We start from the raw sequence: 72,089 nt of genomic DNA, 5'->3' as shown, positions 1-72,089 counted from the left end.
CAAACAACTTTAAAAAGTAAAAATTAGAGCAACATTCCATTGTGAACACATTTTCAATAAAGACAATATCTGTAAACTGAAGTTAAGCAAGCATTATATAATTACTTAGTCAAGACAAATTGTCAAAAAGACAAATTGTCAATTCCCCCAGTTGAAAATGAGATAAGGAAAAAATTGAATTTGTTGGCAAATTTGCTCATCAACAAAATCAGAAAATTAAAATAATAATAAAATTAGTTTGGGGTATAAATAAAATATTTAAACTTAGAATAATATATTAAGTTTTAATGCACCTACTTTTAGCTTTAATATTTTCAATGATTCTGGAAAACATTAGCTATTAAAAACTTATTTTGAAAAGCAGTACAATGGTGAACAGACACATGGGAAAATAATCAACATCTCTAATCATCAGGGAAAAACAAATTGAAACCACAGTGAGATATCACTTCACATGTGTTAGAATGACCATTATTAAAAAGATAAATGCTAAAAAATATCAGAAAGGATGTAGAGAGAAATGAACCCTTTACACTGTTGTATGCAATCTGAATTAGTATGGGCTTTTTGGAAAATAGTATGGAGTTTCCTCAAAAAACTGAAAATGGAATTACCATATGATCCAGTAATCCCACTTTGGGGTATTTATTCAAAAGAACTGGAATCAGTATTTCAAGTTGATACCCATACTCCCAGGTTCATTTCAGCATTTTTCACAATAGTCGAGTTATAAGAGCAACCTGAGTGCGCATCCCCTGCCCCCAAGCAGTCTATGTACACATAGTGGAGTATTATACAGCCTTGCAAAAGAAAAAAATTCTGACATCTGTGACAACATAGGTAGAAGGGGGGGCATTATGCTAAGAGGAGCAAACAGACAAATAATGAGCAATCTTAGTTATGTGCAGAACAGAAACAGTGAATAGAAAGGTGGTTACCAGCAACTGGCAGGAGGGTATGGGGGAGAGAAAAGATGAGAAAAAGGACGAAGTTGATTGAAGGGTACAAAGTTTCAGTTAGAGTGAAGGAATAAGTTTTAGTGATTTATCTCACTGTGTGGCGACCACAGTGAATAACAATATATGTTGCAAACTTACTAAAATAGATTTTTAACATTCTCTCAACAACAACAAAAAAAATGATAAAATGAGGTGATGGATCTGTTCATTAGCTTAACTGTATCTTTCTATAATGTCCATATATGTAAAAGAAAATATTACATTGTTCCCCATAAATATATACATTATTTGTAAATTAAAAATGATAAAATAAAACACATACAAAAAATGTAAAGAGAAACACACATGTTTTCTTTGGCCTTATTTTCCAACATTGTTAGGCGTTACTTTATATTTCTAGCTCTTGGCATAGGACCTAGTGCATATAGGGTGTTCTATTCCTATTTTAAAGGGAATTGTGAGCTCTACAAGGACAGGGAAATTATATATCTGTCTTTTGAATATACCTTTGCAGTGCCTAATATAGCGACTGGTACCCGGGGGTGGGAGGGGGAGGGGGCTTAAAAAAGATTAGTTGAATATTTGTTGATTGAAAATATTCGGTTAAGAGCCCACCTCGATTCAAATTTCAATTCCTGTCACGCCATTGAATTCCGTAGTACATTAAGATGTCCACAGTAGAGTAAAAGTCTGTCCGGTAAAATCCTAGCCATTGGTGTGGCCAGTATGATTCTTCTCTTCAATTTGAAATACCACAAAGGGCACAATGAAGTCCCAAAGAGAGTGATGACAAGAGTTAGCAAGTAGAGTCTCTCCATCTCCCGCTTGCAGACTTACTGAAAGGGTTACTAATGGCTTCCGAAAGGGTTCCAAGCATGATCTTTCTAACATGTTTGTTGTATATGATCTGATATACACATACATGTGTATTTATATATGATTAAAACAAAAGTGTCATTAAATACTTGAATTATGTAAGATGCATTCTATATTCAAATTTTATTCAATACCATTAAAAACATAGTATTTGTGACTTCAGAGCGGTTTCATGAACTATGGAGGGCCATGGCCCAGAGTTTGGAAAACATTGCATTAAATTCTAAGTTTCAGAGAGTAAAGTATTTTGCTTTTTTGTTTTTTCATTTTATGTGGCCACTGGTAGAGGGAAGGTGTTAAATAGGCTATAGGCATTCCTGTAAAAGACACCAATTAGGAGGTAGCCAACTAAATTTCAGTCCCAGCTTTGTCACTAACCAACTGTATGGCTTTGGCAAATGACTTAATCGCCACGAGCCTCTTTTTCCTCATTTCTAATAAAAATGATGACAACATCAATAATAAGTAAAATTATTGAAGTCTTATAATATATCTGTATCATGGAGTAATGATTAGAACTTGACACAGGCATCATGGGGCCAAACAGGGTCAACATGTAAACCACCTGCCATGGGCAAGGAACGTTGAGTCTATTTCCTCGTTGTGGAACTTCTGAACCATGACTCCCTACTGGGAATCAGAAGCATGTCACTTGCTCCTTTGGGTAGTTGGCACACTTGGAGCTGGGAAGAGCCCAGCACTTTGAAGAGCACTGTGAGAGTGCCCCACCACCTACATTCTCAAATACCCGTCTTCCAGCCTTCCTCTCGGCCTGTTTGCAACTCCTTGGTATGCTTTTGTGGCAGCTGGGTCCAACTGGCCCCCATCCACATTCCAGGCCTTCTGAGGACAGTGGCAGCATTGTTGAGACCTGGGCCCACAGGACACAGAGCTCATGTCCGCAGGCTTTCTGTGCCATTTAGCTCCCAGAATATTTTGCTGTTGTCCTCATTGGTCTCACCGGCACCTGGGACCAGAAAGAAGAAGGGGCTGGGCAAAGAGCCACTCTGAATGCAAACCACGGGAGAGATGAATTCTGTGACTGGGTTTTCTGTGAAGGAAGTATTTATCCTTGCTTTAAACAAGATTCTAAACTTTCCCAGCTGTGCTGGCCCACCTTACTTACATTGACTCAAGAATGTCACAGTCTTAGCAACTGAAAGGCCATCTCTTACTCACTAAAGAAGTTAGGGAAATATCAATTCTAATGTAATGCTTTTTACATGTGTCTATCACCCTATAATGACAACATTGAAAATATACCATAGTCCATGTGCTTAACATCGGCTATTTCAAATCTTCATTAAGAACCATTTTAATCAGTGAAATAACATGCTTAGTTTACAATGACAATGAATTGTTAATAAGACAAGTTAAGCTGTTTCTTTTTTTATTTTTTAATGTTTTTATTTTTACATATGCGTGTGTTCACTAGGCTTCCACTTTTTGCCTTCACAAAATTAAAAAGGCTTAAAATTTAACAACAATAACAATGTTTAAGATAGGGACCAGAGGGCGGTCCCTGTGGCTCAGTGAGTAGGGCGCCGGCCCCATATGCCGAGGGTGGTGGGTTCAAACCCAGCCCCGGCCAAACTGCAACAACAAAAAAATAGCCGGGCGTTGTGGTGGGTGCCTGTAGTCCCAGCTGCTCGGGAGGCTGAGGCAAGAGAATCACAAAGGCCCAAGAGCTGGAGGTTGCTGTGAGCCGTGTGATGCCACGGCACTCTACCGAGGGCAGTAAAGTGAGACTCTGTCTCTACAAAAAAAAAAAAAAGATAGGGACCAGAAACAAAAATCTCGCAAAGAATGAACAAAGACAAATACATTCAGAAAAGAAATCAGACAATTGCTGCAATGAAGTATTAAGCAATAATAATAATAGTAATGCAAAGAAAGCAACATTCACATTGCCAAATAAGAGTATGTCTATTATAGACTGCTTTGATTCTGAGGTTCAGTATGGAGTCATCAATTAACCTCCTCTTATTTTTTTTTCCCAAAGTATCAAAGAAGAGACAACTGGATTAAGTAGAATTATTTTGAAGTATTTCTTCTTTTTCTATTGTCTATAAGATTTGGCATGATCTGTTTTTAAAAATTATCTCTTATTTTTATTTATAAGTTAAGCTGTTTCTTTCAAATCAGACAGCTCATGACAGTGGAGTTTGAATCAGAACTTAAGGTTTTCTGAATCTGAAGCCAAACTCCTTATGGTTTCCATTTCACCTGTCCACAAACCACGTTCTCTTTAATAAACATAGTTCACATCGTCTTTATTGAATGTTTACTATGTGTCTGGCTCTGTTGTAAACACTTCACATGTATGCCTGGTACCACTTCATCCTTATACTCCTCTATAAGAAAAGTATCTTTGTATTGCTTTTCCCCAGCGAGGGCCCTGAACTCCAGCTGCATTTAGCGAGATTGGGTGCTGCTGTGAGGAGAGGTGGGATTTAAATCCAGCAAGTCTGTATCATAGACAGCATAGAACCACCATTCTATGCTGGTTCTTATTTATTTCTTTTGGCTTTCATGCCACCGATGAAAAAGAGTGAACATTATCACCACTCTAGAAATGAGGGCACTGGAGGAGTTTACCTGCCCGTGTTACACAGCTTTCAAGCGGCAGGGAGACTCGAGTCTGCAGCTCCTGGCTCCTGGCTCAGTGCTTGCTCTGTTAGATCAGGTTATGTTGTTGAGGAATGCAAGGTGCCTGACACCTGCTGTGCCAAGCAGGTCAATAATGGCATCCTCGAGCTTGAGGACTTGGTGGGTCATGTAGCTTATGCTCCAATGGAAGATTCCCTTCCTGCTGATGTGTTCTGCTGGTCTCTCTCGCTTGACCGTTACAGCCTAACTCCCTACAGTGCCTTCGCCTCCAGCGTGTGCCTGGTCCTTCTTGCTTTCCCCTGGCCGCCCTTCAGAGCTCCTCAGGGACTTTCTGTGCTCAGGGCTTCTTTTCATTACAGCAATGACTTGTCTTCTTTTTCTGGCTAGTTGGAGATAGTATCTCTATCTCTGACCACAGTCCATTAAGAGAAACATTGTGAATACCTAAAACAGCATTTTTCAAAATTCCCACCCTCTGGTTTCTCCATACAAAGCATGAAGCACACGGGAGAATGTTTGGGTAGATCCTCTTCTGGTCTATGCCTTGTGGCCCTTCCAAAGGGAATAGCACACGGTTAGGTCCCTGGGAAGGGCCACGGCAGGCAGGAAAAGGGGGGGAGGGTAAGTGGCCTTTACGGCTTTTCCCACACCTGCGCCAGGCGTTTTCATATATGCAATCTCATTTATTCTGAAAACTGCCTGAGATAGGAACAGTTATGCTTATCCCCATGTTTACAGGGGAGAAAACTAAGTTCAGAATGTAAAGTAAATTCCACTAGAAATGGTAGAGGAGAGACCCATGTCTAAGATTACATCTCTTCAAAACCCACACTTTTATCCAGAAATTGCTCAGTTTCCAGTAGTCCAATATGTGTGTATGGGTACTTACATATGTGTGTTTATCACATAATGACTTCTTTGAAGGTGTTAACGGAAAGAAACTCTTAAAAGAAAGAAACTCTTTTTAACCCCATGAGCCTGCCTAAGGTTCATTCAGTTATTTTGAATAATTACATTATACATACTTATGACTATATTTCTCATATTGGCAAGAGTCTCCATTCCAGATAATTTCTTTCTTTTTAAATACATGTACCTGAATATGATGATTTGTATTGCATGGTAAAACATTAATTTAAATAGATTTATAAACTAACAAAATTCCTTGTTAAACTGTTTAGCTTGGTATTGGACTTGGAAACAACAACAAATATGTATACCCATACATGCATGTATTAAATGCTGGGATTCTATCTCATGTCTACAGGTGACTAAATAACCAATAATTACAAAGCCATTCTGATTTTATTATGTGTTTTAATAGGTATCATTTCTCTCTCTTTTAAAAAAAATTTCATAATATTAGAGGGACATGTGTTTTGTTTACATACTTTGTTTTTGTACAAATTTATTCAAAGTTATAAGTGTGCCTTTCACCCAGATGGTATGCACTGTACCTACCAGGTGTAAATTTACCCGTATCCTCCTGTCTCTTCCCCAAGCTTAATTTTCATTGACATTTACTTCCATATGTACACTTGAGTGTCGACCAATTAATTCCAGTTTGCTATTGAGTATATGTGGTGTTTGTTTCTCCATTCTTGTGATATTTCACTTAGAAGGATGGTTTATAGTTCCATCCAGGTTGTCACAAAAGATACTAGATCACCAATATTTTTCTGTGTGTGCGTGTGGATGAGGAGTCCTCCTTGGTATGCATATACCACATTTTATTAATCCATTCATGTATTTTGGCACTTAGGTTGTTTCCATGTCTTTGCAATAGTGTGTTGTGCTGCTATGAGCACTCAATTAATAATAATAACTGTAAAACCAGTCTGTTTTAATGGCCATCAAATGGCATTGAGTTTATTAACTATTAAAAATTGACAAGACATGAAATATGCTTTAGTGTTTCTAAAGTAAGTGGAGGGCTATTTAAACAACCCTTTTCAGCTTAATATATGATGTATCCCCTGTATCTTCTTCTAACTTGTTTTTGATAAATGGAGCAGACTCCATCCATAAAGCTTTGGCTCCAGCACACTTTCCCTTTCCCATGGTCTGTGTTCCTTCTTGATCCTGCCCATTCTATCCAGAACCTCCCTCCACAAATATTTCCTCAGGTTGACCTCAGATAATCTCACTACTGACTCAGACTTCTGGATCCATACATTATATATTAAATATGAACCTCTTGTTCCAAGACCTCTAGGCCTATGTTAAAAAGAATGAGGGTAGCCGGGTGTTGTGGTGGGCGCCTGTAGTCCCAGCTACTCGGGAGGCTGAGGCAAGAGAATCGCTTAAGCCCAGGAGTCGGAGGTTGCTGTGAGCTGTGTGAGGCCACGGCACTCTACTGAGGGCCATAAAGTGAGACTCTGTCTCTACAAAAAAAAAAAAAAAAAAAAAAAGAATGAGGAAATAAAAGCTGCTTAAAATTAAATTGTCAAATTAAAAATTAAATCCTTATTGATTTTCTAATTCTGATCATCTAAATCGAAAGTGACATCTGCTACTTTATCCAAGATATAGTGAAAATTCTAATTTTAAGAGCAAATACTTATGGGGTATTTAGTATCTAGTATCTGCCAGGAACTGTGTTTTGAGCTATACAATTAGTATTTAGTATCTAGTATCTGCCAGGAACTGTGTTTTTAGCTATACAATTAAAATTTATCTGTTTAAACAATGAAAATTAAATGCTTTTTGTAGCATTGCATTATATTAGGTGCTGTGGAGTATTAAGAACTATGGGAAAAAATACTCTTTTAATCTCAAGGAACTTTGTAGTTAGTTACTTTGGGGAAACAATATTTAATACAGACAAAAGTGTGATCATTACCAACCACTGGAAAATTCTTTGACAAGGGAAACATAAACTGGCTCTTCCTGGACAAAAGGTTGGAGAGGAAAAGTGAGGATGGTATGAAATGTGGCCAGTATGAAAGAGAATGACAGAGTGAGCCCAAGGCCATTGAGCAGTGTTGGAAGACGGGTTTATATGGAGTATGTGATGCCAGAATCTTCTCAAACCAGGATGGAAATAGTGCAGGCTTTGGGCACAAACAAGTTTAAATCCTTGTACTGCTACTCAATACCTAATAACAGCAATAGGTAAATTACTTAACCTCTCGAAGCCTCAAATGCCTAATCTGTAAAGTGGAGATAATAAGATTATCTACACCACCTATTCTTGTTAAGAGATTAAATGATTTACTACAAAATTGTTATGTCAGTTTGGCTGCTCACAGTTGTCAAATTATTTTGGCAAGCCATCATCTATGGCAATTAGAAGGAAGTGGGGTCATGAATCTACTAACCAATTATCTTACTTCTGGAAAATGTATTCATGAAAGCAAAGTCTTAGGCACAATTCTGCCATTTGTATAAATATTTATTATCAGGTAGGTTCCAATACTTGGAAGCTTGGTGAATTTCTCACTCTTCTATCCTTTTAGTTATTTCAATACACACATTCTATGCAATCCTTACTCCGAGATGCATAAAGTTTCAGCAAAACATCTAGTAACAGAACGCGACAGAGTCCTCCATTACGGAGAGGAGAGAGAAAGAGGATCAAACAGAACTGTAGACTTAGTTGTGCCAAAGACATTATCCTCCTGGGGTTGTCAAAGCCTTCTGCTTTATTCTTTTTTTTTTTTCTTTTTTTTTTGGCTGGGGCTGGGTTTGAACCCACCACCTCCAGCATATGGGACTGGCGCCCTACTCCTTGAGCCACAGGCGCCGCCCGCCTTCTGCTTTATTCTTATTAATCATACAACTTGTGTATCATTCATTTCGCTAAAGAATCACTTCTCCCATCTTTTAAACTAATCAGCAAATGCTCTGGTACATTTATGGATATTGCTATTAAGTGCTTGCAAAACTATTAATATATCTGGATTGTGGACTCCTGGAAAGGTTCCTTCAAGGATGAACTAATTACACCGTAGTGTGGTTTTATGATCTCTCCTTCTGCACTAAAATGTTAATGCATTGAAGGCAAGTTTTGATTGTTTTTTGATATGTTTTATATGCTACGGTATTCAAAACAGAAAAAAGAAGCAATGCCAGCCACATAATAATCAATAAATATTAGGCAAATGAATAAAAAATTAGTGAATGAATGAATTTATCCCGCTCAGTGTATAAGTTAAGGTTAATACAAAGCATGTATATGCACGTATACACTGATATATATTACAGTAAATTAAATACTGTAGCATATGAGCACCAGGCACATTATATGCTTTTTTTTCTTTTCCTTCTAATACAAATTCATCATTCATTTCATTCTTATCTCAAACTTCTAACACAGAAACTTGAACGAATTAGATGCCAGTTGTATTAAATTAGGTTAAGTGAACATTTTTATGCTTTCATTTTTCTTATAAGTAAATTTGAGACAATACTTCCAATTCTATCTACTTCATTGAGCTATTTTTACATTCAAAACACAATGAATGTAACAAAAATGTATAAAGTGCTATAATGTAAGGCAATATTTGCAAAATGTGAATCATGAAATGGCTACATCAGAACCATCTGTACTGTTCTGAAATCATTGAGTCCTGAGACTCTCCTCAAAATTTGCTAATTCATAGCATGAATTTCAAGACACTTGAAAAGTTGTATTTTAATATAATCCCCAGATGATTTTTCATGTTTTTAATCTTTTAAAAATTTTAATTTTATGTTATTTTTGTTATTACTGTTGTTCCTGGGTGCTTTATAAACTTCCTTAATTTTAAATGTTGCTCAAAGAGAAAAGAAGGGAGGTGGGAAAGTGGTGGTAGCAATGAGGATGATGACAAGGTGAACCACAACAATGACTGGACAAAGAGCTCCCTGAGGAAAGGGAACAACATTGACTCTTTGCTCTTTCATAACCTGGGCACATGTCCCATAATCAGTGGTCAATAAATGGCTTTTGATTAAATGATTCTATAGTGATGATGCTGTCTTTAAAACTCTCTGTGACACTAACCACAGAAAAGGTGATACTTGCTTCTCGAGACAACAGATGGAGGTCAAGCATGTGAATTTCTTTCTTTGTCTTGCCAAAAGGAAGAGGATTTCCTTCTTGTGTTTTCTTCCCCTTCCATTTGAACAATGTCCACAAACTGGGCGAAGGTACATAAACATATAGCTTGTGTTTGCACATCCAGCTCTCCGTTGATAACGGCCACATTTCCTGCCTTATGAAACTGTCAGAATGTTTGTTGTTAAAGTTCTCTTTGTCCCTAGAGTGCAATTCATTAACTTTCCCCAGAGCTGAGTAGCACGCCGAGGGGCCTTGCCCTACACTGCTGCCCTTTGGCTGTCTCTTTCCAGTCTATTCCCACAGTGGTTTTAGAAAAGACAAGGGAGGAGCTCCTTGGAAATTGTGCATAAAGTTGATGGCGAGAATAGGTAGCCAATTGCTCAAGGACAGGCTTGATTATTTTTATCACTACATATAGAGGTCAAGTAATCCAAGAAGCCCTTATCCTGGTTTATAAAGCAGGCAGGAAACAGCTACAAACTTTTTGATTATTACAAAGATCTTTTATCCACCCTCCCAACATCCACCCCCCTAGACGTGTGTGTGTGTGTGTGAGTGTGTGTGTGCACTATCTGTCAACTCCCAGCGTGGAGCAGCTGGAAGGATCCTTGGGCTTGCCTTTAGGTAAAGGTTCCAACTCATTACCCAAACGAGAGGTCTGTGAAGCCACCTGCTCTTTTGTGTTAAGTCCTCCTCAGCAGACAGCACTGGACCAGAGGGCAGAGGGGTGATTGGAAACAAAGGAGAAAAATGTGGGCCCTGAAGCTTCAATGGACCTCTTGACTATTATTACCACCTGTCAACCCCACTGTTTTCCTGTTAGTTGAATCATCATCCACTTTCCATACATCTTGCTATCCAGGACAACTGGGAAGTCAATATGCTTTAAATGAGAGGAGAATATATATGTAACAGCCTGAAATTGAAGCCTTTATTGTTTGATATCTACAACTTCCCACATTTTTATGAGTTGTGAGAAGACCTTATCTTTTAAGAAGTTCGTTAATTTGGGCTCAAATCTCAATCTTGTAGTTGATGGGAGTCCAGTGTTCTCCCTTGATTTTTATTAATTCCTAGAGGCTTACCCTCTCATGATTCCCTCTGTCTGGATCTTCTCTTTGTGTCACCTTAAGTAAAACTAGTTCGAAGAGTTTAGCTTTCATGCAAATGTCCACAGAAATACGCTCATGCCAAGAATATGTAAGTTTAGGAAGTATTCCTGAAGATTTAGAAGTCCAGAGAAGTTCCCATTAATGAAATTGCTGCTGTATGCGATTCATTGGTATCGTCTATTCTGTTCATATCTAATCTGTGCTGTTCTTTAATTTCTCCAAGATTGAGCCTAGTGGCACCACAAATTCTCCTTCTGTCACACCAAGAAGGAGCTCAGCTAACCATAGGTCCTATCCCCAAGCAGTCCTGCAGAAGAACAGAGCAGAAAAACTCCAATGTGAAGGGGCAGTGCCTGGGCTCAAGGAGTAGGACGCTGGCCCCATATACTGGAGATGGCAGGCTCAAACCTGGCCCGGGCCAAAAACTGCAACAAAAATAAATAAATAAAACTCTAATGTAAGCATCTCCTTGGGACACCTCCTTAATTGTCAATAATGATATTATTTATTTTCTTTTTAATTATTTCACTGTTTTCTAGGGCTTTTAATAATTCTGAAAGTGAGATTAAGAAACAGAGCCAGAGCATTGACGTTAGTTGTTCCATGTTATGTTACTGATAAGTATCAGAACCAGGATTTGAATTCATGCTCCTCTGATTCTGAAGCCCACACTCTTTCTATTCTGCCATATCAAATCCAGGCACATGGTTAGAGAGGAGGCCTGGGAGATAACGGGAAAATCTTTATCAAAGGTAAAATCCATGGTTCCCATTCTTGGTGGGACCGAGTATCATTGATTAACAGATCCCATGATGTAAGCAGATCTCTGTAAAGAGACGTCCCTGAAAGACAGCTGTGTCTCTCTACCTTTGTGTATTAGTTTCCTGTTACTACTGTAACAAATTATCACATACTTGGTGACTTACAGCAATAAAAATTTATTATCTTACAGTTCAGACACCCAAAATAGATTTCAATCTATTAAAATTAAAATCAAGGTATTGGTAGGGAAAAAATGTGTACTATGGCTATACGTTTTTCATAAAATAAAAAAAGAATTATAATTTGTTTATTTATTGAACATATACTATCCATTGGCCACTGGGTTTAGCACTAAGGGTACAAAGATAAGAAGACATGATGTCTATCCTCAAGGAGATAGCATAAAAAATTTTAGCAAAATAGAATAAAAAATTCTATAGCATAAAAAATTCTATAGCAAAAATATGGAAAAAGGCTGTGAAAACCTTTTGATAAAGCTATGTATGAATGCATGATACATAAAAATATGAGAATGTTATATGTTACCAATTTTGGCACTGGCTGCAGGTGGCAAATGTCCATTAGTGGCCAGCCATTTGTCCAGACTTTGGACAGTGAGCAAAATAGACAAGGTCCTTATTTTTATGATGCTTATTTTCAAATCAGATAGTGTAGGAGCAAGCCAGGAAGCAAACAAACAAGATGGCTATGAACCAGTGCTGTGGAAAACATACTTGGTAATGTCAGAGGCCACCGGCAGGGCAACTCTCAATTGAGTAGTTAGGGGAAGTGTCTTTGCATTCTAGTTAAGCAGAAACCTAAAAGAGGACACAATTCTAGGGGAAGAGTTTTGCAGGGACTGTGCAGAGGGCACTGGAGACATTTTTGGGGGGACAGTAATCCACCTGTGGAACACAGGACCATGTGAATGAACAGAGCCATCCTCTGTGGCCACAAAATTCCCCAAGATGTGCTTCCCTTACTGGGGCAAATGAGAAGTGAAGTAACGGAGGCCTACTCTTATGTATACACTCTTAGCCTCTGAAGAATCTAATGAATAACACAAACTTTAAGTAATTTATAGTGCATTAGTTTTATCCTGCTTTATAACAAATTACCACAAAAGTGGTGGTTTAAAACATCGGTTTGTTATCTCAAAGCCATTGGTCCAGGCTCTGGAGATATAACACTGAGCTCTGTAAGTCAGGAGTACAACAGAGCTACTGAGGTTCTCTGCTCAGTGAGACCAGGATGAAATCAAGGCACCACCTCCTGGGCTGTGTCTCTAGAGCTAGGGGTTACCTCCAGCTTGCACAGCTGTAGACAGAATTTAGTTCCTTGGAATTATAAAATTGAGTCCCCGTTCTTGGCTGGCTGCAGACAGGGACCATTCTCCATCCCTAGAGACTACTCCGATTCCTTCCCATGTGGCTTCCTTCAGAGGCCTGTAAGTCCAGGAAGGTCCTGATTACTTTTAAGGACTCACCTGAACTGATCAGGCCCACCTTGATAACCTCCCTTTTGGTTAACACAAAGACAATTGAACAGTAACTTTACCTTGGGAGTGATATCTCTACACATTAAAGAATCTGCCTATGTTCATGGGGAAGAGGTTACAAAGGTGCTGAATGTCAGATGGCAGAGATCTCAGGGACAAGTTAGAATTCTGTCTACCTCAACCAGCAAATCTCCAGGCTAACTCTTTACCTGGCTCTTAAGATCAGGTTCTTCCACACTACCTTTCCCAAGGTGAAGCCATGGTACAAAATGCCTCATTATATCAGTTTCACTAGACATATATGCTAATAAAAATTAATGCTGAGTGTTTACCACACACCAGAAATCATCTTAAGAGATTAAAATATATCCATTAATCTACCTAATCTTTACAACAATGCCATGAAGTAAGTATCATACATATTTCCATTTTATAGATGAGAAAACTAAGTCACCTGAAAAAAGGTGAATAATTTGCTCAAGGTCACATAATTAGGCAACGGCAGGTTGGAATTCAAGCAGGTAACTGTGTCCATGCTGTTACAGGATATTAGGTCCCTTGGTGTCTGGGTGTCAGAAAAACTGTGTAATCTCAAATGTTACTAAAATCCACCCAAACTGGCATTTCTAATCACTTACGGCTCTAGTAACTAGTTAATAGTGCTTTCACTGGCTTACAATAGCTCAGACAAGGTGAAGAAGGTTGAGCAGGAAAACTACTCTTTCTACATATGGGGAAAAGATAACTTCCTCAATTTTTTTATGAATAAATCATTATATTTTTATATACCAACTTTCAGCCTCTTAAGTGTTTCTCAAATTCTTCAGCAACTTTGCCACAAAAGGCAAATGATATTTTTTAAAACCCTTCTGCACTCAAAAATGTTAGATGAGAGAGAAACAAAAAGTAATAGAAAAAAGGCTCAAAAAATTCTATTTTGTAATTATTTCCCTCTAACCAGAGTTTTGCAATTATTTTTTTTCTTTTAACTAGAATTGATTGAACTATTTCTAGTAGTTCTTTTGTTCCATCAACCAAAAAGAACCAGAAAGATCCCTGTTGTTGAGTTCTAAGCTTTTAATCAGACACATTTCTATAAAACACTTCTTAAACTTTTAAAAGGGGTCATGGGATGATTTACCTTTAGATAAGAGACATAAGAAAGTGATGTTTTCTTGAAAATTTGGCTTAAAAATCTGTTCACCTAACCACTGGACTTTTTTTTCCCCACTCACTGGAAAGAGAGGAAGGTCTGTGGTTTGTGGAATCAGACCCTCTATGAAGATAATTTTATTTAAACTAAGGGAGAAATGACTTACTTACAGGTTTTGTATTTATGGATGGATTCTACTCTGCTCTCTCTTGGACTTGCTATGTGAACCCAGCTAAGTCTTCTGACCTTTATAAATCATGATGCTTAGCAGTTTTCTATGGCAAAATGCTCTACAACGTACCATTCATATTGTGCCACCAAAGTTTGATCTGTACATTGAATTTCTTTTATTTTGCCCTAAGGGTATATCCTGCCTTAATGATGGCTCATCAGAGAGAACATTGAGGTGACAGGGTAACACATCATAGTATAAAATTATATAGGCTTGGGGAAGTGGCTCCTACCTGTGGTCTTAGTATTTTTGGCGACCAAGGCAGAAGAGTCTCTTGGAAGTCAAGAGGTCAGCACCAGCCTGGGCAGTGTGGCAAGACACTATCTCTCTTAAAAAAAACAACAACAACAGCAAAAACATTGGCCCGGTATGGTTGCACCTGTTGCCAGTCAGTAGTCCTGACTACTTGGCTCCTCAGGACTCAGGAGGCTGAGCCAGGAGGGTCACTTGAGCACAGGAGTTTGAGGCTCCAGTGAATAGAACTATGGCCTCCCATCTGGGCAACAGAGCAAGACCTTGTCTTAATCAATCAATCAAATCAAGCTATATACAATTGCTGAAGTAAGAGGTGAGACAAATGAATTAATATAAAGCCAATTTCCTAGGAAAAGTGTCTTTTTTACCAGAACATACCAGAAATCTCTCTGGCAAGTTTATAAGAAGCATGGCTATGGTAGCAAACCAGTCCACACAAGCCATAATGCAATTTTTAAGCATGACCAACTATCTATAGGGTAGTAACTGCTAATACTTTTTATAAACATTGTGGGATATATTTATGCTGCCTGGTGATTGTGTTGTATTAATGGCTTATTTAGTGTTCTTTTAAATCTTGCATTATTGTGATTTCCCTAGATAAAATCTTTCTAATTTTCAGGTAGTAACTAATTCTGTCCAATTTGCTGGAGAAACTTGTACTCATGTTTTAGTTCCTTCATGTGCATTGTCAATATTTTTAGCACTCTTTGTATCATGGTTTTCCCATTTATAAAATAAAAGTAATGAACTAGAGAGTAGAGGCTACCTGCATAGCATTTTGGAAATAGAAAGAGTATATTGTGGGCGAAACACCAAGTTTCTTACCTTCACCTCAACCCAGAAGAATCCAGTTTTTGTATTGTAGGCTATTGGATTAAAAAATTTGAACTTAAAATGCCTTTATGTGCTACTAACAGAAAATACCGCTCAAACTAGGTGAAGCATTAAAGATAATCTATTTGTTTACTTAGCTAAGAAGGCCAGAAGCAACTGGCTTTGGATACGGCTTGATCCAGCAGGTTAATTATATTTACATCTGGGGCTCTTTTCTTTGCATTTCTCATGGATCTGCCTCGTGTGCCAGCTTTGCCTCAGGCTAGATCTGCTAATGGTAGCAGCAATGGCCGATGGCAGTTCCAACCTTAACATCCTCATCCTTTCAGCCAGCGAAGCTGTTGTTTCAGCTGAGCAGGGCCAACCAATCTTGGGGGTATCAGATAGGTGGGATCAGCAGAGATCACTTGCAGACCTAAAGCAATCATAGTGTCAGAGAAATACTATGTGATGAATGGATGTATTCAATCAGTAGCCCAACTGGCTCTGGACTGGGGTCAATCCTGTACAATATTCATGGAATAAAAGTGTTTTCTTAAAGAAAATTGAGGTTATTTTTTCAAGAAGAGTAATAGATACCCTCCTAATGGTCCACTTGAAAGACTATCTGAAAAAGTATTTTCATTGATAAAAACAAGTTTGAAAGCTCCTGTAAGGCTTTCCAGCTCTTCTTTTTTCTGATTCTACCTTCCTCTCATTTGTCCCAGTATCAAACTCCCAAAAATGTTCTAGGTCCACAGCTGATCTCATTAAAGCTCAGAGTAGGTTAATCACTTTAGGCAGAAAGCATTACTAGAAATAGTGTCTCCTGTATTCCCAGCAAAAGTCCTGGTGGTGCATCCCGCAACTGCAGTAACTGAGAGGCCAAGGTGTAATCATTTAAATGAGAATTTCTTTTTTAAGAGTAATAATTCCCTGAGGGTTCATACTCATAGACTATTGCCATTTGGTGAGTGGAGCCAGTTATAGCCTAATGAAAAATAAATTCTTCCATTTATTATGAAGGAACATTTGAGTCCTCAGAATTCTATCCATATAAATCTCACTCATAAAGTAAATTCCTTCTCTGCCTGCTGGGGGAGTAGCTGGTGCCACCGCTATCATCAGTACATTCAAAGGGCGTTTTAGAGCTAGCTCCATATTTGCAAGCTTGGAGATTCATTTTCACAGTGCAGTTAAACATCTGAACCCCCCAGAAGGTAATGAATGAATACACAAAGATACCTTCTCTGTATGAGGGTAGAGTGAAGAGAGCCTGGCTCAAGAATCAGGTGAGCTGCCTTTAAGAAGAACTGAAAATCCATTGTCTTCTCTCAAGGTCTTCTTGCTGTCTTTTCTGCTGTTCCCTTCATCTGAAATGCTGTCTTCTTCATTCATGTTCAAGGCCCAGCTCAGAAGTCACACCCTCCAAGAAACCACCCTCCAACTGGAATTACAACTTCTTTCTCAAGAGTCTTGATGTAATCCCTAGACTCAGCATTTAGCACTGAGAGCTTCTTAGGTCTTCAGCTTTCCCCACTGGGGCAAATTTTTTAACCCCCAATTTCTTCATTTGTAAAATGAGTGACTGTAAAGATAAATGAGCAAAAAGCACTGAAGAATCTTTCTAAATGTTCAGTATTTGGTAAATGTCTAATACATGCAAGTTCTATCCCAATTAAAAAAAAATAAGGTTGTAACGTGAACAAGGGTGAAGTCTTGATTCAGAATCTGAATGAACCACAAACATAACTGTTGGTGAAGAAATGAATTTCTTAGTACTTCAATAAACCACCAGTTGAGCCATGTCACTGATGGCCAACCACTAGGGATTAGCACTGTCCTGCAGATACATTCCAGCATTCCCCAGGCCTGCTCAGGGCTCACTATGCATCTGCCTTGCTCATGTGAAATATTTTCTTTGATATATGGGCTCCTATTGAGAGGAAAAACATCTTCCCTTCTTTGGATGTGTAGAAGCAGAATTTGGATGCCTGTATCTAAGGATACTACAGTAGATCCCTGTGTTGATGGCAGCATTATAGCAACACTAGATGTGTCATCCGATGTAAGGTCTCTTCATGGTCTATGACTCTAGGCCCCTGGTTTTTCCTTTTCTTTTTGAAAAATGCCTTTTAGTGTGTTTTGACTTTAGGTGAGCTACTTAATCCTAGTGTTTCAGTTTTCACACCTGTAACAGGAAGATAAATTCTCATCTTTGTTTTATTTCCACATTAAGAGATGATAATACGTGAGGTAATAATAGATTTGTGTTACAAAATACTTGGAAGCAGAATTGAAAATGAATCTGAGATTTGACCTTAGGATATAAATAATTCATATGCCGAAGCAGCACATATATTCCATATTTATTTGGACCTTTCTCTAGAAAATAACCAAACTCTCACAGGAGTCACATTAAATTATTTCCGCCTTCTTTGACTAGGATCACAGTTTGACACAGCACAAAATGAAAACAAATGTTAAGTAAAAATAAAAGTAAGGAAATAAAAAATATATTTTTCTATTCTTTTTCTCTCTCCTTTTTAATTAAGATGAAAACTGATGATTTAACGACGATTTATGTAAAATTTGAATGCTGTCTCTGCTATGCAGCTGTGATGGATTTCCTTCTCCTACTGAGCTTCCAGCAGTTCCCTGATGACACTAGCTCCCAGTTGGTGACAGAGAGGGCTTATTTTTACCTGTTTCAGTTCAGATTAAGTCTTCCTATCTCCTACCATGGCACCCAAGCAGAAAAAAAAGGAAAATGACTATGCTGCCTTCTTGGCAGTTTTATGAATGAAATTTAAAGATGATGGACTCTTTCTTTTCCTGCTTGATTCAGAATTCCAGAATGCTGATTTTGCAATGTTTTTCTTCTTGGTACTGAGCTATATTTGGACACTTTCTGCTTAAACAAGAAAGAAGAGGTTATAACCCTCCAAGCATAGTGGCTCTCACCTGTGATCCTAGCGGTCTGGGAGTCCAAGGCAAGGCAGGAGGATTCCTTGTGCTCAAGAGTTTGAGAAAAGCCTGAGCAAGAGCAAGTCCCTGTCTGTACAAAAAATAGAAAATTTAGCTGAGTGTGGTGTCAGGTGCCTGTAGTCCCAGTTGCTTGGGAGGCTGAGGCAGGACGATCACTGGAATCCAGGAATTTGAGATTGCTGTGAGGTATGATGACACCATGGCTCTCTACCCAGGGCAACAGAGAGAGACTCTGTCTCAAAAGAAAAACAAGGAAAGAGAAGAGAAGAGAAGAAAAGAAAAAAGAAAATAAAAGCTCAAAACTAAGATGTAAAGGAGAAAGAGTTTAAATCATTGTTCTATATTTCCTAGCCACGTGATTACACATGACTGTGTCTCATTTTTCTCATCTGCAGAAAGTGGATAATTAAGCAGAACTCCTAGAGCATCTGTGAAATTCAAATAATGATTATTACCTAAAAGTGTTGGTTACACAATAGGCATTCAAGAATCATTGCCTTCTTTCCTTATTTGCTTCCCTGCTCTAGGTTTATTCTGTTGATGGAAGAGGAAATGACCAGCCACAGTTAAGTGAATAGGAACATGACTCTAATATAATTTTACGGGTGCAGAGCCAGAAAGGATCATTGACCTTGTTTTTGGACTGACCACCCTATCCTTGTGCTCTCTGTCCCCAGAGGTCTGCTGTGTTCTCTTCCTAGGGCACCTAAGGCTTTTCTGTTGTTTTCTTTCCTCTTATGAATCCTCGTTTCTAGAAAATATGCAAAAAATCATTCCAGACTGAAGTGCAAAGGACTGATAAAGATACATACATATATATACATATATATATTTGTGTGTATACGTATATATACACATACACACATACATACACATATATGTACATACATATATAGGTATACACACCTGTGTGTATGTGTATATATAATATATATATTTAAGGATAAAGATTTAATTTATATTGAGGAACCATTTATTGAAGAGTCTTGGGCACAAGCACATCAATGTTGAATTTCTCCATCTGCATTTCTTACTCAGCAGAAATGCACAGAGCTCCTTCTCAGTGCCAGGTTGGGGTGGGGATGGAGTACATAAGTGAGACATGGCCACTGTTCTCAAGGGCCTCCCAGTCTTGTGGGACAAGGCTGTGTAAATATACATATGATAATAGCAAACAATTATAGTGCACGTACTATGTGCCAGGCACTGTTCTATGTGTTTTATATATATTAATTCCTTCACTCTTTGCAACAGCCCTAAGAGCAGGCTACTACTATCAGCTATAGATTGGAGTAAAAAATCTGGGCTCAAAGAAGTGAAATATCCTACCCAAGGTCACACAGCTAGTCGATGTAGTGTGGTTCCTGAGTTTTTGCTCTTTATTACTGTACCTTACTGTCCCACTATGCACATGACAATGCAATAGGATTCTATTGTTGGAAAGTAATCATTGATGCAGACAACATCTATGGACAGTATGTTTGAGAAAACAAAGGGATCAGGGGAAGTTATAAAAAAAACAATCAGTAGCAGAATGCCTGTGTTAATTATGATACATCTATATGAAGAAATATGTGCAATCATTAAAAAGGGAGGCATAACTCCAAAATTTATGGGAAAAAAGAAAGCGAAATATTTTATATACATTATTTTAATTTATAAAAATTATATTTGTGTATGTCTATATAAACATCTCTGGGTTTTAAAAGTGTTTGTTATATAGTAGACACTTAATAATCAATGGCGCCCTTCCGTTTTAGACAGAATGTAAGAAGATTAGCACAAATACAACACAGTCTCTACTCTGGAGCAATTTCCAGCTTGCAGAACACATAGGTATTTCAATTATTGATTTTCAGACAGCATTAGAGAGCTATGCACGGGGAAGTGGTGTCCAGGGGATTTGCACTTTGCTGGGGCAGTGGGCAGGGATCAGGGAAACCTTCACAGAGAACCACAACCTGGTCTCTTTTCCTGTGGAACTGAATATTCAGAGGACAGACTGATTTGCTGTGTTTATGTTGTCTCTCTAGGAAGGAACTAGGGAAAGTTAAATCATGTTTAACTCCTTTGAAACATTCAGCAGCCTCCCAGCAAGTTCATGGTTGACTCTCAGTTCCCAGCTCAATGGTCCTGCCTCTTCTAACTCTCTCCCAGTGTGTCCCAGGGATTTGCTGTTTTAGTCCAGAAGCCTCTATAGTCTCCAGAATGGTCAGCGAGTTGAAGTTCTAATCCTGGCTGCTCACCCCAAATTTTCTGTAGCTGGAACTCTCTTCATTCAGAGTTGCCACTAGGGGGTTGCCATTCTCCAAGATACCCTCTGACTAATCCTTTCCTAGGAATGAGGAAGAATCAATGTTCCTGCTGACTGCATGCTAACTGTGAACAGTTGTCCTTGCATTATTCTCCTCTCTCTGTAACAATTATGTGGTGTAAATTTTAAAATTTCGATTTTAAGCTTAAGTCCTTTAAACAGTGAGAGTCAATTTTTGTTAGAGGAGAAAAGTATGGGTCCTGTTTCAGTCTTCTACAAGGCACCAGCCAGTTCAACTAGCATCATTTGTTAAATAGGGAATCTTTCCCTCAATTTATATTTTTGATAAGCTTATCAAAGATAAAGTGACAATAAGTCTCTGGGTTCATCTCTTGGTTTTCAATTCTGTTCCATACATCTACCTCTCTATTTTTGTGCCAGTACCATGCTGTTTTGACCACTATAGATTTATAGTATAGTCTGAAGTCCGGTAGCGTGATTCCTCCTGATTTTTTTTTATTTCTGAGTAATGTCTTGGCTATTTGAGGTTTTTTTCTGACATGAAAGTATAAAAATTCTTGGAAAGAGTGTACAGAAAACACTTGAAAAAATTGGCCTGGGAGAATACTTTTTAAGGAGGACCCCCAGGCATTTGAAGCAACATCAAAAATATATTACTGGGATCTGATCAAACTAAAAACTTCTGCACTGCCAAGAACACAGTAAATAAAGCAAGTAGACAGCCCTCAGAATGGGAGAGAATTTTTGCAGGTTATATTTCTGACAAAGGTCTAACCAGAATTGACAGAGAACTCAAACTTATTAATAAGAAAAGAACAATCGATCCCATTTCATTGTGGGCAAGAGACATGAACAGAAGCTTCTCTGAAGAAGCCAGGCGCATGGCCTACAGACACATGAAAAAATGCTCATCATTTTTAATCATCAGAGAAATGCAAACCAAAACCACTTTGAGATATCATCTAACTCCAGTAAGATTAGCCCCACATCACAAAATCCCAAAACTATAGATGTTGGTGTAGATGTGGAGAAAAGGGAACACTTCTGCACTGCTGGTGGGAATGCAAACTAGTACGTTCCTCTTGGAAAGAAGTTTGGAGAACACTCAGGGATTTAAATGTAGACCTGCCATTTGATCCTGCAATTCCTCTACTAGGTGTATATCCAAAAGACCAAAAATCACTTGACAGCAAAGATATTTGCACCAGATTGTTCATTGCAGCTCAGTTCATAATTGCCAAGTTATGGAAGAAGCCCAGGTTCCCATCGACCCATGAATGGATTAATAAATTATAGTATATGTATAACATGGAGTACTATGCAGTATTAAAAAAGATGGAGACTTTATTTCTTTTATGTTTACATGGATAAAGCTGGAAATTATTCTTCTTAGTAAAGTATCTCAGGAATGGAAAAAAAATATGTAATGTACTCAGTACTACTATGAAACCAATTTATAATCACTCACACTTTCATATGAGAGATGAATCACAACTATAGCCCAGGATGAAGGAGGGAAGGGGAGGGAGCAGGGAAGGGAGGGGGGTGGTTCGATGGGGGTGGGTTAATGGTAGGACCACACCTATGGAGCATATGCAAGGGTACAAGTCAAATCTATCAAGTATAGGACACAAATGTCTTAACAGTCTGATTAAGTAAATGAGGTGAAAGCTATGTTAATTAGTAGGATGTGAGCACTTCAATTTGTATAAATAGTCAACACATTGAATCCCACAAAGGCATAAATGTATTTATGATCTATGTATATATGACTTAATAAAAAAAATTTCCATTTTAAAGTTGAAAAATATCTAACTCAGGGCAGGCGATGACAGTCATTCTTGGCACATAGAAGGGACTTCATTAGTCATGTTTTTGACTTTTATGGCTAGTAAGTGGCAAATTTGAGACTGGAATTTAGGTGTACATAATCTCCAGTCTTTCCTTCTTTTGGCAAGCTGCTCTGCAGCCTGGCTTCTCACTTGCTTCTGCATTCTCATGGATATTCTTCCTTCCTGGCACCCCTTGCTTTTTGAGAAGACCAGGGCATCTTCTACGGCCACCTCTGTAACTATCAGTAATGCATGATGGCTTCTAGATCAAAGAGTTAGAGAGCATGCCCGGATGGGGAGTGGAAACCCTCTGGATGTTTGCTGCAGCGCTGTTTCACACTGTGTGCCTGGGAGGGTAATCTTTCATCCTCTCTGTGCCTTTCTTAGAAGCCTATCAAACAACTCCAGCTCTTTTCCTTGTCCTTTTTATCACCCTCTGGAACAAAGTTGGGACTTGTGCAACTGTAAGGCTCTTTTCCGTGAGAACAATAATCTCATTTCAATATGTGTGGGTGGGTAGATTATACGTTATGGGCTTGGAGCTCAGTTGTAGGACTAGGGAGGGACTGCATTAAATAGTTGTATGATTAACAATCCACTGAATTTTTATGGTCTGTAAAGAAAAGGATTTTGCAAAGATTACTAATTCAGATTGGGAACAATTTGCCCAGAATTACTCAAAAGTTAGGATGGTATAAGTGGGCAGGGGCAAATAATTTACCACTCTACCTCATAGAAAATAATATGTACTACACCTGGAGAAGTTTAATCCTTTTTTTTTTAAGTGTCTCCCCTTTCTTGCAGAAAAATACTCTAAAATTATAGAGTATGTGGCCTGTAGTCAGTACTGTTTTTTCTTCTGTCTGGATATAGTATTAGCAGCATATGTTACATGCAGCAGGGATTGGGCAGTCAAGGGTCAAAATAGAGATTTGGAGCAGCCAGATCATTGCTCTGGGCTTTACTCACCTTGTCTGGAAGGGCAATTTGGAATAGATGATCTTTCAGGTCTCCTACTGGTTCATTCACCCACTGAACATTTATCTCATGACTGGACACACTGGTTGTTGAGCTTCTGGGTCTCAATACCACTCTTGTTCCTTGCCTGAGTTTAGAATTAATTGAGAGAAAGACACTGAAGTTGGTAGATGGAAGTGAGAATATCCTCAGCATTACTACTGTGGGTTCATGGCTAAAGGGAATGGCAGTAATGGCCTTCCTATCACCAAATCTCAGAATAAAACAAATTTATTCATCCATTCCTAAGCACTGCTAGACGGCTGCAGGGTCTCCACTTGTGTGGATGGGAAGACCCTTCTCAGTGCAGCTTGTGCAGTGGAGGGGCAGAGCAGATTACATGCTCTCCACTGTCAGATACCACCACAAGTACAATAGAAGGGGAGAGGCTGCACCAACAAGCTTAGATCCTTCTCCCAAATGCATCCACTAGCTAAGTTAATCTACATCACAATCAGGGTAAGTGGAGAGAGGCTTTAGGATTTAGGGTAAATTCCTCCTCATGGAAACATGAAATGTTGACAATAATTATTGAGGCAGAGCCAGCAAACACTCCAAATGTCATCACTCGCCTACACTTCTCAGCCTCCCTTTTTGTTAGACTAGAGCCATGTGAATAAAGCAGCCAATGGACTTGATGGACTTAGTATGTATGAGCTTGCCAATTGCATACCCCCTCTAGCCCTAAGCTTCTCTGCCTGGGTGACTCTGGGAACCATATGTTCTAAATGGCATAACTTCAAGACAAAGGAAGGATGTCTAAACTGAACCAGACTTTGTGTGAATGATTAATAACATCTAATTTTATAAGCTACTGAAATTTGGGAATTTATTATTGCCATAGCAAAGCCTGCCTTATCCTGATGCTCCTTCCAGAATATCAGGGACTGGATATACTGTGAAGAATAAAACACACATGATCTCTGTACTTATGGAGCCTTTTCTCTAGTGGAGAAGACAAACAGAAAACAGGTGAAAACATAATTACAACCTGCAGCAAGGGCTCTGAAGAGCATATAGAGAATAATGACAGGGTGCAGGTTTTGATGTAGTGGTCCGAGCAAATATCCCTGAAAAGATGACATTTTAGCAAATCTAAAATGGCAAATGTCAATAAAAGGTGTTAGCCCTTTTACAAAATAATCTCATGTCCTTGAAATTCCAATTCACTGCTTTCTTGGGGCAGTGTGTTCTTCACATGGGATACATGTATGTATGTATATGTATACATACATATACATCAAGTGATTCTTTAGCCTATTGCCATTGGTCAAGAAACTATTATCTTCCTCATCCTGTTGTGGTTGTTTTTATAAAAATAAAGTTTTGATTTGTATTGTAAGAACCTGTGTTTATAATATTAAGTAGAATTTTCCAAAATACATCAAAACCCTTTCCCTGCTGTATTCAGTTGCCTTCCCTCTCATCTCACCCTGTATGATATATTCTGCCTGTTTCAAAATCAGTGATCCAGAATGTGTCTTTGAAATGTCAGGATCCTAACTCCAGTGAAGTGTAGCTAGAGAACCAATAAGCGTGTCTTTCAACAAGAGCAATATGTACATTAATTTTAAAGCAAAGACTTGTCCTATTCTTCAACTGATGGTCCAAACATAACCTAGGTATAATTGTTTTGAAGGTGCTGTCTGGGATTCCTTATCCATTATTTTTGGTAACAATTATCTGATTCTCCACTGTGCCATCATCTTTTGTCCATTCTCTGGGTAGACATGATACTCAGGCTGTGAGCCATAAAATATGGCATTTCCCTGGTTCCAAGCATGAACATGTGACCGCCCCCCACCTCCAAGTTCACTGAAAGAATGTAGCCTTCTGTGGCAATCTAGTGGCTCTGGCTTTGCCATTAAGTAAAGACATGCCCTTTCAGCTGGCAATAAATTTAGGAGAACACAGGTCTGTAGTCACTAGCTGCTGTCTTATCATAGAATAAAGCTAACATTGAAGAGAGCAGAGCCACTTCAAGCAATGAATGATCTATCATTCTTGCTAATTTCGGTCTGAACCCAAGACAATTTGAACTGGGTTGTCCAAGATTTATAATGAAAAACAACAACAAAAAAGCTAATTGATACTGAGGTTAAAATTCAATGAGGGGAATAAAGATGTCAGTTGACTAATGGTTGATTTTGCTAATCTTAAGTACCTTCACTGTTTTCTCCAAAATTTTGGGTACTTCAGAGTGGTTCCATTGGACTTGAGTAAGAGTGGAGCTCAAGTAACTACTTCAGAGTGGTTCCATTGCCTAAGTAAGGCGTTCACATTTGAATGATTCTATATGCCTGAAAGTGGAATATATGTATTGAGAGTAAAGAACAAATGTTTCTATCTAATGATAATTTTTTATGCAAGGTATAAAATAGGGAAAAAGCGGCTCCCACCTGGACCTCTATAAGAGCTGCACCACCTGGACCTCCATAAGAGCTGCGCAGTGACTGCAATCGGTGCCCAGATGGACCTCCGTAAGAGGTATGAAGCTACCGCAATCAGCTCCCACACGGACCTCCATAAGAGCTGTGCCTCGACCATGACTGACGCCCACCCAGACCTCTGTAAGAGCTGCACTGCCCAGACTTCTGTAAGGAATGTGCCATGACCACGATTGGTGCCCACTAGGACCTTGGTAAGAGCAGCACTGAGAAACCTGACTTGCAATGTGCGCCTGCAGGGCCTCCGCACACCCTGACCAGGAACTGTGGGAACCGGGCAACCCTGCATCCTCCCTCCTGTATGCTCCCTGCCTCCACACTGCCCGCCAGACTGGCCAGGGACTCTGGTAGCTGTGTGCCCTCTGGAGCCCTCCCAGCCTCTGCACAGAGCCCTTCTCCTGGCCAGAGACTGCTGGAGCCTTGGGCTCTCTGTGACAAAGTCACTGGGCACCAGGCACTCCCAGAACTGTGTGCACCACCACCCTGCACTGTTGCTGGATCCGGGTGTGTCCCACTCTGGAGCTGCTTTCACAACCAGAACTCCCTGGCTGGGGCAACCCCAGAGGAACTGCACAGGGTCACACCCTACAAAGATCCAGCAACAATAGAGTGATCCCGCTGGGGTCTAATCTTGGAGAGACATCTCCCCAAATCTGAGGATGGCCAGAGGCAATGGTGAAAAACAATCATGAGGCAAAATCAACAGAAAAACTCTGGCAATATGAATAATCAGAGTAGATCAATTCCCTCAAGGATCAATGGGGCAGACACAGCACAAGATCCCATGCACAAACAAATAGCTGAGATGTCAGAAATCAAATTCAGAATCTGGATAGCAAATAAGATAGAATTAGAATTCCAAGCAGTAACCCAAAAGATATCTCAAGAATTCAACGAATTCAAAGACCAAATGACCAAAGATTTTGAAACATTGAGACAAGAAGTTGCAGCCCTCAAAGATATGAAAAACACAATAGAATCCTCAGTAACATAATAGAGCCAGCAGAAGAAAGGATTTCTGACATTGAAGACAAAGCTTTTGAACGCTCCCAAACTCACAGAGAGGAAGAGAAATGGAGGGCAAAAACAGATCACTCTCTCAGAGAGCTCTGGGATAATTAGAAGAAAACTAATATTTGTCTCATAGGGATCCCTGAAAGCGACAGAGTGGCTTCACAAGGCACAGAGTCTCTTCTCCATGAGATTATGAAGGAGAATTTTCCAGACATGCCAAGGGATTTTGAAATTCAGATAGCAGACACTTTCAGAATTCCAGCACCACTTAACTCAAATAAGACATCCCCCAGACACATCATAATCAATTTCACTAAAATTAGTATGAAGGAGAAATTCTGAAAGCAGCTAGACAAAAGAAAACCATCACCCACAAGGGGAAGAATATTAGAACAACTACAGATCCCTCTGCTGAAACCTTTCAAGCTAGAAGAGGATGGTCATTGACTTTTAAAATTCTAAAACAAAATAACTTTCAACCCAGGATCCTGTACCCAGCTAAACTGAGTTTCATTTTTGACAAAGAAATTAAATACTTCAATGACATTCACAGTTGAAGAAATTTGCCATAACTAAACCAGCTCTCCAGGATATTCTCAGACCTATCCTTCATAAAGACCAGCGTAACCCTCCACCACAAAAGTAAACCCACCCAGAAAATTTTGATCAAATTCCAACTTCCACACTCACAAAAGGATTAAAAATGTCCACCGGACTCTTGAAAGGCTTACCAATATTCTCAATTAATGTGAATGGTTTAAATTGTCCTCTAAAGAGGCACAGGTTGGCTGAATGGATACAAAAACTCAAGCCAGATATCTGTTGCATACAAGAATTGCATCTTACATTAAAAGTCAAATATAGACTCAAGGTGAAGGGATGGTCATCTATACTCCAGGCAAATGGAAAGCAGAAAAAAGCAGGCATTGCAATCCTATTCACAGGCTCAATTGGCCTTAAACCAACCAAAATAAGGAAGGATAAGAATGGACACTTCATATTTGTAAAGGTAATACTCAATATGATGAGATTTCAATTATTAATATTTATGCACCCACCCAGAATGCTAATTTATAAAAGAAACTCTAACAGACATGAGCAACTTGATTTCCTCCAGTTTCATAGTAGTTGGAGATTTTAAGATCCCTTTAGCAGTGCTGGATGGATCCTCCAAAAAGAAGCTAAGCAAAGACATTTTAGATTTAAATTTAACCATTGAACATCTGGACTTAACAGACATCTACAGAACATTTCATCCCAAGAAAACTGAATACATATTCTTCTCATCAGCCCACGGAACATACTCCATAATTGACCACATCCTAGGCCACAAATCTAATCTCAGCAAATTTAAAAAAATAGAAATTATTCCTTGCATCTTCTCAGACCATCATGGAATAAAAGTTGAACTCAACAGGAACCTGCATACCCATACAAAAACATGGAACAACCTTATGCTGAAGGACAGATGGGTTATAGACAAGATTAAGAAAGAAATCAACACATTTTTGGAACAAAACAACAATCAAGACATGAATTACCAGAACCTCTGGTATACTGCAATGGCAGTCCTAAGAGGGAAATTTATAGCACTGTAAGCCTTCCTCAAGAAAATGGAAAGAGAGGAAGTTAATAACTTAATGGGACATCTCAAGCAACTGGAGAAGGAAGAACACTCCAACCCCAAACACTGCAGAAGAAAAGAAATAACCAAAATCAGAGCAGAATTAAATGAAATTGAAAACAAAAGAATTATACAACTAATCAATAAATCCAAAAGTTGGTTTTTTGAAAATATCAATAAAATAGATAAAACTTTGGCCAACCTAACCAGGAAAAGAAAGAGTAAAATCTCTAATTTCATCAATCAGAAATGGTAACGATGAAATAACAGACCCCTTAGAAATTCAAAAAATCCTTAATGAATACTACAAGAAACTCTACCCTCAGAAATATGAAAATCTGAAAGAAATCAACCAATACCTGGCAGTATGCCACCTACCAAGACTCAGCCAGAATGAAGTGGAAATGTTGAACAGGCCTATATCAAGTTCTGAAATACCATCAACTATACAAAATCTCCCTAAAAAGAAAATCCCAGGACCAAATGGCTTTACGTCAGAATTCTACCAAACCTTTAAAGAAGAACTGGTACCTATATTACTAAACCTCTTCCAACATATAGAAAAAGAAGGAATATTACCCAACACATTCTACGAAGCAAACATCAACTTGATCCTCAAACCAGGGAAAGACCCAACAAGAAAAGAAAATTATGAATATTGATGCAAAAATACTCAATAAGATCCTAATGAACAGAATCCAACAACACATCAAAAAAATTATACACCACGACCAAGTGGGATTTATCCCAGGGTCTCAAGGCAGGTTCAATATATGTAAATCTATAAATGTAATTCAGTACATAAAAATACTAAAAAATAAAGACCATATGATTCTCTCAATTGACGCAGAAAAAGCTTTAGATAATATCCAGCATCCCTTCATAATCAGAACACTTAAGAAAATTGGTATAGAAGGGACATTTCTTAAACTAATAGAGGCCATCTACAGCAAACCCACAGCCAATATTGTACTGAATGGAGTTAAATTGAAATCATTTCCACTTAGATCAGGAACCAGTCAAGGTTGCCCATTGTCTCCATTGCTCTTTAACATTGTGATGGAAGTTTTAGCCATTGCAATTAAGGAAGAAAAGGCAATCAAGGGTCTCCATATAGGGTCAGAAAAGATCAAACATTCACTCTTCGCAGATGATATGATCGTATATCTGGAAAACACTAGGAATTCTACTACAAAACTTTTAGAAGTGATCAAGGCATACAGTAATGTCTCAGGCTACAAAATCAACACCCATAAATCTGTAGCCTTTATATATACCAACAATAAGCAAGCCGAACAAACAGTCAAGGACTCTATTGCTTTCACAGTAGTGCCAAAGAAGATGAAACATTTGGGAGTATACCTAACAAAGGACGTGAAAGATCTCTACAAAGAGAACTATGAAACTTTAAGAAAAGAAGTAGCTGAAGATGTTAACAAATGGAAAAACATACCATGCTCATGGCTGGGAGGAATCAACATTGTTAAAATGTCTATACTACCCAAAGCAATAAATGATTTCAATGCAATTCCTATTAAAGCTCCATTGTCATATTTTAAAGATCTTGAAAAAATAATACCTCATTTTATATGGAATTAGAAACAATCTCAAATAGCCAAAACATTACTCAGCAATATAAACACAGCAGGAGGAATCACGCTCTCCAGACCTGAGACTATACTATAAATCGATAGTGATCAAAACAGCATGGTACTGGCACAAAAACAGAGAAGTAGATGTCTGGAACAGAATAGAGAATGATGAGATAAATCCAGCTACTTACCATTGTTTCATCTTTGACAAGCCAATTAAAAACATTCAGTGGGGAAAAGATTCCCTATTTAACAAATGGTGCTGGGTGAACTGGCTGGCATCATGTAGAAGATTGAAACTGGAACCACACCTTTCACCATTAACTAAGATAGACTCTCACTGGAGGAAAGATTTAAACTTAAGACATGAAACTATAAAAATACTTGAAGAAAGTACAGGGAAAATTCTTGAAGGAATCGGCCTGGGTGAATATTTTATGCGGAGGACTCCCCAGGCAATTGAAGCACTATTAAAAATACACTACTGGGACCTGATCAAACTAAAAAGCTTCTGCACAGCCAAGAACATAGGAAGTAAAGCAAGCAGACAGCCCTCAGAATGGGAGAAAATATTTGCAGGTTATACCTCTGATAAAGGTCTAATAACCAGAATCCACAGAGAACTCAAACATATTAGCAAGAAAAGAACATGTGCTCCCATCTCAGGGTGGGCAAGGGACTTGAAGAGAAACTTCTCTAAAGAAGACAGATGCACGATCTACAAACACATGAAAAAAAGCTCATCATTTTTAATCATCAGAGAAATGCAAATCAAAACTACTTTGAGGTATCACCTCAAAGATACCCCAATAAGAGTATCCCACATAACAAAATCTCAAAACCAGAGATGTTGGCGTGGATGTGGAGGAACGGGCACACTTCTACTCTGCTGGTGGAAATGCACACTAATACATTCCTTCTGGAAGGATATTTGGAGAATACTTAAAGACCAAAAAATAGACCTGCCATTTGATCCTATAATTTCTTTACTAGGTATATACTCAGAAGACCAAAAATCACAATATAACAAAGACATCTGTACCAGAATGTTTATTGCAGCCCAATTCACACTTGCTAAGTCATGGAAGAAGCCCAAGTGTCCATTGACCCACGAATGGACTAGCAAATTGTGGTACATGTATACCATGGAATATTATGAGGCCTTGAAGAAAGATGAAGACTTTACCTCTTTCATGTTTACATGGATAGAGCTGGAACATATTCTTCTTAGCAAAGTATCTCAGGAATGGAAGAAAAAGTATCTAATGTACTCAGCCCTACTATGAAGCTAATTTATAGTTTTCACATGAAGGTTATATCCCAACTGTAGCACAAGAATATGGGGAAAGGGCCAAGGGAGGGAAAGGGAGTGGGGAGGTTAGGGTGGAGGGTAATGGGTGGGGCCGTGTGGTGCATCTCAGAATGGGTACAGGCAAAACTTCCTAGATGCAGAATACAAATGTCTACATATAATAACTAAGAAAATACCATGAAGGCTATGTTGAACAGTTTGATGAGAATGTGAATTGGGCTGCAATAAACATTCTGGTACAGATTTTATATGAAACCAGCACATTGTACCCCTTGATTGCACTAATGTACACAGCTATGATTTAACAATAAAAATAAAATAAAATAGGAAAAAATTATAATCATTGAGAAAAATAACATGAAAAACATTTAAAAAGCCAGGCAATAAAAACTCCCACAATTATATTAATAGAAGGACAAAAAAAAAAAATGATCATCTCATTACATGTTGAAAACAATGATCATCTCTGCTAATGACATAGCAATTGACAAAATTTAACATTCTTTCATGATAAAACTCTCACTGAAATAAATTTAAAAGGAATGTACTTCAACACCATAAAGGTAGTATATAAGAAACCTACAGCTAATATTACACTAAATAGTGAAAAATTTAAACCCTTTTCTCAACGATTTGAAACCATATAAGGTGCCCACTCTTGCCATGTTTATTCTATATGCCATTTTTTAAATTGAATTTCACTATTTATTTATTTATTTACATTTTTATACATTTATGGGGTGCAATGTGATGATTTGATATACAACATAGAAAGCTTAAATCAAACTGGTTAATACAACCATCATCTCACTTACTCATCTTTTGTGGCAAGACATTTATAATTTACTCTTAGTTGTTTTGAAATGTACCCTTGCAGTGTGCACATTAGGTGGGATTCCACCAAATGCCTTCCTTCCTCCCTCCACTCTACAGGCTCTATCAAAAAACTGTTTAAATAAAAGAATACAGTAAAGTTGCAGGATAAAAATTATAATAACAATTAGTAGCATTTCTATGCACTAACAATGAACTATCTGAAAACGACTCAAGAGATCAATACTAATTATAATAGTAATAAAAATATTTACAAATAAATTTAACCAAGGAAGTGAAAGGCCTACACACTGAAAACTATAAAACACTGATGAAAGAAACTGAAGAAAATTTAAAAAAAAGATATGCCATGTTTATGGATTGGAAGAATCAATATTGTTAAATTGTCCTCACTTCCCAAAGTGATTCGGTGCAATATCTATTAAACTCCCAGCATTATTTTTAAGAAAAATAGAAAATAATTCCAAAAATTCATATGGAGCCACAAAACAATCTGAATAGCCAAGATGATCTTGAGCAAAAAGAAAAAAGCTGGAGGTATCACACTACCTGACTTCAAATTGTACTACAAAGCTATAGTAATTAAAATAACATTATATTGATTTTTGACAAACAAAGAAAAAACTTGGCAAAATGAAAAGACCTATCAACCAGTGGAAAAGAATAGAGAACCTAGAAATAAACCCATGCATATATGGTCAACCAATTCTCAACAAAGCAGTCAAGAATACCTAATTGGATATGAAAAATTTCTTTAATGTATGTATTTACATACACAGGAGGATAAACTTGTACCCTTATCTTATACCATATACAAAAAGCAATTGAAAATGGAGTAAATGGTTAAGAAAATGCCACAAAGGCTATGTTAACCAGTTAAGTGAAAATATTTCAGACTGTATATGGAACCAGCACATTGTACCTCATGATTGCATTATTGTACACAGCTATGATTTAATAAAAAAAAAAAAAAAGAAAGAAAGAAAATGGAGTAAATGGCTCAGTGCCTGCAGCTCAGTGGTTAGGACGCCAGCCACATACACTGGGGCTAGGGGGTTCAAACATGGCCCGGGACTGCTAAACAACAATGACAACAACAATAACAACAACAACAAATAGCTGGGCATTGTGGAGGACGCCTGTAGTACCAGCTACTTTGGAGGCTGAGGCAAGAGAATCACTTAAGCCCAAGAGTTTAAGGTTTCTGTGAGCTGTGACGCTACTGCACTCTACCAAGGGTGACATAGTGAGACTCTATCTCAATTAAAAAAAAAAAAAAAGGAAACAAAATGGTGTAAAGGCTTAAAAGTAAGACCAGAAAACTCTAAAACTACTAAAAATATCACAGAGGAAACCACATGACATTGATATGAGCAATCATTTGTTTGAATTTGACCTCAAAAGTACAGGCAACAACAGAAAAAAAAAATGGGACAAATGGGACAACGTTAAACTTAAAAGCTTCTGCACAGTAAAAACAAACAAAATGAAATAAAACAATAATGGCACCACAAGAACCATTATCAGTATGCAGAGACAGCCTGAAGATGGTGAGAAAATATTTGAAAGGCATACATCTGATAAGAAGTTAATATCTAAAATACATAAGGAGCTAAAACAATTCAAAGGTAAGAAAATAGAAAACTCAATTTAAAAATGGGCAAGGGATATAAATAGACATTTCTCAAAAAAAAAAAACAACAACAAAACATACAAATCACCAATAGATACATGAAAAAATATTTAACATTGCTGGGTGGTACCTGTGGCTCAAGGAGTAGGGCGCCAGCCCCACATACTAGAGGTGGTGGGTTCAAACCCAGCCTCGGCCAAAAACTGAAAAAAAAAAAAAATTCAACATTGCTGATCATTAGGGAGATGAAAATTAGACACAATGAAATATCATCTCACACCTGTCCAAATGACATTTATCAAAAAGACAAAAGATAACAAGCATTGGCAAAAATGTGGAAAAAAAAGGAAACTCTTGCACCTGTTGGTGGGAATGTAAATTGGTACAGCTGAGGTTCCTCAAAAAACTAAAAATAGAAGTACCACAAGACTCAGCAATTCTACTTCTGGGTATTTACCTCAAATATTCAAAATCAGTTTGTCAAAAAGGTGTTTACATCCCCATGTTCATTTCAGCTCTATTTACAATAGCCAAATTATGGCTTTTGTAAAAGGGACTTACCTAAATTTTAACTCCTTGACTCTAAGTAAGCTTAACCCTAATCCTAACCCTAACCCTAACCCTAACCCACACTATCAACCTAAGTGTTAGTTAGTGAATGAATGAATAAAAATTATAGTATATATACACAATGGCATGCTATTCCATCTTAAAAAAGGAGATTGTGTTATTTGAACAGCATGAATGGAACATTGTGTGTCAGCACAGAACAACAAATACCACATTTTCTCCCCTAGATGTGGAACCTAAAACAATTGAACTCAGAGAAGCAGAGAGTAGAATGGTAGTCACAGTAGCTGATGGTGGAGGCAATGGGAGAGATCATGATCAAATGGTACAAAACTTAAGCAGAAGACATACATTCTTTATTTTGAGTTCTATTGCACAGTGTGGTAAACGTAGGTGTTAATAGAAAATTGTATGCTGCAAAGTTGCTAAGAGGGTAAATTTCAAATATTCTCACCACAAAACATGGTAAATATGTGAGGTGATGAATATGTTAACTAGTTTGATTTAGTTACTATAGATTGTAAATCATAACATCACTTTATATCCCATAAATTTATACAATTATAAATTGTCAATTTACAATAAAAAAACAAAAAATGGCAACACAAATCTAATCAAAAATTCTTTAGTTAGTAGGGACAGGGACTTACCTAAATTTTAACCACTTGACTCTAAGCAAGCTTAATTTACTTTTTCAATCTCTGTACTTTATTTTATTCTTTAAATTTTTATTTGTTTCTTCAAGTTTCAGATCTCTATGAGAAAAGTAAACTTAATGTCATTAACATGCATATCTATTTTATTCTCTCCCTAGCTAATACATTCTTCTTGTGTTATAGTTCTCATTCTAAATATCCCAAAGAAGATGAAACACTTCAAAACTGATAAGTAGGTCAAGTTTGCCTTAGGTGGTCCTCAGATTCCTGACAACATCATTTCCTCTCTTCCCCATTCGGGAAGAAAGAAAGGAAGGAAGAAAGGAATGAATTATCAAATGCATAATTAAAGCCTAATTATCACTACAAACTTGTGAGGTAAATGTTGACACTTCAAGTTTATAAATGGAAAACTGAGGCTCAGCATGAGTGACAGTATAATTAACCTTCATTCAGTGCTTCGTGTGTTACAGGCCTTGATATAAACAGGTGCTTTTCTAAGTGCTTGATATGAATTGAATATGAATTACTCAATTCTCCCAACAACACAATCAGGTAGGCAATATTGCCCTCACTTCATGGAGGAGGAGGAAACAGAAACATTCAAGGAAATGAAATAAATCATCCAAGCTCTCACATCCAGAGCCCAAATTCAAGCTCAGGTGGTCTTGCCCCCAAGTCCAGGCTCATAACCATTACACAGGTTTGCCCCTGTGGACCAAGGGACTCGTGCAGATTAATTTGCTCAAGGTTCAAATCTCGTTAGCAGTTGTAATAGTCATGTTTCTTTAATGAGGATGGCAAAATTCAATCTAGCTATTTTCAGCAGAAGGGGGACCATTAAAGGATGTAAATAGCTCCCACAACTGATAAAGAGACTCTGATGATACAGAGACTAAATTTGGGGAAAGGTTTTCAGAGCTACCTCTTGGAACTCAGCCACCCAGAGAGAGGCTGCCACTGCCATAGACAGGGTGACATGAGTCAGAAGCTGCCACTGAGAACATTGAACCAGGGCACACCTGTGTCACTCTGTCCCAGTGATTGAAATCTCTACATTCTGCCTCTTTTTCCATGAATTTCACTACCCTGAGGCCTCTCTGATTAGCAGAGCCTATACCAGGTGTCCTCAAACTCTTTAAACAGGGGGCCAATTCACTGTCCCTCAGACCGTTGGAGGGCCGGACTATAGTTTAAAAAGAAAAACTACAAACAAATTCTTATGCACACTGCACATATCTTATTTTGAAGTAAAAAAACAAAATGGGAACAAATACAATCACACCGCCTCATGTGGTCCATGGGCCACAGTTTGAGGACCCCTGCCCTATACCTTACATTGGCCCTGATATAATATGAAAATGGGTTCTATTTTGGAATAGAGAGACCAGTACTATAGAGAACTAGCAAAATGTGGATAGGGTGCACCAAGGGCCAAATGACTGATGTCTGCCACAGTTGTAGAGCTGAGACTTGACCTCAGATCTAGCCAACTCGAGGGTCTGTATTCTTAACCATATTATTTCATGCTGCCCTCTAAGGCCCTTGTTCAGAAGACCATGTCCAGGGCTCACTGTGGTTAGGATTCATAGATCTGTGATACCTCACATGTTGTACTTGGATGCCACAAAAGTCAATAGCTTCCAGATCCATTCTCATTATCCTGAAGAACATGTCTACCCAAGTGCTGGGCACCATTTTTTCCTGAAGAATTAGAATAGATTCTGAGGTGCCCATACTTGGTCTCTCTGGAGTTGATCCAGGACTCAGTTACTTGCCTCCTCCATCCTTGGGCCTCTCATTTGCTTTTAGACTGAGAGCTCCATGAGGGGAAAAACTTGTGTTTACTGTATTTTCAGCCCCTAAGACTGAGCAAGGTGCATTGTAAATATTCAAATAAATTTCTTCTGAATAAGAGGAAGATGGAGGGATGCTGGGATGGTGAACAAGATATCTTCATTCTAAGTTGCTTCCTGAGGAAGGACATGTTTAGTCAAGTTTGGGAGACAGCTTGTGGAGAGAAGGAGAGCAAAAGAGCAGGGCAAGAACAACTCAGAACTCCCCTTCTCAGACCAGAGTAAGACAGAGCCCTCCCCAGCACTTGACACTTCTCACCCAGGCCAACCCCGCCCCTGTCTCCACAGTTAACACCAGTCCTCCACTCTCAAGAGCTACTGCAAGCAATTCACATTTCACTTTCAGCACAAACCATTTTTTCCCCAGAACCACTTTGTAATCCACATCCAACTTTGACCCTGACAGTCAGTTCACACTTCATAGGGGATCCCAAGGATCCCCTTCCAGAACCACAAACTGCCTTGCTTACTTTCCAAGAATGGAAGGGCCCAACCCTTCTTCCAGCAACCACCTCACACATCTCAGCAAACCTGACCCTTCTTCCCCATGACCTGTACCCTGACAGGTGCTCTGTGGGAATTTCCACTCCTCTGCCCTGCACACTGTGCATCATACTCCCACTTGCTCTTCCACTTCACATTCTTCACATGCACCATTCCTTCCCTGTGACTGCCCACCACACTCTTCCCTCCTCAAGACCAGTTTACACTGGACATTAAGGACTCACCAACCCTCCCAACAACCAATCACAATGCACCACAGACCCAGCTCTTCTCAATTACATACTTTAGACTCAATAGTTTACTCGAACTCACAGCCCAGAATTCTTTTACAGTCTACATTGGTCCTGGATCCTTTTCCCCTTAAGCACTGCACTCCAGCATAAGGCCCATGCCTCCCCATACACAACCACTTCACACCCCACGGTGAACTGCTGTCCACTTATCCCCACAACCTCTTGCTACTCTTGGGTAAGCCCCTTCCTCAAAGCTGCTTCATGACCTACTATAATTTTCAATCCTTTCTCACCCAAACACTTCACAACCCATCATAAAGACCAATTCTCCTGTCTCCCAGCCCTCTCCAATCCTCATTAATCCCTAGTTCTTCCTCTCCATAAACAGTTTACACTTGGAAGTAAACCCCAGTCTACTTGCCTTCATCATTCCTTTCTAACACCATAGGAATTCCCTGTTCCTAATCTAATAACCCCTTTTAACTCCACAGTCATCCTCAATTCCCCCCACCCAATTCACTGTACAACAAGCTTTAAATGACCTCACAATCCAAAGCAAACCCACTCCTCTCATGCCCACAGCCAAATCACACCCCACAGTAACACCAGTCCTTGAAGGTGACAAACCATTCACAAGCCACAATAAACCTCATCCTCCCCCTTCAACAATCACTCTGCCCTACAACTACTTCACACCTCCAGGGACTCCCAATGCTTTGTTCTATAACCAACCCATTCCACACTAGACTCTGGCCTTCCTCCACACAAGCTCTTGCTTCACACTCCACCAGAAGCCCCATGCCCATCAATCTCCCTAAATTCTCCAAAGGGCTTTAATAATTAAAATATTATTTTATGATAAACTCCTGGACTGATGTTAATAGAATTTAGTCTACAAACCCAAGGGTCTAAAGACTTAAAAGTGAATCAAGGAACACATTTTCTACATGAAGATACACTTTGCTGCACTATTCATGTTGGTGAATTCTACATGCAGTGTCAGTGTACACTTGAAAAGTAATTTCTAAATAGCGAGCTATAGCTGTAACAAATGTAGTTTGTAAACATGGAATCTTTTATACTATATTTAGAGAAGAATATGATGAATTCAGAAATGGGAACTCTACACTGATTATAGCTCCTTAAATGTCTTGTGTGTTTGTGGTCATGGGGAGGAAGGGAACATGGGCAAATGGGAGTAGTATTTTTGGCATGTGTTGACATTGTGGGTGAATTTTATGCAGATTTCTACGTAGTGCCTTAGCACTGCTTGTGTAATATGGAATGGACAATATTGAGAAAAGCCATCAGGCTCCTGTAACCCTCAATATAGAATCCTTTCCTTCATTGAGCATTTTGAGGTACTAGGTACATTATATGATATACATCATCACCCTAAATCTTCCCAGAAACACTTGCAGGGAAGTCCCATTAGAGCAGTGGTTCTCAACCTTCCTAATGCCATGGCCCTTTAATATGGTTCCTGTGGGTCGCGACCCACAGGTTGAGAACCGCTGTATTAGAGGCTTAGAAAAATGAGTAAATTTATATGACCCAAGTCCAGTATAGGCCAAGTAGTGGCTTTAAGGTTTTTTTTTTTTTTTAATTTGTTTGCCCCGCCCCCCCCAGAAATCTCTGCTTTTAATTTCTTCTGATTTTGATGAGTTTATTTGGAGGTAGACAAATGAGATGAAAGGCAATTACTTGCCACTCTCAATAGCCCTAGGTGGAATGAACAGGATGATTTTGGTCTATGAATTTTTCTACCTATGAAGCCAATAATGTTGTCTGTCCTATTCACCACTGCAGCCCAAGGGACTATCATAAAAAGTGCCTAAGATTCATTTTTTGATAGATAATCACATCTTTTTGCCTTCATAATGAACCTCCCCCCAACCCCCCCACATACACCTTCTTCCCAAACATTCCCTTCATTTTTTCTGTTTGATTACATGGTCAACTGTCTGAGAGATAGTTGGAGGGGTGGAGAGGTAATTGTACACAAAGCAAAATCTTACCACTAAGTATTCTGAAAACTTGGAAATGATCTTTAAAAATATAAAGCATGGTTTTATTTCCTTTGAACCAAATGAAGCATTTGTACAAAATTAAGAGTTGGCCATCTGTTTAGAATAACTTGTCCATCAACTGATCTAAATCTCTACATTGTATTAAAAACTTTTGGATGCCATTTGACGTAACTTAATGCCCTCAAATGTAATTTTCCCTATGCTAATACCATGTGAGAAGAGTATTAGTAGCTCTTTCAAATAGTATATGACAGAAATCTATTTCAAACAGATTCAAAAGAAATAATGGACTGATATAATTGCCAATTAGAGGTAAGCTGGATTCAGGCATGGCTAATCCAGGTACCCAAATGAGTCTTTCCAAACCAGGGTTCTCTCTCAGTCTCTCTCTCTCTCTCTTTCTCTTTCTTCCGCTGTAATAAACAGAACCAAAGGAATGCCATGGGTCCTCAAACTTTTTAAACAGAGGGCCAGTTCACTGTCCCTCAGACCATTGGAGGGCCGGACTATAGTTAAAAGAAAACAAAAAAAACTATGAACAAAATTCCTATGCACACTGCACATATCTTACTTTGAAGTAAAAAAAAAAAAAAACAAATACAATCACACCACTGCATGTGGCCCACGGGCCATAATTTGAGGACCCCTGGTAGACAAATGCACAGCCCATTATTGATCTAGGGAAGGGGCTGGCATGGTTTTCAATATTTTAAAAGCTGTAGGAGAAATTTCACATTAATTTGTGTTAATACTTTGTAAACTAATTAAAACATTAAATAAACTATGATTCAAGCTGGAATCACTTTCTGATTCCTGTTGTTCAGAAGTTTTGATTAGTAATTGTGAAAACTGTAATCATTTATTTTTAAATCAAATTCTTTCAAAACATTGGGAAAAGTGTTGGGCAGCAGCAACAAAAGAGAAGTTCCTGTGCTCAAAAGGTTGGATGCCAGTGCTCTCATCAGATTCTGTGTCCCAGGAGCAAGACTACAGGAGTGAGTTCCTTCTCCAAGGTCACAGCTGGGTGAGTTCAGTGCCCTACCAGCCCATAAGCACAGTGAGGGCAAACATCTCATCTCCTTCACTGTTTTTACATCCCCAGAGCCTATTCATTGAATAGCAGTGAGTTAATATTTTCCAATTTTTGTCTTTACCTGTCCCAGATACCATTTTATTTTCAACTGTGCAGTTGCTGATACTTCTGTTTTCTTTTTCCTGTTTCCCCTTCAGTTTAACTAACATTGACAACTGTGTAAGAATTGTTTGCCGACTGTGCCAGCCAGTAGCCTCAGAATCAGAGCCTTGTCACTAAGCATGTCTGCCCAGTAGACTGGAATGGAAATAGAAATAAATCAAGTATTATTTTCCCCATCTTGAAGCATTGGAGAACTGCATGAGGCTTACAAACGTGAACTTAGGAGGAAGGAATTTTCAAGTTCAGCAAAGACTTAGTAACTGGTGAGGCTGGCTGGGCTGGTAGATCTGGTCTGATGGCTGCACAGTACGACCTTATTGGGGTACCACAGAGACAGCTCCACATGGGAGTAGAAAAGAGCACTGGGTATAGAAAGGGAGCAAGTCTCATGATGAAGATGTTCCAATGGATGATTGGAAGGAATGGGTGATGTCTAGAAGTGATAAGCCTCAGGTGTGTGTTTGTACTTTACTGGAACTCCATGCAAATTAGTGAAAACTTCCTGGCAAAACAGTTCAACTTGTAGCAACTTCACAACTATACTTGGGCAATACTCAAGAGGTGGGGTTTACCCACACCTTATTCATCTTAGCCCTGAAGGCAGTCTTTCTTCTAGCCAGAGAGGAGCTCAAGTTTGTGAATGGAAGCAAGAAATGTGGCATCAGGTGACACCATAAAAAGATCCAGGGCCTTGCATATGGTGCCTCACAGGGGCAGCACTGTCATGCCATGGTTCAGGCCTAGACTCCTCTATCGGGACCTTTACCTGGAGCTCCAGCAGTGTCATCCTTCCTAAGAGCAAGTAAACAAGTGATGATACAAGGTTGCCTACAATCCCCCATTGTATTTGATCTTTGCACACTAGTTCGTAAAGACACTCACTTATTTAATAAATACTGAGGCCAGCTGTATACCGGGGACTGTAGCAGATCCTTGCAGACAGGATAGTGTGCCAAGCCCAAGGTCCTATCTTCCAGGGGCTCCAATTCTGGGCGGGAGAGATAGGCATGCAAACAATGTACCACAGGTGTGATGCCTCAGTTTGCCAGCTCCTCACCCAGCCTCAGGGCTGAGAAGCAGGGCTGGAGGAAGAGGAAAGACAGGTGAGCAAAGTGCAGCCAACCCTCTGGGTCCATGTGTTCTGCATTGTGGAAGCAATCAACCACGGTCAAAGTATTGGGGGGGGGGGATAGGTGGCTGTTTCTGTATAGATTGTTTTTTCTTTGTCATTATTTCCTAAACAATATAGTCTAACTGCTATTACCAAAGCATTTACATTGGTATTAGGTATTAGCGTTACTCAAGAGGTGAAAAATTATAGGGGAAAATGTGCTTCGGTGGTACGCAAATACTACACCATTTTATGTAAGGAACTTGAGCATGGGTGGATTCTGGTGTCCTTTGGAGGGGGATCCTGGAACCCACCCCTTCAGTTGTTGAGAGATGACTATACCTCAGCAAGAAACCCCCACTTAAGGGTTTGTTTAGTGCTGCTGGCAGGCAGAAAAGAAGAAAGGATTCGGGGCCTTAAAGATTTTTATCCTGGTTTGAGGGGCTTGGTACTGATGTGGACTAAAAGTAGCTAATTCAATTACAGTTTCATAAAAGAGATAAATAATATGACGCATATGTATATATGTATGTGTGTGTGTCACAGTAATAAGTAACATAAGCTTTGGACCCAGGCAATTCTAGACATGACTCCCCACTCCTTCCCTTACTATGCGACCTTGAGCAAGTCACTCTTCTTTGAGCCACCATCTCTTTATCTGTAAAATTTATGCAAAAATATCAAGCTTGCATAGGTGCTGTTGTCCACTCTCCCAAAGAAAGAGCGAGAGATCAAAGGTCGTGAGTGCCTACGGAAGCCCTTGAGTTGGGGAGAAATTCCAAGTATGGACCCTGTGAAATAGAATCAATTTTCGGGTTTCTTCCAACTCCAAGATACGATAATTCAACTTAAACTCACTGAGCTTCAGTTTTCTCTCCTGTCAGTGGGAATTACAGTCGTGCCTTCTACATAGACCCACATGCCAAGTTTCTGGCAAGTTTTAAAGGCCCCAAGCAATGGCTATTATTATTTCTGAATAAAGAGTCTGAGACTGCAAAAACTATTTGTTGTGTGAACAGACCATAATAGGCTGGAGAATGACATTAGCAGAGAATGACATTAGACCTGGCACACAGGACTGTAAGGCTCTGAGGGAGTTAGACACATTGTAGGGGTCACGGCAGGACTGACCAGGCTGTTTTCATGTGAGGAAAGAATAAGGTGAGCCTTTGGGCCGAAAGGATAGATTGGAGGTTCTAGGTGAGAGGCAACAGCAAATAATAATAATAATGATGATGGTGATAAGAGCTCCAAAGACTGAGCTGTTCCTGGAAGCCTAAATTATCCATTTAATTCTCACAGTTGACTATGCATCTTGTACCTATTTTGCAGATGAAGAAATGGTGGCTCACAGAACCAGTGACTTACTCAAGGTCACACAGTAAGGGAAGAAGTGGGGAGTCACATCTAGAGTTGTCTTGGTCCAAAGCTTGTGTTTTGAACTACTCAGCTACATATCACCTGCGTTAGGGCTGGGCGCCATAAGTGACCATGGCAGGTAAGTGAAAGGAGCTAACAGCTCCTCTGCCTGGAATAGTCAGCCTGGCTGGAGCACACAGACGGTGCAAACGTGTGCAGTGAGTTGGTCGAACACCTTTGGTGTCAAGTTGAAGCATTCAGCAAGATTCTGATGGAAGAGGGAAAGCTGCTGAGGGAAGAGAGGAGGGCAGCCTGTCAAGGACCCAGAGGCAATCCTGGAGACAGACTTCACACGTTCAAATATCAGTGTTCCCACCTGCCAGCTGCATGGTGGTGAAGAGAGGATGTGTTATGAAGGGGAAAGGCTGAGGTGCCTGCAGAGAACTCAATCCACATCATGTTTACTCCCTCAGTCCTAGGAAGTAAGAATTCTGAACCAATTAACATCAGAGAATTAGTGTTAGGAAATATTCCTTAGCCTGCATAGAACTTGCCATTTGGACAAATAGAAGGAACAAAGAACAAAGAACTTGTGATGAATGAGGCTGGTAAGTCCTTGACCAAGTTCAGAGGGGTGAGCAAGGGGAGGCAACGCCACCTTGATGTTGCAGCTGATATCACAGAGGCAGTGCAAAAAAATTCTGCAGGTGTCTCAATCTGCAGTGATTTTTCTATAGAGCACCACCCAGAGATTTTTCATCAAAATTCAGGTTCAAAAGCTATAAAACAACTACAGAGTATGAGAGATTACATGGGCCCTAGAATGAAAAGGCTGTAATTTGCAACACAGCTTCTATGATCAGCTGGTAATATTTCTCACAATATTTTATGCCTCTGACCTAAAGGTTTCCTGGGTAAAATGAGGCAACGATATCCAACTTACCACTGATTTAAAGATTACATTACATAGCATCTGGGAAGGCACTTTACAATGTGTAACAGGGATACAAAAATGATAATTATCATTATTATGATAACAACTTTAGGATAAAAGCAACATTCCTGCATCTCCTGAGATGGTTTGCTCCTAGAGCCACATACAGGAAACAGAGAAATAAATAATTAACCTAACTATGAAACTGTTTTCTCTAAGTATAGAGTTGGAGAAAGCAGATTTCTGGGAGTCACTAGACTCGCGGCACTGGGTGCGGCACCAGCATCACCTGGGAAATTGTTAAAAATGCAAATTTTGCCCCCCCCATGCCCTTGAACTACTAAATCAGAAACTCTGGGGGTTGGAACCAGCATCCGTTTTAAAAAGTTTGAAGTGATTAGTGCTCACCACCAATCTAAAGAAATGATCACCTGTGAAAAGATGCCAGCAAGTGACTGTGCTACATGATCAAAAACGTTCCCAGCAAGGAAGAAAATGGAACTTTGCTGATCAGCTCAAATTAAATGATCAAAGAGACTGGAAGCATTTGGTATACAAGCAACATGCAATAAAAAATGCTTTTGTTACAAATTCATCTTTTCCCCTGCAATTGGTTCAACAGTGTCCCCTTCTGAAACTTCATATCTACCCCGAACTTGTGAATGTGACCTTACTTAGAAAAGTGGTCTTTGCTGATGTAATCACATTAGGATGGGGATACTAACGCAATAACTAAGAAAATGCCAGGAAGGCTATGTTAACCAGTGTGATGAAAATGTGTCAGACTGTTTATAAAACCAGTGTACGGTGCCCCATGATCACATTAATGTACACAGCTATGATTTAATAATAATAATAATAAAAGATGGGGATACTATGCAATAGGTTGGGCTCTAAATGGAATGTCTGGTGTCCTGATGAGGAGAGGGAGATTTGGAGATGCGGAGATCTAGGGAAGAATGTCATATGAAGGCAGGTGAAGACAGAGATTGGAGTGACACTTCTGTAGGCCAAGGAACACCGGCAATCATGAGAAGGCGGGACAGAAGTATGGAACCCATTCTCCCTTACAGCCCTCAGAAGGAACAAACTCTGCTGACACTTGATTTCAGACTTCTGCCTCTTGAACTGTGAGAGTATAATTTTTTTAAGCCACCCTGTTTGTGGCAGCCCCAGGACACTAATACACTCCCCTTTGAAAAAGCAAACATTTAATATTCTGGAGATGCTCCAATTCCCTTGGTTTCTCAGACCCTTGAAAGCTCTTCTCTTCCAACTGTAGACTCTTTCCTCATGTCATACTGTGACTGATCCCAGCTCAAATTTGTATTTCTAGCCTAGACCCCTTCTCTGAAGTTTTTGATATTCAGATTCAGATGGTTAAGCATCCCCCAGAGAGGTGGTATCAAGTAATAGAAAAGCCATGGGCTTTGGGATGGAGTCACAGCTAGTGTGCCCTGGAGAAAGATATTTAACCACTTGGGGCCTCAGTTTCTTATATTGTGAATGGGGAGGTATTATTACCCTTGAAATGTTATGTGAATGCATGAATTATTACCTGTTAAGTGCATAGAAGTGTGACTTGCATGTAACAAATATTGCCAGTTTTCGATAACTACATGAGCTTCATTTTGATATCTCAAGTTAATTCAAAATTCTTTTCACCCAAACTGGCCACTCGCCATGTTTCCAGTCCCGATATATGACACCATCATTCCCCTCACCCAAGTGCATCATTGTCTCATGGTCTATACATCTGGTAAATATTCACTTCTCTCCATCCCTGTAAATTTCCTGTAGTGCTCTTGATTCTTATCTGGACTACAGCAAAGATACTCTAACTGGTCTCCCTGCCTCACTCTTGCTTACTTGAATCCCTTTTCCACAGGGTAGCCAAATGAAGTCCAGAGAGAAAAATGCAAATATGATCGTGCCACTCTATACATGTTTGTTGACTGAATGAAGTCAGTTTTCCTCAATACTCCAAAGCCTCCATTAGAGAAGAAGCCGACCTTTTTAAACACTATTATATTCCACCATCCAGCATTCAGCTTTAGGAGGCCCCAACTAGATATTTGCTTAATGAATGAACAAAGCAGAGAATGTTAGGTGGAACGAAGAGGGCTCTTAGGCTTTGTTGCCTATAGCAATACCAATACCTTGGTTTCCACACTACCATAGGCAGGACAAAGAAGAGAGTAACTTAGTGCCTTGTGTGCTTTCGGAAGGACCCTGCCCTATCTCTGTGACATTCATAGTCTCACCACCAGTGTCTAGAGACAGCAATGTCTTTGAGATAATCATGCCTTGACCTCTATCTCCATTAGACACTACAAAAAACCCAGGACGCCTAAGTCATCCTTTCTCCCCAGATGGTTCTCTAATACAGTTCTGTACACCACCTAACCTGACCCCATCTTCATCTTTTCTTAATTCCCAAACACTCTCTTTGTGCAGGTCTGTCATCAGCAAAATCTCCTAAATCCTGAATGCCTTCTTTATAAATTCCTTTATACCTTTTTGCTCTAACATATCAAGAATCCCATGTAGGTAGAATCTCTAGTTTCTGGAGCCCTTCTCCCTTTTCTTTTTTCCCTATAAAGTTAATAACTTCTAAAAACAAATTTCTGAGAGGGTGGAACCCATCCGAATACAGTGATGTCATTGCTTTGAATTCCAGAATACTGTTTTAAATAATATAGTGAGACAAGGATATGAAGGCAAATAGTTTTGATGTTCAAAGGACTGGTTTTGTTGACAGAGAAAAAGAAAAACAAACAATAAAGGTCTTACGACTTCCACAGAGGAAGAACGTGAAGTTTGTTCGCAGAGCAGATTTTAGAATGAGGGAGAACACCGGATCTGACTGATGCAGGGAAGTTCTCACAGCAGGAAGGAATTGGCCCCTAGAGCCAGTGTGGTGCTCAGGAGAAGGAGCCTGGGGACCATGGAGGGAAGCATAAGTCAACCATTTAAGATGTATGACATGACTATTCAGGCTTCAGCTCCCCTTGTTGTAAAATGTCAAGCTGAAGGGTATAGACACTTAATCTCATTTAGGAGAATTTAAGAGTAGCAGAACGTGGTTTCTTGCATTTTTGGAGATGCCTAGGGAATCTGCAAGCCCCTCAGAGAAGCCTCCCAGTCAGCAGGGAGTTAAATTCTATTGTGGCAATAGGGTAGCAAAGGGGTGGCTGAGATGACCTTTTATACATCACTGCTAGTGTAGAGAGAGCCACATTGAATTACTGCCACTTGCCCTCAGAGAACATAGCAATCCTGAGCTCAGAGGAAGCCTGGAGTTGAAAGAAGGGCCCTGTAGAATATGGACTTCAAGCCTGGAGGCCACGCAACATCTGAGGATATTGGCAGAGGATGCCAGCAGGATACCAAGACCGAGTGTGAGCATCTCATGGCAAGGAAGAACTCAGAAGAAGGCGGGGTGGGAGCCAGGCAGGACTCCCCTGATGCTGGAGGGCCACACAGTCTTCTTTCTCTATGCAATTGTTCTCTTGAGATGTAGAGGAAGGGAATAGGAGAAGTAGCCTGAAGTTGCCTGAAAGATACTTCTTTCAACCACAGCCTCATCCAGGAGTTTGCAAACTCATCAAGTATCATTCTGGGGTTCACTCATTTTCGTGTCCCAAGCAGCTCTAGGAAATCCTGGCATTACAGACTATCTCAGTAGAAGACTGCTGAATGATGAATAAACAGACCAGAAGGACAGCATCAATGTTTACAACCACTGAGTAGAGGGAAAGAGCTGAATTTGCAGAGGACATAATAAAAGGGACAAAGCTGTGCTTCGGTTTGAAAGCAAATTGTACAAACACATGGGTCAGAGCCCTATTCCAAATCATTTGTTGTGAATAATAAACCAAATTCAGAATAATGCAATAAGAGTGGGGTGCAATTATAAAAGGAAGAGGAGGTAGAGAAGAAAAAAATAAACAATTTTGGGATGTGTTAATAGTACAGAGTGCAAAGATTAAAGGAGCTGATAGACACACTGGATTCCATACTTGCGAGACAAAGTAGGTGAATGGCCCTGGGTATCACACAAGGAGCTCAAAGAAGAGCAAAGACAGGGAATTGCTGAGAGGAAGATTTCAGTTTTGAATAAAAAGCATGAATCCTATGTACTCAATTTTGATATGAGGACAATTAATGACAATTATGGTTATGGGGGGAAGCAGAAAGAGGGAAGGAGGGAGGGGGGTGGGGCCTTGGTGTGTGTCACACTTTATGGGGGCAAGACATGATTGCGAGAGGGACTTTACCTAACAATTGCAATCAGTGTAACCTGGCTTATTGTACCCTCAATGAATCCCCATCAATAAAAAAAAAAAAAAAAGAAAAGAAAACAATGGAGCAAGCTGCCTCAAAAACAAACTGATCAACTATTACAGTGAAAGCCCTATTCCAAATCACTGTTAATGAGAAACTAAATTCAATTTAATGCAATAAAATTGCGTTCCACATCACTGGGAGTATTTCTGCAGGTGCTGGATGTCTATTTAAAGGAGTTTTGGGAGAAGAGATTTAGCTTTGGATAGGAGATAAGTTCTGAGTCCTGAAAATCTCTAACACGACGATTTAGTGGCTCTCTTACCTAGATGTTCATTCATATAAAATCAGGGCGAAGAGCACCTTCAGATTTGCTTTGCTGGAGATGTGTCAGGAAGTGAGAAAGGACACAGTGGTGGAAACACAGCATCCGTGGTGGATAGATTGCAATGCAGGATCCCACCATCCCTGCATAGATGACCTTTGCAACATGACTTGGTAGCTCTTTCTAGTGAGAGACAGGTTATATTTTCCTGCCTTTCAACTGTGACTGACCATGTGACTTAATTCAGCCAATATAATGTCATACAATTGATTCTGTGTCAGATTGGGACCTAAGACTCAAGAACCTTTGTGCATTTCTTTTCCTATTACATTGGAACCACTGCCACAAAAACAAACCTGCGCTAACCACCCAGGGCATGGGAGACCAGCTGGAGCAGAATTTAGCTATTTCAGCTGAGAATATGCAAGATCAACCAGTTGGAAATTGATCCCCAAACATGTGAATAGGTCCAACCAATATCAGCAGAGCTGTTTACCCAACTGGTGACTGATTGCTGATGCATGAGGAAGTCCAGCTGAAATCAGAAAAAACTGCCCAGTTGACCTGGAGGCTTATGAGCAACATTATTTCAGATACTGAATTTTGGAATGGCTTGTTATACAGTAATTACTAATTAATAAATCACGGAGAAGCAGAGACCAGCGCCTCATTGCTGTTTGAACTTCAGCAAGCCTACTTAACCTCTCTTGGCTTTGGTTACTTTATCTGTAAAATGTCAACACCCTATGTGAAACCTGCTACATTTTTTGGGAGGATTCATGGATAATTATTTGAAGTCATTTTTATAGTTCCCTGTATATAGTTAATATTCAGAAAATTGTGTCTGTTCTTAGTATTTGTCTGAGTGAACTGGAGAAAATTACGACTGGGAAAACGAAGACATCACTTGGGAAAAAATTCCATGTGACAGGCTTTCTTTCACACATCAAAAAGGTGAAATAGTTATTTTCTTTATCTTTGTGTGATTGATGTGTTTATTTTGAGAGAAATCACTTCCTTTCCACCTCTGTGTACCTGGCACATGTCCAAACCAACACAAAGAACTTTAAACGATGACACCTTCTCACTCCTTCTGCATGGCAGCTACGTACACTCCTTGGTTTATAGGTTCTCTTGCAAAGGCTCTTTTGCTGTCTGGTTGATGGTGGGTGTCAAAATTCAAAACCAGTTAGAACCAAGGAAATGACAGGCTCTTGTAACCTTGAGCCCTTTCCATGCAGAGGAAGAACAGAGCAGTCAAAAAAAGTCTTTTTATGAGAACATGTCACAACAAAAGAGGAGGCTAACCCTCATAATTTCAAATAACCTTTAGAAAAAAACCTCCTCAGAAAACCTTGTATTTTATTTCCTTTCACAAATTTAAGAATCCAAAGTATGAACTTAAATCTCTTCAGTAAAGGTGAAGCTTTCACAAGTGAAACAAGTAGTGATTCAATTTAGGATTAGAAGGGACTGCAGTTTCTAAATGTGGGTCTTTCAATTCAATCACTCATTTTATTTCCCACTCTCCCCAAATTGTTCTTATGATTGCATACATCTACTGCTGAGAACCTAACTACTTCATGAAACACCCATTTCCTTGTTTTTTACTTGTGAGAAAAGAATTCAAGAATAATTAATTTGGGAGGTCATCCTTGAATATAAGTTAGGGATATGGAATACTGGTGCAAAGAATGAAAAGAAATAAATGTGGGATGTATTTTTAATAAAGTTACTGCTTCAGATAAATGGAGCTTCATTCTGCTAGGGAACTCTAGGAACAAAGTTCCTACCCCATCACCCCAGAATTATATAATCCAGGGAGTGAGGGAGCTGTGATATTTATACACCAGATTGCATAAGTGACCAATTGAATCTGCTTTTGAGAGAAGTTAATTCTCATCATGCAAGTTGTAGGACAGAATGGTTAACCTGTCACTTTCATGGATAAAACTAACTTCAGCCCATGGCAAAGGAACACAGTACTGGTAGTCAGAGGTTAGCCTTGTTTGCACAAACGTAGTACATAATTGCTGAGCAGAGTGCCAACAAAATGCACTGTAAGGCATTTTGCTGTAGAAGATGTCTGACATCTTTGCCCTCCCAGCCTGCCTCCCTCTCCTTTTGTTAATCCTTCTTCTGGAGAATCTCTCTTTCCTTTACCCCGTATGTACAGGTAATTTGGAAGGAGGTGATACAAGCTCCTCTTAGCTGATCTAGTTTGAGAGGCAACCAATGACCCAGTCCTATTCAACAATTGGAAAGCATGTTATACTAAGAGGGCTTGGCTTAGAGGTGGGTATGTGGTCAATACCAACATATTCAGAGGCAATCCTGAGATTTTTCTAGAACAATTAGAAAAGGGCAAGTATTTTTTTTTTCTGGGATTGTTAAACTGATAGGCTGTGAGCATAGATCTTCTTGTGGCCATTTAGTATATTCTACCTAAAGTATTTGACCATCTGCATTCAGCTAATTGACCCTGAACTTTGGACTTCATTCATTTTGAATTGAGTCCTGCCCAAGAGCCATATTTTTGAAACTAATATGTATGTATCTGCCGTGTAATTACTTTTTATTTGACCTGTCAGTGGGGACATGCAGATCAAGCTCCATCTCTCTTCCAAATGCCAGCCCATCAGAGAAACAAGAGAGTTATGTGATGTGGGAAGTAAATGCAGGCACAGTGATTTAAAAAAACAGAAAAGACCTGACATGTCTCCAAAGAAGACATACAGATGGTCAAACAGTGCAAGGAATAAAAGCTCATCATCACTAGTCATAGGGAAATGCAAACTTGTCAGGATGGATGTTATCAGGGAAAAAAAAGCAAGAGTTAATAAGCATGTGGGAAAATTGTACCCTTTGATATACCTAAAAGTATATCAAGGGTACAGCTGCTGTGAAAAATGGCATGGGGGTCCCTGAAAATATTAAAAATAGGACTACTGTATGACCCAGGAATCTAATTTATGTGTATTTATCCAACAGAATTGAAGTCAGGATCCTGAAGAGACATTAGTACCCTCAGAATCCATGACTGTTCACAAAAGTCAAGGTGTGTGGCCTAATGGGCCACCTAAATGTCCATTGGCGGATGAATGGATCATGAGAATTGTAATATCTAATGCAGTGGATAAAATGCACCCTTACAAAACAAGGAAATTCTACAATATGGATGATAGGAATGAATCTTGGAGATTTTATGGTAAGTGAAATGAACCAGTCACAGAAAGACCAATATTGCATGATTCCACTTATATGAAAAGTCTAAAATAGTTAAATTCATAGATAAAAAATGGGCTGGGAGAGGGAACAGCTGCACCAGGACCCACGATCAGCACCTTCTGGAACTCTGGAAGAGTCATGCCAGGACCCGTGATCAGCAACCTCCCGGACCCGGTAAGAGCTGTGCCGGAACCCTCCCAGACCTCCAGAAGAGCTGCACCCTCCTGAACCCAGTAAGAGCTGTGTGGGGAACCACTACCCCACCCACCAGGCCTCCCCACGCCCTGACCAGGAACTCGGGGAGCTGAGCAACCTCGTGTCCTCCCTCCTGTACCCTCCCTGCCTCCACCCTGTCTCTGAGCGGAGCCCTTCTCCTGGCCAGAGACTGCTGGAGCCTTGGGCCCTCTGTGTCAAAGTCACTGGGCGCCAGGCACTCCCAGAACTGTGTGTAACACCCCCTGCCCTGTTGCTTGATCCGGGGGTGTCACATGCTGGAGCTGCTCCCACAACCAGAACTCCCTGGCCCCCAGAAGAGCTACACAGGGCCACTCCCTACAAATATCCAGCAACAATAAATAGAGTGATCCCCCTAGGTCTAATCTTGGAGAGACACCACCCCAACTCTGAGGATGGCCATAGGCAACAGTGGAAAACAATCATGAGATGAAATTGAAGGAAATACTCTGGCAATATGAATAATCAGAGTAGATCAACTCCCTCAAGGATCAATGTGGCAGACACAGCACAAGATCCCATATACAAACAAATACCTGAGATGTCAGAAACTGAATTCAGAATCTGGATACCAAATAAGATCAATTTAGAATTCCAAGCAGTAACCCAAAAGATGTCTCAAGAATTCAACGAATTCAAAGACCAAATGACCAAAGATTTTGACACATTGAGACAAGAAGTTGCAGCCCTCAAAGATCTGAGAAACACAGTAGAATCCCTCAGTAACAGAATGGAGCAAACAGAAGAAAGGATTTCTGACATTGAAGACAAACCTTTTGAACGCTCCCAAACTCTCAAAGAGGAAGAGAAATGGAGGGAAAAAACAGATCACTCTCTCAGAGAGCTCTGGGATAATTCAAAGAAAACCAATATTCTTTTTATAGGGATCCCCAAAAGTGATGAAGTGGCTTCACAAGGCACAGAGTCTCTTCTCCATGAGATTATGAAGGAGAACTTTCCAGACATGCCAAGAGATTCTGAAATTCGGATAGCATCTCAGGGTGGGCAAAGGACCTAAAGAGAAACCTCTCTAAAGAAGACAGATGTACGATCTACAGACATATGAATAAAAGCTCATCATCCTTAAATCATCAGAGAAATGCAAATCAAAACTACTTTGAGATATCACCTAACCCCAGTAAGAGTAGCCCACATAACAAAATCCCCAAACCAGAGATGTTGGCGTGGATGCGGAGAAAAGGGCACACTTCTACACCATTGGTGGGAATGCACACTAAGACATTCCTTCTGGAAGGATGTTTGGAGAATACTTAGGTCCCTAAAAATAGACCTGCCATTCGATCCTATAATTCCTTTACTAGGTTTATACCCAGAAGACCAAAAATCACAATATAACAAAGACATTTGTACCAGAATGTTTATTGTAGTCCAATTCATAATTGCTAAGTTATGGAAGAAGCCTAAGTGCCCATCAACCCACGAATGGACTAGCAAATTGTGGTACATGTATACCATGGAATATTATGCAGCCTTAAATAAAGATGGAGACTTTACCTCTTTCATGCTTACATGGATGGAGCTGGAACATGTTCTTCTTAGCAAAGTATCTCAATAATGGAAGAAAAAGTATCCAGTGTGCTCAGCCCTATTCTGAAGGTAATTTATAGCTTTTATATGAAGGCTATAAGCCAACTATAGCACAAGAATATGGGGAATGGGCCAAGGGAAGGGGGAAGTCAGGGTCGAGGGATGGCAATGGGTGGGGTCACACCTAGGGTGCATCTTAGAATGGGTACAGGTGAAACCTACTAAATGCAGAATACAAATGTCTGCAAACAATAACTAAGAAAATGCCATGAAGGCTATGTTAAACAGTTTGATGAGAATATTTGATGAGAATATTTGAGAGAGAATATGAAACCAGTACAAATGAGAATATCTGATGAGAATATGAAACCAGTACATTGTACCCCTTGATTGCACAAACGTACACAGCTACAATTTAACAATAAAAATAAATTTAAAAAATGGGCTGGGAGAAAGAAAGAGGAAGTTGGGAGTTGGTAATCAATTAGTATAAAGTTGCAATTAAGCAGTAAGAACAAACTCCAGAAATCTGCTATATGTACACTAGTATGCATTGTACATATAGTCAACTATGATGCATCACACACTTAAAAATTGTAAAGTAGGCAAATATCATGTTGATTTTACTATAATAAAGATTAAAAAATGACAATGAAATGTTTCAATATAAACATAGGAGGTGACCTGATTGTTAAAAATAAAATAAAATAAAAACAAGGGTATTTAATTCTGACAGACCTGGATTTGAAACTCAGCTCAAACATTTACTAGCTGTACAACCTAGAGTAGGGTATTTTTTTTTTTTATTGTTGGGGATTCATTGAGGGTACAATAAGCCAGGTTACACTGATTGCAATTGTTAGGTAAAGTCCCTCTTGCAATCATGTCTTGCCCCCATAAAGTGTGACACACACCAAGGCCCCACCCCCCTCCCTCCGTCCATCTTTCTGCCCCCCCCCATAACCTTGGTATTTAAAGGTCCTAAGCCTGTCCATAAAGTTCAGGGGAAGGGTGCCCTCTCCCTCCATGATTCTTGAAAGATAAAAGTTGAAATTGTTTTAGTAGTGTGATTTTGAAATGGTAAATGCCCAGTGGATTTGGTGGTATCTTGAGAAAAAAAGGCACAGAGACTTTTCAAATGTTTTATTGAGGTATAATTTGCACATATTCAATATATTCATGTTGATGAATCTTGGCATATACATGCACCTGTGACAGCATCCCCGTAATTAAGGTACCAAACAGACCCATCACCTCCAAAAATTCCTTTGTGTTCTGTGCTTTTGTGTTGTTTTTGATTTGTCATAAGAACACAACGTGAGATCTGTCTTCTTAACATATTTTCCAACTGCACAATACCTTATTGTTAACTCCTGGTACTGTGTTGAACCACAGATTGCTAGAACTTATTCATCTTGCATAACTAAAATTTTATTCCAATTGAGTAATAGTACTCTATGCAGGCATTTATCTGGCATAAAATAATAACTTCATAAGGGGAGCAATAATTCTTATGTCTTGCCCTGAGATGTTTCTTCTCTAGGGTGAACCTCTCTGCCATTCTTAGGCATACTTTATAAAATATTTTTCAGTATAATCTGACTAAGGTTATGACAATGAGATAAGATATCTGAAACTATGAGCATTAGGACTCATAAGGAATATGTGATTGCTGAATGGTTATATAGCCTGATTTGTTTGTTCTTCCTGGTCCCATCATTGTCTACTTTCATCTGATCATAGTACAGACTAAAAAATACATATTTGAAATTTGCCCACAATGTATAGCAGTGGCTGACTTCCACTAAGAAAGGTGGTCTCCCTTTTTCTTAAAGCAGAATTGACACTCCAAATACAATCCCAGTAAGGGAATGAGCTTGACTTTGCAGAACTGCTGGGCACACATGAGCACCTTGCCCAATGCCGTGGTGGTGTCCTAAGTAAAACAGAGGCTTATGAAAGGTGTAATACCTTGACTATGAAGTGAACACATGGAGTAATGAACATCAAGGGCTGATTGTTCACCCCAAAGCAGGTCTGATTTCCAACTACATGATCCATGACACTTTCTCAGCTAGAGAGTGATAACACTTGGAGAGACATGCGTCCTGTCTCAACCATGCATTCCATCCTTAAACCATCACCAAAAGGTTGCTTGCACATTTTTACTCTGAGTTACTAATTGAAAGTCATGGATTTCCTTTTGTCTTATCTGTGCTTGGGTTTGAAGAATAGCATGCAGGAAGTTCACTGAGTGGTGCCCAGGCGTCAGTAATGACGTCTGAGACACAGTGAGGGAAACAAAATTGGGCAGTGGGAGGAGTTGCAGGAACGACTGGGGACTAGCCTTTCCCACACTGGCTGGAACTCCCTGCTGCTGGATAATTGGCATCTTGGTTCTGAAGGGGACCTGAAGGACAGGCTATAGCATCTACAGGTCCCTGTCCAAGGAAATTTAAAACTATATTAGCATCTGGCTGGTTCAAACAATAAAAGAAATCTGAAAACATGAAGCCAGTACTGTTCCCAGGGGTAATGAAAGCAGAGTGATAACACAGGAATGACTTGAGATTACAAGTCAGACAGAATTGGGATTCCATTCTGAATATCTTACTCTTGATGTGGTCTTGGGACAATTCCCCTAAATTATGTAGCTTCTCTGAACATCAGTTTTTTTCACTTAGAAAATAATGATGTTGGAAATAATAGTTTTGTGGCATATTCCGGATGGTAGAATGAGAAGAGGCCACTTGAAGTACCAACCAGTGTGCCTGGTATATGGAGAGCACTTAATAACTAGTAATTTGCCACCACTTTAAAGATAGCACATGATTTGTCTATCTGTCAATCTGTATCCAAACATTGTAGGACAGAATGTGCCAGATGGTTTGAAGAGTTCCAAACTGGTTGAATGCAGAAGAATACAGGCAAGAAATGGGGAAATAAAGAACCATGGGGAAAAGTGACAGAACCAACACAGTTTGTACTGGGAGTACAGATCTGGGAGCTCAGAGAATAGCCTGAGGGAATCAGGGAGAGTTTCCTGGACGAGGAACAATCTGTCCTGCGTCCTGCACCAATCTGTCCTGCGTCCTAGAGATGGGGAAGGGTGGTGACAGAACAATGAGGGAAATAATCCAAGGCAGGGGCCTCTCAGGTTCAAAAGCAAGGGAACAACCAAAAGAGCACATTTAGCATCTGTGGGTGGTTTAGTACATTTGCAACATCATATAGACAGGGTGGGCAGCAAAGGGAAGTGGTATTTCAATATGCTTTGTGTTGGCAGCTCCTAACCATCATTCTGGCTTGGGGTGACTTGTTCTAAATTCATTAGGAAGCATTTAAAGAATGGAATGGTGGAAAGAGTTCACAGCCTTTTGAAATAGTGTCTATGAAGGCTGAAAAGCAGTTGGCATGGGGACCACTTGTTCCACCTTGTTAACAGCCCTGGATTTCAGGTTTAATGGTCCAGCTGATTTAGACCAGTCTTGCTAAAGAGCAGCCATGTTTTCCTTTGGATGATTGGAGAAATCACCTCCACACAGTATAAGGTCAAATGGAATTGGGCTCCAGTGTCATAAGTTCACTGCAAGCCCTGGACTTCAACTGTGCGGTTAGCAGGAGCAGCCCCATGGAGGGAAGTGGGTCTACCCTAAAAGGCCGGATTTCATCCTCCACTCACCCAGCTCTGGTGGATCGGCTGGGGAACAAGGCGCCCCATGGCCTGGCTGTGACATGATTTCCACTATAAATGTTGTTTTTATTCTTTGTGAAAGAGTACTTTATGCTCCAAACTTTATGAAAGTTTAAGAAAGAAAAAACCAAACATTCATTTTTAGATGAAATTTTTCAAGCTTGGACTAAACCCCAGAGGAATTAAAAAAATTGGCAACTGGAAGTAAAATGTTCCAGGAGGCTTTTAGAAATGCTGAGTGTTAACCAAAAAATAATTAAAACTTCAGAGTTTCTATTTTGTAAGCTTCAAGGAGGGTGGTGGGTTTCTCTTGTACATACATCTGGTCCTGGTCCACCTCAACATTTCCTGAAACATCATAATAATATTCTAGGCTTATATAGGACTTTGTGTTTCCAAAACTCCTTTTTCTAATTAACTCATTTTTTGTCATATTATTGCTATGAACTCAGGCCAAGATAAGAAGAAATTGAGGCACAGGCAGGCATTGAATTGTTGTCTATGGCCACTGTCGTGTGGGAAGAGTGGAGCTTTTGGATTCCAAACACAGCTGGGGTTCATAGACAGTGCTACTGTGGACTACCTGAGTGTCTGCACCTTGATTACTTACAAACTCTGAGCCTTAACTTGCTCATCTGTAAAAATGAGATAACAATAGTACACAGAATGATGTATGGATCAAATGAAATGGTGATAGAAACATTCTCTATAAATTAGTGCCACTTAAATTTTAAATAGTATTTAAATGCAACTTAACATCTAGTTAGGGATACAATTGGAAATTCAACCTCTCTCTTGAGTCCTGGGTCAGCATCGCTATTCCCCATAAGCCATCATTACTAACTTCAAGTCACCATCACAAGTTTATCAAGGGAACTAATAGGTTCAACACTTGTTCTAACTTCCATCACGATTATAGGATCCATTCCAGAGTTCCCTATGAACTCCTCTGTCACTTTCGCTTCTTGTCAAGGGGGGTTGAACAAGACCCATGTGAAACGTGCTGCTTTTTTCTTACACTAACTCACTCTGTTTCCTGTGGAATGGGCTCTTACGTAATTTGAAGTGACATTGTTTACTGCTCATAGCTGTTAGTTAGAGAAGGCAACTTATAGAAAGACGTCATTTAAGCCCTCAAGGACTGTGTGTTCTCAAAGACATCAAAAGCAAAACACACCTACTATTCTAAACATTTGCCAAATCATGTCTGTTTAGAAAATTATAACAAATATAAAAACCAATCAAGAATCAAAACAGTGACTAACCATGCACAAAAATACTCCAAATCTCCAGATGTGCCATATCAAAGAAAGGAGTGCATAAACATTATGAACATCCTATAAATAGAACCTTGCTCTTCATCATGGTTTATGTCTCTAATGCAAGGATTGTGAAGAGGAAGGTTTGCCATTTTGGTCTGTGTTAGATTTATTCTTACATAGACTTTGGAACCTGGGTTGGGTATCTTACCCACTCTTGTATCACAAAACACTTAGGTGGGATGGGGGACTATATTTATTAAGCCCTTATTCCGTTCCAGGTGCTATATTAGATTCTTCACATTGAATATCTCATTCATTCTTTGAAATAATTCTTAAATAGTAAGTATTGACATTATACCTATCAACAGATAGGGAAACAGGCCAAAGATGGGTAAAATAATTTGCTGAAGGATATATATTGGGGGGTATCAAAAATGTATACACATTTTAAGATATCTTGTTGGAAGTAAAATGAATCATTTCCCCAAAGTGTAAGAATTGCAGATAAAATGATGTGCATGGCATGCCTAGGTACAATTAACTGGTAATGGTACCTTCAATTCAGCTTCAAAAGATAATATATGCACACATGGATAACATCTCTCAAAAATTTTTGGCACCTTCTGTATTTAGCAAATGGTAAAACCACAATTCATATTTAAATCTGTTTGCTATTATCCTTTCTTGACTTTCATATCGTACAATATCCAGTACATACATACATATTTATGCCTGACAAATAGTATGTGTTTATAGATACAAGTTGTCGTATTACCATGTCCCAAATTCTCATTTAGGTACCAGACCTCGGATCTTGATTATAATGGTTATGTACCACTTATCCGCTCAGGTAGAGTCAAAAACCATATAATAAGGGCTTTACATAAATTGATTTATTTATCACTTTGAAATATCCTATCACTTTCATTATCCCTATTTTAAAAATTTGGAAAATGAGGCCTCGGAATTTTGTCAAAGCAGAGCTGAGATTCAACCTCAGAGCTCCAGGAGCTCTGGTGCCATCATGCATCTGGTTCTTAAACCTGATTGGGCTTAATAATAACCTGAGAACTCTGGGAAGCCTGACCTTGAGCCACAGAGACTCAGATTCTATTGATAAAGTAATGACATTCATTTAGTTTCCAAATTGTCCATGTAATTCCACTGTATATTCAGAGATGGGAAGCCTACAACTAGAGTTGACTCCCTCTGAATTCTGCTGTGCAAAAGATTTGTTCTCTATATAAGACAGAACTGAGGATATATATGTGTGTGTGTGCATATATTAATAAGCCCACTCTTTTCATTGACTTCTACAAACCAGGTTGTCTGAAGTTTTAATATGAATTAAATTTATAAAATGTAATTAAGAATGATTGAACCTACCATTTGGAATAGAAATGAAATGCAGTTAGGTGTCAGGCCTTTGTGCTAGGATTACTTCAGTTAACCAGCGGAGCAGCCCAATGAGGTAGGTCTTATGACTAGAGGTCAAATGTGTCAAAGGGGTTCATTTTGATTCTTACCATGTGATCTGTGGCCATGGGGGAGCTTCTAAAATGCAAAGCTCTCAGCCTCTGCTATCCAAGACCACCACCATCTCCACCTGGTCAAACTATGAAAATCTGCATTTTAAAGTTTTTATTTACTTACTTATTTATTTTTTTGAGACAGAGTCTCAAGCTGTCACCTTGGGTAGAGTGCTGTGGCATCGCAGCTCACAGCAACCTCCCACTCCTGGGCTCAAGCAATTCTCCTGCCTCTGGCTCCCAAGTAGCCGGGACTACAGGTGCCCACCACAACGCCCAGCTACTTTTTGTTTGCAGCAGTCATTGTTTGGCAGGCCTGGGCTGGATTCGAACCCACCAGCTCAGGTATATGTGGCTGGTGCCTGAAAATCTGCATTTTTACAAGAACCTCAGGTGATTCCAATGCACGTAATAGCGTGAGCACTGTTCTAGAGCTGTGCCTTGAACAGATTCTGTATTCCCGTTGAAGGAGGGATCAACAGGAAAAATTGATGTAATAAATATTTCATGTCTGCTTGGGCAGAGGATGGACCAGTGCCAGGTGAATCAGGCATTTACCATTTCAGCGTCATATATCAACACAAAAGACACTGTAGAGAACATGTAATGGGTTCTCAATCTAGGCACTGGTCCTTTCTTACCAAACAATTATTGATATTCTTTATATATGTGTGTGTGTGTGTGTGTGTGTGTGTGTGTATATATATATATATAATTTCAGATTAGTAAGAAGGTGCATACAATTAGGTTGCATTGTTTGTGTTTGTTAGGAAAAAGTTCACGTTGTATTTGAGTCACCTGTGCCATACGCCTGCATTGTATCTGTTATATAGGAGCTTACTGAATGCCTTTCTCCCTTCCCTTCCCCCCTTCCTGAATTTGTGATTCTCCTTTCCTGTGGGTCTGTAGTTGTTCATCTACTAATTTATTTTTCTACTTTTTTTCCTACTAATTTCAACACTAAATTGCTGCTATTCTTAACCAGCATGGCTAAGGGGGGGCGATCTCATTTTGGTCCTGCTATTTTGATTGTGTTCCGCCCTTCTCTCTCAGTGTCTACACTGGCTAGATTACTGATTACAAGCCTTCTTGTCTTTGCTTGTCACAGAATGGCAGTGTGATGTTATAGCTAGGGTGTGCAACTCAGGACTTGGGGACGTGGACTAAAGCCTGGAGCCCCGAGCAGTCTCGGGAGAACCAGAATGGTGATTTTACTCACAGCCCTCCGTACCTCTCAGGCGCGCTGGGTCTGTGTTTTCTGTTAGTTGTAGCCTACTTGTTCCTTTGCTAGATCTATCGTCTTTGCTCTCCAGCAGTAGGTAATTATTTTCAGCCCTTTTTGTCAAGAAATATTACTTCCAAAGTCTAGTGCATGTTAAAAATAAGCACCTGTGTCATAGAGAAATGAATCCACACTTTCACAGAGCACCTTTAAATGCTTTCTTCTCACATCCCCCTTCCTTCAGCAACAAGAGCACCGGGAGTGTTTGTTAATTACTTTGTAGTAAATATATGTGGTTGAGAACGGCTGATACAAGAATATTATAATTACAGTTTGGATGACCTCCGTTTTCCTAATAATTTTGTAATCAATACTAATTAGAATTAAGGACCTATTTTTAGGCTCTATCTCAGTATCACCAGTTTTCAAGTCCAAGGGGTAGGATTTATTATACCAGAGATTGATTTATCTTTGTACTTGATTTAATTTCTTTTGATTCTTTACTTTGGAGTATAAGGTTACCCATCTTCCATCTTTCCTTGTAATTTTCTGATCATCATCATAAGAAGTGGCAAAATTAGGAATTCAGCTACAAAGGTGAAAGAACTTTGTAAGCTAAGCTCTCAAGTTTCCTAACAACTTTTTAAAATTGTAGCTGGTCAGTACATTGATTGCATTGGATATTTCTGTCTTAATTCTTCAAGCTTGTTGGATAGTTAGCTAAATAGTTTATATTTGGAATAATAAGATAGATTCTAAAGACATGCATAGCTGATTTTTTGCCTTTGGCTGGGAAAATGTGACATTGGTTAATTATGGCAGTATTTATTTATTTATTTTTATTGTTTGGGATTCACTGAGGGTACAAAGAATTAGGTTACACTGATTGCATTTGTTAGATAAAGTCCCTCTTATAATTGTGTCCTGCCCCCAAGAGGTGTGCCATACACCGTGAGCCCCATCTCCCTCCCTCCTCCCTTCTCCCCACTTGCTCATTCCCCTACCCACCCCTTGTATTACCTCATCTACTGCCTTCATATTAGAATTGAGTACATTGTATTCTTGGTTCTCCATTCTTGTGATGCTTTACTAAGAAGAATGTGTTCCACCTCCATCCAGGTTAATACAAACAACATAAAGTCTCTATGTTTTTTAGTGGCTGAATAGTATTCCATGGTATACATACACCAAAGCTTGTTAATCCATTCCTGGGTTGGTGGGCATTTAGGCTGTTTCCACATTTTGGTGATTGTAAGTTAAGCTGCAGTAAATAGTCTAGTGCAAATGTCTTTATGATAAAAGGATTTTTTTTTTTCTTCTGGGTAGATGTTTAGTAATGGGATTGCAGGATTAAATGGGAGGACTAATTTGAGTTCTTTGAGGATTCTCCATACTTCCTTCCAAAAAGGTTGTACTAGTTTGCAGTCCCACCAGCAGTGTAAAAGTGTTCCCTTCTCTCCACATCCATGCCAGCATCTGCAGCTTGGAGACTTTGTGATGTGGGTCATTCTCACTGGGGTTAGGTGATATCACAGGATAGTTTTGATACGGAAGATAGCTCATTAAGGTTCAAGGTAGAAAATAAAAGTATTTTCTGCCCTTTCCCCTATACTGAGAAATTACTCCGATAATCTAATAGCCTGGGTTATGTGTATATCAGAAGAACTTTTTTATATTACTAACCAGTACTATAGATACTTGCCATTTATCATACTGATAGCTGTTGTAGGTATCAGAAGAGTGAATGTTAATTTGTATAATCAAACCACATATGTTTTGTTTGAAACCAGGAGTTAACAAAGTATGAGTTGAATTTCTAGAAGTTGCACATAAAATGCTGGTATGTTCAAGCTGGAAGGGACTCGAAGATGATTTGGAACAACTGACAGATGTAGGAAAGCTTCAATGACTGGACCAAGCCTCTGAGGTGTTGGCAGGTGCTGGAACAATGATGGCTGACTCCTAATGCAGCGGGTTCCCCCCGATCACCATTTTTCACTGAGCTACAGTGCTTTGCTGCTTCTTTATCCACCTGCAGTTCTTGTCAATAATCTCTCACCAATGAAACAGCACAGATTTAGGGAGGATCTAGAGATATACACACACGTCTTATTGCTATTGTTCACAACTAAAGGAAGCTTAGCTGGTGTTTTATTCTTGTTATTTTTTCCTCAAGAGGGAACACTGTGCACAAGGATCTCTTTTCAATAATTTACTATTGATTTATAATTTTCTCACACATAAACTTTGATTTTCTGTTTATCACCCATGACTATGTAACCATACGTTAAGATCATGTAAACTCAATGCTCCCAACTGTCAGTGGCCCAAGGTTAATCCACTCTTCTTTTCTGAATTTTAAGTCAATTTTGAGAACTATATGATAGTGTTTTGAGCCTATGTTGGTACATTTAGTTCCAATTAATTGTGGAAGATCCATTTTAGTTTCTAGGTCTCCAACCTTGTAAAGAAGTATTTCTAATTTGGATTTATGACCTCAGTTACCAAGGGTTCTAACTATTAATTGCATGACAGTGATCACCCAGGCCATCAAAATGTAGGGCAGGCATCTTTGGAATGTGTTGATTCTAACATGTTTATAAGCCTATGGCTTCTCTGATCTCAATTATTATTTCCATTCACGTCTCAATTTTTGATAAGCATACCACACCAGAAACAGAAAATAAATTTATTATCCAGGGGATTATCCAGGATTCTTGGTTAAATGAGGGAATTGTATTTTAATAGGGTGAAAGATCATAAAATATTTTAATGATGGCTATAATTATTAATAAATTATTAAAATAATACTGGTTTTATGGTAGTCAAATAAATATTTATTTATTGTCTGTATATAGCACTTCATAATGTTTATTTTCCTCCACCATAATTTTAGTGCTGACCATACTGTATTCTATTACATCAGAATGTGTATCATTCGTAAGTAGAGCCAGCCTTGCTAGATAGCAGTTGTTGGGAAGGGAAGCCCTTCTTTTTTGCTCCCAGAGCTCCCATCCATGGGGAAGAAGTTCCATCATACTGACATTCCTGTCCTTTTCCCTGGTCTTACTCATTTTTCTCTAAGGGGAGAGCACTTAGTAGGATTTGTGAATTTGGAAGGAAAATCCAGGCATATGTAAGCTAGTTCTTTTTGTCCTACTACCCGCTGCTCACAAATGTCCTGCTCACGGAGCACACCCACTTGCCACAGTTCCTGGCTGTGTAGGAAATTTTATGAAACTATCCTAGATGAAGCCTTGGATTTTCCAGCACTGCCTAGACCTGGTGGGTACATCTGTCTACTTCTAGGTGTTAGATTCAGAAGTCCATTTGCCTGCAGGTAAAAGCCCATTCTCCAAAGAGGTATTTTCTAGAAGAAAAATAATACTTTCACTTTACATTTGCCCAAAGGCAGAAAGATATTATAGGTGAGTGCACAGGTGATGTCCTCAAACAGCTGAGATTCAAATCCCTGCTGTGTTACCTGCTTAACAGGAGTTGTAGTGGCAATGATTAAATGAGCTGCTGTGCATAAGGCATTCAGAACAGTCCTTGGCACAAGGTAAATGTGCATGAGTGTCTGATATTCTCGTTAGTCTTTGATTTCATTGTAAGGTTGGTTCAGAATACAGATACATGTGCTGGCTCCCTGCTCACACCTCAGTAATCATTTTGTAGAATAACTATAAACCCATTCCAATTCCAAATCACTCTGCGATTAGGCTAATCTAACATAATAGTCCTCATGCCTAGAATTTTTTTCCCAGTTGTAGAGCTCATTGTGCTCCTCTGAGATTCTTAATGGGTGCTGACCCCTCAGACTGTGCAAATCCTGCACAGTCAGGCCTCCACCTGCACTTCCAGCCTCATCTTTCTAACACAGGGTGCTTCAGCTCTAGGCTGCCATTGCTTGTGCTCCTGAATCACATGTGTCTTTCATACTGCACTGGCTGTGCTCTTGCGTCTGAGGGTTTTCCCCCTTCTCTACTTGTTAGACTAGCACCCATCCTTCATGGCCCAGCTCACAGGTCTGTTACTCTGTGAATCTCTTCCTTAACTCATACTCATAGAACCCTCGCTCTCTGTCAGGAAAGCAAGAGAACATCTCATTGCTATTGTGATCCCTGCTCACCTGGATTTGTGCAAAGAGCATGAATTGTGAGCTGCTGAGGGTCTCAGCAGGGACTGAGTCCTCTTCACTTTTGTACACTCTGCTTTCTCAGCCCCTAACATAGTGACTTGCTCCCCCAAGTATGAATCCCTAAAAATGCCCTATAAATTCCTCTTCAACATATTAATCAAATTCATCTATGTCTTCCCATCTCCACCTGACCACCGTTATGCCCCGCTGGGTCCACTTCAGTAGCCTCCTAAATTATCCCCCTGCTTCTAAGCTGCCCGCAACTTAGATAATTCCCCCAACACCCATGGGAACAGTGAGATCAAATGTAAATCAAACTAGGTTACCTTCCTGCTTGACGAACTCCCTCATACCGTTACTGAAACCTCAGCTTTGACCTTTCGGCACCTCCTTCTCTATCTGACCTCATTTGTGTAATTCCCTCTCTGCCCCCAACTCACTAAACTCTGCTTACAGGTGTCTCCTTTCAGTGTCACAAACAGGCCTAACTTTCCCACAGTCCCGTCTCTCTGTTCCCTCTGCCTAAAATGCTGGAGCCCTCATTTTATTTTTTAATGGCTAGCTTTTTTATCCCTTCACTGTCAGCTTAGAAACCCCCTTCTAAGAGAAGATACCCTGATCCTCAATCTAAAATAAGTCTCTCTCCACTGTGTAATGCATCAGACTATGTAATCTTATGCCTCCAACCTTCATTTTTTCTTTCACTGAATTTGTAACTATCGGTAGCAATCTCTAACGTGTCCTTTCCGGTAGGTTATTGTCTAGCTTCTTCACTAGACCCAAACTCCGTGATGACGGGAAGGGAGCCTATCTTGTCACCACCATGGCTTGGGGACCATTATGAGAGAATTGTGCTCAGTGAGCAACAGTTCGTGGGTAGACTCGGAGGCCTTAAGGATTCTCAGAAGAGGAAGAGGACCCAGAGACTACCTGCTTAAAGTCCCTCACTTTACAAGAGGGAAAAGTCCAGATCCAGGACTTTCGAACAGTTTTCTGAACACCCCACAGTCAGTGCCTGCCCAATACCCTCTGGGGTTTAGGGGGATCTTTCATTATCAAATTCTCTTGTCCTAAGTGTCTGGAAACAATGTAATCACTGTGAATTGTTAGTGAAAGAATGTGACAGAAAAACCAATGCTTCATACATAACCTTTCACCGAGAAATGAAAGCAAAGCCTAAGGAAATGCCATCTGACTAACTTCTAACCAATGCAAATCTTCTCTCTTAGTCACCCCTAACAAAAATGTCATGTTCTACAAGCACAGGGAGAGCTGCCAAGTCCCATGGCAACTTTCTAGATCAGCTGCCTCACTGGGGCTTCTGAGATCTACTGCAGAGAGGAGCAGCCCAGGGCTGTGCCTGATTCTTGAGCAAATAAAGAAATCCTAGCACCTTCAATAAATACCCTCTGTGTTGCATGAAATGGAGAATTTTCTCCAGTTTTCTGTGGGATGTCTATTAATTGCTTGTCTATTCCTGTTCCTGACTCTTTTCCTCTCTGGGTCTCACTTCTGTTGTCTCTGAACCGGGTGACATCAGCGGACCCTTCAGCCTTGGCCTTCTACAATTTTGCCTTGTAGAATTATTTCTCCTGCTTCAACGAGTATCAAAGAGATTATCTAGGAAACTAGATAATCATTTCCGTGTCCAGTAGCATCCTCTATGCTGCTGAGTAAGTATAGGTACCAGTGAATACGCATTCTGCTTTTTGTTTCCTAGGACTTTGCTGTCTTTGTGAGACCCTTGTCTTCCAAGAGAGGGGAATGTTCTCAAGCCCAATAACAGGGCTTATGTTAATGCAGGGTATACCTGATAAAATGGAGGCCATACGGACTGTCCATGTCGTCCATCAAATACCAACTTGGCCAAATTGTTATTTATACTAAGCAAGTCTTATGCCACATGCGTTGTGCTAAGTTCTGGAGAATGAGAAATAATTAAAAAGCGGCTGGTGCCTTCTAGAAATACATAGCCTAATGGTGAGACAGGCAGGTAAGGGAGGCACACCCATGAGTGAAGCTGTTTCTTCTCGGTGTGCTCACAGCAAAGGGTACAAATCACGCCCTCTAGGGGCATTAGAAAGGGCTCCTAGAGGGAGATATTTGACTGACATCTTGAAGGATGACAAGGAGTTTGCTCTGTAGAGATAATGAAGACAGTAGCACCAGGTGGAGAAGTAGCAGTGCCTTCTCCTGAGTTCAGGCATGGTTCCCTTGGAAGTGGTGAGGTGTGTAAGAGAGTTTTGTGGTGATATCAGTAAGGAAGAGGATGGCAGAGGGAGGACCCCAGGCTGGAGGAGCAGGCGGTTATGTACCACGTTAACAGGCGTGGACTCCATTCTCGCCAATGGAGAGGTCCGACCTAATGTGTGATGTGTGTGTGTACATGCACATCCATGCCTATAAGTGACATAATTAGGTTTGATTTTCAGGATGATATCTGATGGCAAGGGAAGGGTGGACAATGTAAATCAGGGGAGCCTGAGAGAAGGTGGCTGCTTGGGAACAGTAAGTCTTCTGGCAGCTACACTGCTGACGAGTCAAGTACAGGTCGGCTTTGGAAAAGCATTTGGGGCCAATCAGTGGAAGATCACATATTCATGTGGAGGAGTTTGTAGCAGTAAGTACAGATAGGGGATCCTACCTATGGCTTTGTTCCTGTGGTTTACATGACAGTTATTAATGGGACACATACTTGGAGCCTCACATGGTGCTAAATATTGTGAAGAGAAATAATCCAAGCCGTGCCTTTTCCAGAGGCAAAGTTTCCATTTTCCAGGCATGCTTTGGCTAAAGGCATGTCGTGCCTTCAGGGGTGCATGGCTGATTCTCCTGGACCATGTGTCTGGAATCAACCTTTGGTTTCATGGAGCCCCCATGAACCACCCAAGGAAGGATGGCTGGTGTCATCACTGCTTCCATCACTGCTGGGAGAAGCTCAAGTGCATTGTCAAACAGCAGGTAAAATACAATTGTGCTCCTGAATGCTACAAAGGACAGAATGGGACTGGACCAGAGTGCAATCCAGACTTTTAAAAGAAGGATGCATACATTTATAAATGAATAAACAGAATTATTCTCTCCTCTTCTCACTGGCAACTCATCTGAGGGCTTTGACTCAGCACTGGTGGGTCTTAATGATCCTGCTTGTCCACCCTCTCAGCAGGCATTGATTTTGCTGTTGGCTTGTTTTCAGGACATAAGTATGGGATCTTTGGAGTGCCTAATTCCTTCTAAGTTCCATTTGAGGGTGGAAGAGCTAGAACAAGCTAAAACCAGTAGACAACCTAGTGACTCAGGAGCTTAAGCATTTAATTAGTAAGGAAAAATGTGGCAAAGAGTTGCAGTTAATGAATGAAAGAAGAATCATTGGGGCCTGAATTATGCAACTGTCCATTTCCTTTTGGGACTGTATCAGAACGTCGGGAAAAGAAAGGCTACCTTTTACCTTTGAGGAATTCTGGCACCTCAGAAAAATACCTGATCATTCTCTCTGGTACTTGTACAATCTGGGTGCTTCTGTGTGAATCCCCGTTAGGCACGTGGACTTCAATTCAGAAAGTCCACATCTCATTTCTGGCCCAAGGCCAAAGCTGAGACCAAGTTAGAGCACTGGTGAGAAAAGAACAGAGCATTTGCCTTCTTTAGGCATCCTGTTACCTTCATGCATCCCCAAAGGCAGGAAATGTAATTCAGAGCACAGCCTCTCATGAGAGGCTCAGATCTGGGGATAGGACAGTCTTCTCCAAGCTGCTTCTCATTTCTGAGATGAGGCTAATTACCTACTTCCCAGGGGGTTCTAAAGATTAAATGACAATGTATGAATATGTTGTATGCTCAGTTTTCTCATCTGGAAAAATAGGCTAGAACTACTCCATCCCTGGAATGTTTGAGATAAAAAGAAAAAATCGTAATAAAAATACTTGACATGAGCAAATGACCAACGACTTGCAGCTTTTGTAATCACAATTCTGAGGCATGGGAAAAGCCTAGATACTTTGCAAAAGGCTGCCCTCTCCCTCAACAAAATGACAACCAAACTCAGAGGTATACCAACCAGCTAGTGTTTTATTATGGTGCTTGATGATAAATAGCATTTCCTTTTGCCATTTGTATGCTTTTTCTTTTTTTTTCTTTTTCGTTTATAAATGTTATAATATTTTTATGTATTTATTTCTCTATTTAATTGCTTCAGGTTAGTTTGAGGGTACAAAAAACTAGGTTACAATGTTTGCATTTGTTAGGTAGAGTCCTTCTTATAATAGTGTCCCGCCCCCAACATTGTGCCCTTTAAGTGAAAGTACATCCGCCCCCTCCCTCTTCTTTCCACACTCCCTCATTCCTCCACCCTGCACTTTGAATCCATCTGAGTTTTCTCTTATGGAGACATGTATAAGATTGTCTACTGACTTCATATTAGTATTGAGGACATTGGATGCTTGCACCTCCATTCTTGTGATATTTGTATGCTTTTGACTTAATTGCATTATTGGATAAATGTTGACTGTTTCCATTCATGAGGAGAGACCCGGAAGCCCAGCATAATGGATCTGCCTGATGGATCAACTTGCAAACGTAGCATCTTGCTCATCCTGTGATTGTTTTTCTTCTTTTATTTTTTTCTCTTCCTCCTTTCCTTTATTCTTTTTACTATTTCATGATTATTGTAAAGAGTAAACAATAGACTGAAGCTATTCTCTCAACAATAGACATAGGAGATAGAAAACCATCATTTATTACATGGCAGTTACACCCCAAGTCGTGTGCTACGTACACTCTTCACTGTTCACATCTGTCCTCACAGCAGCCCCCACAGGTGTTTGTTTTCCCAGAAAGGATAAACAAGTTGTCCAAAGTGACACAGATAGCAAGCAAACCTGGGACTTAAACAAAAGACTATCCAATTCCATGATTCATATTCTCATTTCTTTGTGTTTCCTTATGTAATTGGTGGAGGTGAGGAGTATATGTGAACAGGAGTGTTTACATGGAAAATTCCAAATATCACAACTTCTATATAGATTCTAGACTCACTCTGTGGCTGTATATGATTGTATCCCTCATCTTAAAATTTATATGACGCTCAATTCTTACATTCAGAAAGTGAAGAAACTTTATAGAATCCAAAAGTCTTTATTGATCTTCCCCTTGCTCTGACGACTGGGTGATAATCTTTACATCCTTCCCAGCTGGTATCTAGTCTTGTCATCTTCTCATGCCACCAGTGGATTCCTGTCTCAGTATCACACTTGGTGCCTGACAGTATCGCTGGTGCCCTGCATATATTTTGTCTGATAAAAGAATGAGCAAATGAATTAATGAATTAATTAATGAGAAAGTATAGTATCTGGCATCAGATCAACTACATCCTGGTTTTAGCTTTTCCTTCTGGATTTGTGATATTGGCTTCTAGCAGAGGGTAAAAACCTTATTTTTGTTCACATGCTCCTCTAATTTATACCTCCTCCTCCAAGATGGGAAGGAAGCCTGATCTGGGCTTCCAGTATATCACTATGCAAATTTGATAGTTTTATAGAAGTAGAGCTACAGAGCTTTAATTAGATCTTTCTGGGTAAATGCAGATGTTATCTTTAAATGAGAAAGGTCCAAAATTCAGGAGAAATAGATTCAAGGCTTTGCTCTACTTTAATTTGAGGCTAAGTGGCAGTAGCCTGACTAAGAAAAAGAAATTTTCCATGTAGTCCTGTCTGTTTTACTGGCATTTTACATTGGGGTTTGGGGACTAACAATCCAGCTAATACAATATATTATATCTCTCTTTGTTCTTAATGGTTTAATAGAAAGGTGTGGTCATGGACAAGAACAGGATTCAGGCACTTTTATGTTCTTGGCCAAATATCATATCACTCTGCACTGGCATTCCAATCTCACCAACACCCTCAATAGGAACTTCTTGTTTCAACAGCATTTCTCAATGTTCTGTTTGATGACTTGGCATCATGGGACAACCATGTACTTTGTGTAGGTTTTCATCTCATTTTTGTTAACATGGTGGTAAGACTTTATCTGTGATGCTCCTGGGGAGGAGTTAAGGCATCAATCCTATTGATTACATGATTTCTGTCTCAAAATGATTAATTAATAAGCATTAATCTTGAAGGAGAACTTCTTGAATTTGCTCCATCTCCATTGTACTTTTGATTTTTTCTACATAGATATGCAGGTTGAGGACACATACCAGGAGAGGAATCAATTATTTCTCTTAGTACAATCATGATGTGGTCCTGGAAATTGCTGACTCTTCAAACTAATCATGGTCAGGTAT

This window comes from Nycticebus coucang, chromosome 13 (assembly GCF_027406575.1).
Source record: "Nycticebus coucang isolate mNycCou1 chromosome 13, mNycCou1.pri, whole genome shotgun sequence".
Lineage (NCBI taxonomy): Eukaryota > Metazoa > Chordata > Mammalia > Primates > Lorisidae > Nycticebus > Nycticebus coucang.
This window is presented reverse-complemented; position numbering follows the sequence as displayed.